This window comes from Miniopterus schreibersii, assembly GCF_964146895.1.
Source record: "Miniopterus schreibersii genome assembly, chromosome: 3".
NCBI classification, from domain to species: Eukaryota; Metazoa; Chordata; class Mammalia; order Chiroptera; family Miniopteridae; genus Miniopterus; species Miniopterus schreibersii.
The window spans coordinates 32,747,907-32,819,995 of record NC_138103.1 but is presented as its reverse complement, the minus strand read 5'-3'; the positions used below and the strand labels follow the sequence as shown (position 1 = coordinate 32,819,995).

General features: G+C 37.5%; 1 protein-coding gene and 2 pseudogenes across 4 annotated transcripts; 2 read left to right on the top strand and 1 right to left on the bottom strand.

The window, feature by feature from the left end:
* Nucleotides 1-19,799: 19,799 nt before the first annotated feature.
* On the top strand, nucleotides 19,800-44,120 carry PRRC1 (proline rich coiled-coil 1). 2 transcript variants are annotated; one of them, XM_081133251.1, is made up of 9 exons: nucleotides 19,800-19,957; nucleotides 24,867-25,013; nucleotides 25,589-25,978; nucleotides 27,380-27,540; nucleotides 30,614-30,716; nucleotides 33,934-34,097; nucleotides 36,817-36,920; nucleotides 38,561-38,663; nucleotides 41,722-44,120. In XM_081133251.1, exons 2-9 carry the CDS (start codon nucleotides 24,887-24,889, stop codon nucleotides 41,929-41,931), a joined length of 1,362 nt encoding a protein of 453 aa, XP_080989377.1. In that variant the 5' UTR covers nucleotides 19,800-19,957; nucleotides 24,867-24,886; the 3' UTR covers nucleotides 41,932-44,120. The 2 variants fall into 2 exon arrangements, with proteins under 2 accessions (XP_080989377.1, XP_080989378.1); XM_081133252.1 differs by lacking the exon at nucleotides 19,800-19,957 and adding an exon at nucleotides 20,410-20,477.
* LOC308554433 (large ribosomal subunit protein uL22 pseudogene) lies at nucleotides 29,091-29,645 on the bottom strand (annotated as a pseudogene). Its single transcript has one exon. The product of its transcript is annotated as a large ribosomal subunit protein uL22 pseudogene (transcript).
* A 20,333-nt stretch (nucleotides 44,121-64,453) lies between the features above and the next one.
* On the top strand, nucleotides 64,454-65,332 carry LOC308554687 (solute carrier family 25 member 16 pseudogene; annotated as a pseudogene). The gene has a single exon. The product of its transcript is annotated as a solute carrier family 25 member 16 pseudogene (transcript).
* Nucleotides 65,333-72,089: the final 6,757 nt, after the last annotated feature.

Below are 72,089 nucleotides of genomic sequence, written 5' to 3'. Positions count from 1 at the left end.
GTGTCAACAAGAGAGTTACAAATTCCAGTTAGCTTTTAAGGGCCTTGTTCTTAAATATGACTAGACAGCCGGCCAACGATCACAAGACATCAAAGGAGAACCTCCAACATGAAAGAAAACAATGCAGATCATTGGATAAACAGAAAAAAAGGGAACTTGAAAGATGAAGCAGATAATTTCAATATAACTGATTAATATTCTATGAAAGATAAAACTTATTACATACTCAAAATATCAGGACTTTTCATTGGGAAATCAGAGAATGAAAAAGCTTTAGAAAGGCAATGGGACCGTGCTTGTGAGAGTCTAAGGGATACTTTCAATGTGGAATTTCATACCTACACACCCAGCCAAAAAATCCAGTGTGAGAGTACAGTAGATACACAGGGTGGGGCAAAAGTAAGTTCACAGTTCGTAGGCAAAATAATACAATAATTGATAAATGATAATACAAGAATAAGCTGTGTTTCATGCACTCACAACTGTAAACCTACCCTGTATTTCTTGCCCCACCCTGTATTTTTAGATGTACAGGTTGTGAGGAAAATTTGCCTCCCGGGCATCCCATTTTTAGGAACCTGTAGAAGGATATATTCTCTCAAAGCCAGCTGGTCAACTAAGGGACAAGAAATCATGGGGTCTGGAAATCCAACATAGAAATAACAGGAGAATTGTAAAGCAAATAAAACAGGAGAAGAGTCAGACTAGTCAATCAATAGATCGTGTGTAAAATAAAAAATTTTAAAGTAGCATTAAAATGTTACTCAGAAATACGAAGATAATTATTAGGAGAAAGAGCTGAAAGTGTTTCAAGAGGTTGCTTGTCGGGAGCGGGGTTCAAGAGGAGAGCTGGGCCTGCTCCTTTTCATCATAAGCCTAAACACAAAAGCCTTGACTTTTGAAACTTTTTGTATTATTTTTAAAAAATTAACGTGTTTTGATTAAGTGTACCTACAAAGTATAGAAATAGAGTCAGCGGGGCGGCAGGCAGTGATGCGGAAAAAACAAAATATGGAAATTCCGATGAGTTGAAGACAAGAAAGGAGGAAAACGGCATAGAAAAGTCAACGCACAAAATAAGATCATAGAAATAAATCTAAAATAGAAATAAAAATGATAAAGTGGATTAAAGTTACAGATAAAGGTCAGTCTCATACTGTACGAAATGACAAAATCAGCTGTGTGTCATTGAAAAGAGGCGTAACGAGCCAGGAAGAGAGAATTTCAAAGACGGCCGGGACCTACAAGCAGACCCTGACCAAAGGCAAGTGGCTGTCGGTGCAGCAATGTCACCCAAGGAGAGTGCAAGGCAGAAGACCTAGGGACAACTGCTCCCTACATGCGGGTGAAATAACTCGCCTGGAAGCCGCAAATCTGAATTCCGAAATTCTGAGCCTACCAATGTAGCCTCAATCTAAAGAAAAGTGAAAGACTTTCAAAGAAAAGAAGGAAATATGAAAAGTTGGGAAAAGGTATAATGTATTTGAGATGTAACTGACAGACTTGGGCTAATGCGTGCGGGAATATGAGCGTACTTGTGTGGATATGATATGATAGGTACAGGCACGGGTAAAGATGTAGATACATATTTTTGGGTTTTTCTATATGATTTATTGAACCATCAAGCTGGGTGTTATAAAGTGTAAGGAGAACCAGCTAATCTTTCAACTACTAAAGGCCTTGCTCCTGATTTTAATCTTGACAAGTTCAGCTCTTCAGTCACTTTCAGGTAATAAAAATCTATTCCAGCCCCATAATATATATATTGAATATTAGGAGTTAAATTCAATTTATATATGTATATATGGCACTGTTAGGAAGCTTTGCTTTGAATGCCACACCAAATTCTGGCTCTGTCACCACCAAATTCTGGCTCTGTCTTTAAAGAGATACCTGTGAAAGCTTTTGTAGAGACCCTCTTATTATTGGCGGTTTATAAATGCCCAGCTTGGCCACTAGCTTCTGGCATCCACCCTTCTGTTTTAGTCACCCCAACCTTCCTAAGTCATGCCTTTAGGGGTGTCTCCCTCCCAACCATCCATAAGATCTTGAGAAAACCGTGCATCCACATTTGCCCTAATGGACCCTGAAAGTGCAGCCCATTTCCAGGAGGACCGCTTCAGCCAGAGTCTTACCTTTAGAATATTTATTCATGAGTACCAGCTACTAAGTATTGTGTCCCCAAATTCTAGGGAGCACTGTCTAGCTCTCTGATTGGTTCTTTTGAAATGTGCTCCTTGATTAAAATGGAAGCAGCCTTAGCACCGCATCTGGATGAAGAGGAGGAACACAGTGGCTCTCAGACTCTAAAGAAACATGTCCCTTCTGTCCTATCCATCATCACACAACTAATCCCCTAGGCTGGGCTCACAGCCTTGAAGAGAGGGAGGATCTAAGGGCTGCAAAACCCGCCCCTCATGCTCTGAGAATGGCCAGCAGGATGCACATTGACAAGCTACGCAACTTGGCTGAAACACCAAGACAACAAAAATCACAGTTAACATCTTGTTTCCCATAAACATACACCACCCTACATACACAATTTAAACCCATAAAAAAAAAAAAGACACAATGCAAGTCTCCACACATAACAAAGAATTGACATGATACAGACCAGGTTCTTTCTAATTTCATCTGGCAATATAATTAGAAATTAATAAAAAGATAAAATCTTCGTATATTGGAAAATTTGAAACAATTCTAAGTGAGTCATGGGTCAAAGATGAATAGTGAAATTAGAAAATAGAACAGAATTACAAAGAAAATCTCTATCAAAACTTGTGCATCTAAAATCTAATTTCAAGGGAAACTTAAATGTTTACAGTAGGAAAAAATTTACTTGTATGGAGTAAAAATGTTAACCTTTACTAGACGCCAATAGGATGTTGCGTATAGATTTTATATTGTGTTAGATCATGTATACTCTGTGCCTTTTTAGAAGCACAATTCATTATTTTTCTTTTAATTTTTGAGGATCTCTAAAGTAATGTCTTACCCTTTGCGCAGTTAAAAGGAAAACACGCAAATGATTCTCTAAATACTGTTTGTTGATATAATATTTTCATATTATTACAATAAATAATTCCTTAAAAGAAATTTATTTTCTTTAACCAGGTAGACACATGAAGGCAAATCTCCTGCATTTCAATATGATCTTAAAAAAAAACAACTAGGAAAATTCAGGGTCTGAAAGAGGAAGAGTCAACAAAAGCAATCCAGTTCTGAAAGCTCAGAAAGAGAAAAAACTTTAAGCTTTGAGCTCCCTCTATGGGCGCAAAGAGAAAATTTCCAGAAACAATACAACTTCAGTTAGGTAATAAATCTCACACAAAGGTGTTTAAACATTCTCGAAATGATTCAGATTGCTGTTTCAGTTTAAGTGGAGCCTTGGAAGTGACGAGCTGAGGTAGACCCAGCTGGCGTGGCTGTAATGGCCCGTCCTTTCCTCCTAGTTATTGACGAGGACACATTGTCTCGCCCCCTGGTGGATATTTGCAAAAATGACACGAAAATACTTTCAAACTAAGAGATTAAATTATTACATTCTTAGAATTTATTTTTATTAAATTAAAAAATGTTTTCAATTAGAGTTGACATACAATATTATGTTTCAGATGTACATGTTGATTAGACGTTTAAATAACTTACAAAGTGATCACTGCATTAAGTCTAGTACCCATATGGCACCATGCATATTCACTATGTTCCCTATGCTGTACTTTACAGCCCATGACTATTTTTAAAACTGGCAATTTGTATTTCTTAATTCATTTGCCTTTTTACTGATTCCCTCAAACCTCCCTCCTGCCCCTCTGACAACCATTAGTTTGTTCTCTGTTTCTATGTGTTTGTTTCTGTTTTGTTTATTTTGTTTTTTAGATTCCACATATAAGTGAAATCATAAGATATTTGTCTTTGTCTAACTTATTTCACTTAACATAATACTCTCTTGGTCCATCCATGTTGTCTCAAAAGGTAAGATTCCATCCTTTTCATGGCTGAGTAATATTCCACTGTATACATGCACCACATCTTCTTTATCCATTCATCTGTCAATGGGCACTTAGGTCGCTACCATATCTTGGCTTCTGTAAATAATGCCGCAATAAACATAGGAGTGCATATATCTTTTCTAATTACAGTTTTGGATTTCTTTGGATAAATACCCAGAAGTGGAAATGCTGGGCCACATGGTAGTCATATTTTTAATTTTTGAGAAACCTCTATACTGTTTTCCATAGTGATTATACCAACAATCCACAAGGGTCCCCTTTTCTCCACATCCTCGCCAACACTTGTTGTTTGTTGACTTACTGATGACAGTCATTCTGACAAGTGTGAGGCAATATCTCATTGTGGTTTTGATTAGCATTTCCCTGGTCATTAGTAATGTTGAGCATCTTTTTATATGTCTATTAGCCATCTGTAGATCCTCTTCAGAGAGAAATATCTATTCAAGTCCTCTGCCTGTTTTTAATTGAATTGTTTTTTTGGTGTTAAATTGTATGAGTTCCTTATATATTTTGTATATTAACCCCTTACCAGACATATCATTGTCGAATATCTTCTTCCATTAGTAGTTAGTAGCTTGTCTTTTTGTTTTGTTGATGGTTTTCTTTGTTGTGCAGAAACTTTTTAGTTTGATGTCATCTCATTTGTTTATTTTGTTTGTTTGTTTCCCTTGACTAAGAAGGCATATCCAAAAAAATTGCTAAGAGTGATATCAAAGAGTTTACTGCCTGTGTTGTCTTCTAGTTTTGTGGTTTTATTTTTAGAATTTAGATAGCACTCGATGAAGCTCTAGATATTATTCAGTCCAATCTGTGATTTTGTGTTTGAGAAAATGTAGCAAACCTGCTTATGACAAGAGAAGAATGCCTTCTCAATGTGTATATATTGGTGAATATTTATTGTTAAACAACACTTTTATATTTCTAAATTCTTTTAGATTGTTTATTTACTTTGCATACATGTTATTAACAAATGAGTTCAACTTTTCTTTTAATGGTCTTGTAAAGTATGCAATTATTGGTAAACTGTCATGCTCTCGCTTAGTTCAAATCAGCATGTATTTATTGAGTACCTAGACCCCTGAGCTGCAACAATAAATAAAGCAAAAAAGTCCCTGTGCTTGAGGAGTTTATAGTCGAGGAGAGAGAGAGAGAGAGAGAGAGAGAGAGATCAATTTTAATAAATTGTATGTAGCCAAGAGGGGCTTGAAAAATGATATTTCATAATGGGTAATCTTGTAGCCAGCAGTGTTTCTTTTATCAATAATTTGGTAAAATCACTTTAAACATCAGTGGTCTTAAAAACAAGACCCAACTATATGTTTTCTACACAAATTCTATAAAGACACATAGATTAAGAGTAAATGGATTAAGAAAGATATACTATGCTACCACCAATCAAAAGTAGAAGTAGCTATATTAATTTTATAGAGAGCAGACTTCAAAGCCAGGGAAATTATCAGATATAGTGGGACATTACATAATTATAAAAGGGTCATCTCTCCAGGAAGATGTAAAAATCCTTGTCTGTATGCAACTAACAACAGAGCGTCAAAATAAGTACGGTAGAAACTGAAAAAACTGCGAGGAGAAAGAAATGAATCCACTATCATAATTAGCAACTCCAACATCTATCTATCAGTAGTTGGCAGATGCAGTTGGCAGAAAATCAATGAAGATCTCATTGAACTGAACAGTAGCACCATCAACTGAATGTAACAGACACCTAGAGAATACTTCAATGACAGAGTACACTTTATTCTCAAGTTCACCTGGAGCATTTACCAAGACAGACCACATTGTGGGCCATAAAACAAGCCCTAACAAGTTTAAAAGAATACAAATCATAAGAAGTATATTATCAGATCACAGTGAAATTAAAGTAGAAATCAATAACAGAAAGAAAGCTGGAAAATCCCAGTGCTTGAGATTAATCAACACACTTCTATGTAACACAAGAGCCAAAGAAATCTTAAGAGATAACTTAAAATATTTTTAACTAAATGAAAATGAAAATAATAAAATTCAGAACAGAAATCAATGAAACTGAAAACAAGAAATTATTAGCGGAAATCAATGTTGCCAAATGCTGGTTCTTTGAAAAGATCAATAAAATTATAAACTACCAAGGCCAACTAAGAACAAAAGAAGACACAAATGACTAATATCAGAAATAAAATAGGACCATTGCCACAATCTCATTAAAAGGGTGATGATAAGGGAATGTTAGGAACAACTCTATGCCCGCAACCTTGATAACCCAGATGAATGGAACGGTTCTTCAAAAGGCATGATCTACATCTTCAAAATTTAACTTCTAAAATTCAAGAATGAGAAACAACCCGATTTAAAAATTGCCAAGAGATCTGAACAGACACAACACCAAAGAAGACCTACAGATAGAAAATAAGCATATAAAAAGATGCTCAACATCATATGTTATTAGGAAAGTGCAAATTAAAACAACAATTAGCTATCCACCTGTTAGCATGGCTAAAAGCCACAATGCTGACAACACCAAGTGCTGGTGAGGGTGTGGAGCAGCAAGAACTCTCGTTCGTCGCTGGTGACAATGCAGAATGGCACAGCCACTTTGGAAGACAGCTTGATAGTTGTTGTTTTGGGTGTTTTTGTTTTTTACAAAGCTAAATATGTTTTTACCTTAAAATCCACCAATCATGCTCCTTGGTATTTGCACAAATGAGTTGAAAACATATGTCCACACAAAAGTGAATGTTTATAACAGTGTTATTCATAATTGTCAAAACTAGAAGCAGCCACAACATCCTCAATAGGTGAATGGATAAGCAAAGTGTGGAGCATCCATACAATGGACTATTGTACAGTGATAAAAAGAAATAAGCCACCAAGTCATGAAAAAACATGAGGAACTTGGATGCGTATTGCTAAGTGAAAGAAACCAGTCTGAAAATGCTACATACTGAATGATTCCAACCATGTGACATTCTGGAAAAGGCAAAACTGTGGAGATCAGTGATTGCCAGGGCTTCAGGGGAAGGATGGGAGGGGCGAATAGGTGGAGCACTGGGGAATTTGGGGGCAGTAAACCATATCATCAATATTTGTTCATCAATTGTAACACTCATATCACATAAATGCCAGATGTTAATAATGGGAGAAACTCTGGTTAGGGAGAAGTACATGGGGACTCTGTAGTTTCCACTCAATTTTTCTGTAAACCTAAAATTTCTGTAAAAAAAAAAAAAAAATAGAGCCTATTAATTTAAAAAGGAGAAAAAGAGTGGGGGAGGGAGGGAGGGAAGAAGGGAGAAAGAAAAGAAAGAGAGGAGAGTGAGTGAGTTATGGAATCTGACAGATTCAAACCCCACCCCTTATAATTTGGGTGGATTTTTGAGCCCTTACATGTTAGAGATTCATTTTTCACATCAGAACAGGAAGATAATTTTTAACTCCTGGAATTATTTGGTACTTGAGTAAGCTAGCATGTGGAAAGCTCCAGAGGGAACCTGGTACACAGTAAGCATTCAGCGTGTGTTAGCTCTCCTTCCTTTCCGTGTGTGTGTGTGTGTGTGTGTGTGTGTGTGTGTGTGTGTGTGGACATTAGTACTTGATAGTTACTAAGTTGTTGCAGAACAGGATGGAGCAAGAAATTGCCAGGAGCAGTATAGGATCCAAAGAAGCACTGAAGGTGCAGGCTATGATTTAACAAGGGGATCAACCTCTGGCATGGCAAAAAAGCTAAACCCACATTACCTCTTAATCTTCAGGTACAATATTGAGCTTTGCAGCAAGAAGCAACCTCTCTTTTTAGATAGTAGGAGCCCAAAACCCCAGTTCAGAATATGAACTTTGCTTCACTGGCCCCCTTCACAGGACCAACTTTACAAACTCCACAAAGTGCTTCATTTTCATGACTATTCTCAAAATAAAAGTCCATTTTACTTTGCTTCTCTGAATTTAATTGAAAAGTACTGCTTTCCCATAATGCCTCCTTGCTCTTCTTTCCCCAGACTTCTGAAACTAGGAGATCTCAGAATTTCTCATCACTGCTAATTTTTGCATTTGCCCTCAGATTTTCTGCTGCAGGGACTTGGTTTCTGAATTGTTCTAGACACTGATTTTGCCTCTCAGCTTAGATGGAAGGGTTTGAGTTTGGAGATGCAGACTGGAAGACGAGGAAGCCTCTTGGGAACACTATTAAGCCAATAAATCAAGTAACACAGGTGTCTGATTTAAACATATATGGGTAAATATTTCCAAAAATATATAATCAACTAAAATGGTATGGTAGCAGTTAGGAAAGGCCATGAGCATACACTAGTTTCATGTTTACTCACAGTAGGGAGTCAACAGATGCTATATAGAGGGTCAAGTATATTTCATAAAGTAATAATTATAAAGGTAATCATTAGAACAAAAACATAAACTCTCTAGATTATCAGATAATACATACATACAAAATATTATAGACAATGTAATGAAAGGCTATAAAAAATCAATATAACAGAAAACAATATAAAACATCAGATAAAACTAAACATACATGTCATATAAATAAAGGTAAATTGAAAACTCAGTGGAAGAAAAACTCAAAGTGAATCATAAAGCAAAATTTAATTGTATTTTCAAATTCAAGAAATACAGCTAAGATAAAAGAACTCATACAAATGAAAGGAAAAGTAAAGGTGTGTCAGACAAAAATGAATAAATGATCAAGGGTACAATCCCCTTCTATGATCTCATCATTATGGATGCCGATGAATCAGATAACCTTGTATCTGCATAATTAAAGCAAAAATTACAGGAAACACAAGGGGAACTAAGTCACATTAGTTATAGGATATTTTAATTCCGTATCTCAGTTCATTGCATACCAAGTGAATGAGAAATATTGTCAATGGAATACACAAGTAATGTAAGTCATCAGTAGGTATAAGTGCTTTGCATGACATTCAGTTCCGTGACTTGACATTCATTTCACGTACCCATAAAACATTGGCGTTAATTGACCATATTTTAGGACACAAAGAAAACCTTATTCAATTTAAGAAAATTATATGATACAAATAAATAAGTGTAAATATTGTAAAGGATGAGTAAATAAAAGCAAATCAATTCATTGGCTGTTGGCAACAAGCCCATTCAGTAAGGCAACTGGTTACAAGATTAATATGATGAAATAGCCTTTCTATATACAAGCAATAATAAATTACAAAATGCAATAGGAGAAAAGATTCTATTGACAATGGCAAGAAAAATATAAAAGACTAAGAAAAACTTATGAATAAATATTTAAGGTCTATATTTTAAAATAATCAAATGCTATCAGAGCACATAAAAAGAGTTTCCGATAAGATGTAGTATTATAAAGATGTCAGTTCTCTCTAATGTGATCTACTTAATAGGATCTCAATAAAAATGTCAGCTGAGTTTTATTTTAATATAGAAGAAATTATTGTAAAGGTCTAATAAATTTGCCTCTGGAAAGATCATAAATTTCTGCATGGCAAATCACATACACACACACACACACAAAATGAAAATCACAAAGAAAGCAAAGTATTTGTAATAAGTATTACATATATAGTTCTCATTTCTTTATTGTATAAAAACCCCCTATAAACTGTTTAAAAATCAATAATATAATGTAAGATGGAGATCACACCCAAACAAATACAAATGGCTTTTACATAAAACCCTCAATCTCAATCTTCATACCATAAATGCAAAGATATCTTTTTGACCTCTATATCAGCAAAGATTCAAATATTTGGTAAGAAACTGTATTTGGAAAAGAAGTAGAGGAGCAGGCCTCACACTACACTGCTGCGGGTACAAGTTGATGCATCCTCCTTGGAGAGCAATTTTGCACTATCTATTAAAATCCCAAAGACATACCGTTTAACCAAGTAACTCTGCTTTGGGGAGTTAGTCTACAGATAATGCTTGTACATGTGTAAAATGGCATCTAAGTAGAATCAATATAGCATTGCTGGTATTAGCAAAAGGTTAGAATGAAGTGAATATTCAGGAATTGGTACAAGTTAAAGAACTTACTGGCAATCCAATCTATTCAATGGAAGCACATGTAGCTCCTTATAAATTAAGTGGCATAAATATAGTGATATGGGATGAGCTCCTGTGTGTGTGCATGCAGTGTTTCACACATTCACCAAGCACTAAGGTATAATGTAGTATATCTGGTATATTTTCAGTTGTGTAAAAAACACAAGGAAAGAACATGTATATATGCTTGCGAGATACAGAGCCATAGTGGTGGTTGTCTCTGAGGAGGGGAACAGGCTTGTGAGAGGAAGCTGTCACGACACACTTGTCTGTACCTTGGAGTTTTTCACGGGTCCATATATTACCTTTGAAAAAATAGCAAATCAAACTTTTAAAAAATAGAGCATCGGAAATAAAAATCTGAATTTATGTTTGCTAAACAAGAGAGGGCTGTGCTTGTAGAATCCAGGCTCTACAAAGAGCCAAATTCTGATTACACATGGTCCATGTTTGACCACTTCTCTGCGTGGCTGCTACAACCTTAATGGACTTTATCATCTCTCGTTTGGAAATCTTCCTGAGGGCCCACCTGCTTCCACTCCTGCCTCTAAGGTACTTTTTCACAGAGCTTTAACATGGTCTATACAGGCAATAGGAAGCTTTAACAGATTAGGGGTCTTGATGAGTATAGTCGGTGAAGGAGAGAGAGCTGTCAGATACATTTTCTGAATATGGGATAAAAATGATAGTATTAATGAATTGAAAAGGCAAAATATGGAAATAACGTCATGGTTAAGGTGATGAATTTATCTCTTTTACCTGATTGAAATTGAGAAGATGGTGAGCTTTCTAGGTAGGTAGAAAGTGGAGCTCAAGTTTTGGAGAAAGATTAGAGAGAGGCATGTGGAACTGAGGGTTTCTTTTAAAGCTCTAAGGGTAGATTCTTTCTCTTGTCTATAAGTATGGAATGTACAAGTGGGATTGGCAGCCTTTAAAAGCAATATGCCAAGAGTCTAAACCCTTTCCATCTAATGTAACGGGGCAGAGGGAGCGTGCAGAGAGATGGAGGCAGTGGGGGCAGTGACAGGGCAGGTGATACACAGTGACTCTTGCAAGCCAGAGAGTGATGATTTGTCAACTAGGTAGATACTGGTTTTGTCTTTCTCAATAGGAAGAATGTGAGACAAGTCCCAGTGTTGGGTCTTATATTGTGTCTGGGGGTAGTAAAAATAAAATCTGACAGAGCCAGTATTCAAACCCTTGTTACATGACTTCAGTGCATATCTCCATGTGAGATGGGTAATGCTCAAATAAGACAGGAGCACCTAAAAAAATAATAAATTTTGTAGGACAGACATAGTCAGAAAGGAGTAGGAGAAGAGATTAGTTCAGCATCATGGATTCAAGGCATGAGAGAGTCTCGAAAGGGGACAGCCTGTTCCATAAAAGCAATGGTGCGTGAACAGATACATTCACAGATCCATTTCCCGATTGCCAGCCGCAGCTACTCCCATCCCGAAAGCTGTGATCAAAAGATAAAGTGTTTTTCACAGAGCTCTGTGGAAAAGAGGCCGCATGGTTTGTGTTCTCCTCTATCATTTTGTGTGTACTTGTCAAAAGACCCCAAATTTTCTTTCTTGGATTTTTGTGTTTTGGGCGCATAGCTTTCCTATCGACTGTGACTGTTTTTAGGGCAGGCATTTGTTTGTGTTATTTCTGGTCCCTGGCGTCTAGCACAGTGCATCGGTCAATAAACTTTGGCTGAGTGAACATTTTGAAATCGTCACATCTAGAAATTTAAGCCACAGACAATGCACATGCCTATGCTTGTAAATTATGTAAGGAACCTTAACTTGCATTTCAGATCACATTTCTGAGGCCAGGTCAAACTGACTCACACTAAGTAAAGTACATCTGATTTATACGAAGGAAATAAAGAACCACATTGTCTCTGCAAAGATATTTTTGATTTGATGGAATTGAAATTTTGAGCCTTTTGAAAAGGATCAAAGCACTGTGCAGCTCTAGCTTTATGCACCTCGGTGCGGTCACTTATTTTTTCGTCACTTACCCGTGGGTTAGTGCTTGGGAGTAATGCTGGTGAGCAAAACTAAAAGTTGTCCTTGAGCTCCTGGGCACTTACTCGCAGGGTGAGATGAACAGTAAACAAACAGATACATGGCAATGTCGAGAAACATTTTTAAAAAGATTTTTTAAAAAGAAACATAAAGCAGGGTGTTTAGGGAAGGGCTCCCCGGGAGTGGAATGACAGGAGGAAGCACCCAGTGCTCAGGAAGAGGGGGCAAAGCGTCCAAAGGGCCAGTGGGCTGAGTGCCCTGAGAAGCGCAAGGAGGCCCAGAGGTGGAACGGGGGGCAGGGCAATGGGAGGCAAGGGAAGAGGGGTCCCAGGGGCGGGGTCCTGTGCACCTTGTGGGCCACGGGAAGGCTCTGTGCGAAAGTACGGTACCGGCAGGGGTGGAAGCGGGTGGGCCCGTAGGAAGCTAGTAAAGACTTCAGAGATGATAAAGTCGGGGCTAAGGCGGTAACTGTAGATCGCAAGAGGTGTCGTCAAATACTGACTAAGGATTTGTTAAAGGATTGGACGTGAGGGTCAGAGGAAGTAAGGAGTCGAGGATATCTCAGAGGTGTTTGTTTTTTTAAAAAATAAACTTTATTTTTTAGAAATTTTTGATTCACAGAAAACACAAGAAAATAGTACAGAGAATTCCCTTATACCCCATACCCAGTTTCCTCTATTGTTAACAACTGACATTCACAAGGGCACATTGGTACAATAAATAAACCAATATTGGTGTATAATTATTAACTAAACTCTGACTCATAATATACAGCAGCCTGCCTAGGAATCCAAGCAGCAACAACTGTAGTAATCAGCTCCAAGACAGCTGCCCTAATGTTTGCCCCCAATTCCAATCTGGGGCCAAATATGCACCCCTAAGCAATCACATAGAGGGCCCCACCTCTAGTTAGCCCACCTCAGCTTCCCCCTGCCCACAGCCTGTGATCAGGAACACCAGAGACCGGCCTTTCCACAGGAAAGCTTTCCACTCCTCTGCCGGCCTTTGAGCCTCCACCAGATGCAGTGACGGTGGCTCACTCCCTTGCAGGTTCTGACTAAAGAGCCTTTTCTGGTTCTCATTTGGGTGATCTTTGTTTCCACACCACGTTGCATGTAGTTGTCACCGTCACCTTCGGCTCCCCTTGGCGGAGACAGTTTCTCAGACCTTCCTTCCTTTTGACAGCTTTGAGGAGTACTGGTCAGAGATGCAGGTATCTCCATTTCCATGATTACATCAGGATTATGGGAATGGGGGAGGAAGACCACAGAGGTAAAGGGCCATCTTCATCACATCATCTCAAGGGCAGTTTCTGTCAACATGACTCATCACTGTTGATGCTGACTTTGATCCAAAGTGTTTTTCACCTGAGAGTGAAAGGGGAGCAGGATTTTTTTCTGGAAACATTGAGTTTTAATTAGCCCCCTAATTGGACATTAAAGTAAAGCTATTGAATAGTTGCGGAGCTTAGGAGAGAAGTACGATTGGACATATACATGTGGGAATCACTAGGATATAGTTGTTTAAAGCCATGGACTGGGGGAGATTACCAGAAGCTTGGGAGAAGAGGTGCAAGGACTGTGTGTGGGAGATATAAACAAGAATTTTTACTGCAAAGAAGAATAGTTTTGCTTCTCCTTTCCATGTAAAAACTCTCTTTTTACATTGTTATAATTTTAAGTGAAATGCTTCTAATATCTCATAATTAAGTATTGTATTTGCTATGTTATTTCATAGATGTCTTTTATCAGGGTAAATATTCCTTCTATTTCTAATTTACCAAGAGGTATCAGAAATGAGTTGATCTTTATCAGATGCTTTTTCCTACATCTATTGATTGGTCTTACCAGATTTGATAATGAACAAGTTTGATAAATCATGAGCAATTTTTCTAAAGTGGAACCACCCTTATACAGTGGAACCTCGGTTTCCGAATGTCCCCGTTGATGAACATTTCGGGTTACGAACACCGTAAACCCAGGAGGACATGCTTCCGAACACGCCTCGGAAGTGGAACAGGCCCCGCGGCTCCCGCTGAGGGCAGGACCCTGAGGCCCGGCTGTGGGCTGTGGATGCCTCGGTTTGCCAACGTTTCAGAGCTGGAGCGGCCTCCGGAACGGATCCCATTAGAAAACCGAGGGACCACTGTATTTGTGGGCGAGGGGAGGAACTACTTACTCACCATGAATATCATCATTATCATCATCATCAACTCCTCAATTCCATCTTCTAACGTTTCATCTAGGACTTTTCATCTCTGTTGACAACTACTTATCAGCTTCTTTTCTTGTCTTGTTAGGAAGCCAACCATAATTAACATCCACTACAGAAATCACTTAGCTCTTCCTCACTCGTCAGGGGGGGAAACTGAAGCTCAGAGAAGGTAACTCCGGGGTTGCATTGTTAATGGGTGGCGGTAGTGCTAGATTTCTAATCTGGTGTCTTGCCCACCTTGCCCTAATGGCCTGCTCAGAAGCAGTTCTATGAGATGACAAGTGAGAGGACACCAAATGGTTATTTACATGCAATTAGGTTGATATGTGATTATGTGACTTGGACCCATTCATCTCCTGGGCTGTCTTCTCAAAATTTTTCTTCTGAGCCTTAGAAAAATGCCCAATTGCCAAAAGAATGGATACAACAGCTTTCAACATTGTTTGAAAATGAAGGTGCTTATAAAAACAATTGTGTTATGTTTCCTTTTCTAAACTATGATGTGAAATCTGTAGGGGAATTCTGAGAATTCAGAAGCTTGACACTATCACAGGAATAAATATTTAGGAGTTATACATTGAAAAGCTATTGGTTAAGTTCTGCACACTTTTAATTTTGTAAAAACAAAAGTCTAGGAAAAATTTAGATTCCTTCATAATGTGTTATTGCATATTAACAGTATTTCCTTGGCCACAGAACTAAGTTTAGCTGCATGGGTCCTTATTCAAAGTAAAATTTCAAATTCTCCAAAAGAAGCATATTTGTTCTGTCTTCTACAAGATTATTTTTAGTATAATCCTGTGTAGCAGAGAAGATGATGAGGAGGAGGACTTTTTACAATGTGTGTACTACACATGAATGTTCTTAGGAGATTCAAGTGAACTTAAAAATATTCAGAGTACTCATGAAAAAATTTGAATGTATTGGGATTCAAAAAACAAAGTATTGCTATCAAGGCACTCGTAAACAAATAGGGAGTATAGACATGTACAACCGACAAAAATGCAATTGTGAAAGGTTTTATCACGGGAGAAGACTTGGATCTGGTCCTTGAAAAATGCAGGGTACCTGTCAGCAGAAAGGGAAAGGGATTGAGAGGAGCGAAGGCACATGGTTTCATCTCTGCAGCTGGTGCCTGGGGAGGTGGGGAGGGGGTGGAGGAAGCTGCAGGAAGAGGAGAAGAGTCTAGAAAGTAAGGGTAAGTTGAGTTTTTAAGATTTTACTATGTAGGCAATGAGGAGCCATATATTGTTTTTATAAGTAAATATTTTAGAAAGATAAGTTAGTCTTTAAAGCCAGTTGAAATGGGCTCTGGTAATAATGATTATGTGTGTGCAGGCTAGGGGCAGGTATTGACATTTTCAAACTATAACTCGTATGTGCAAAAAGAAGAACTTCTTAATATCTCTGCAATTAGGATGACCTTAAGATTTATTGTCCAAACTGGAACACTTTTGAGAATAAAAGATGGGTACTTTTAGTAATTATGCTGTGACAATAGCCCTAAAATTGGGAGTGTCCTGTGCAAATTAGGAGGTGGAGTCGCCTATTTATAATTAAACTAAATTTTCTTTAGTCGAAAACAAACAGGCAAATAAAATCTTGATTCAGAAATTACAACCCAGAGGCACCTAAATAAGTCTTTTTGGTTTGCAACAGTCATGGCCAGATGAATATTTAGATAATTTAAAAGTCACAGAAAAAGAGCTAACACTTACATGAAGAATACTGTGTTAGGCTCTGTTGCAAGCACCTCACACATATTCATTCACTTAATCCTCAAGTAAAAAACCATGAGGTATGTAATAATATAAGTTCTCATTGTATAAGTGATGAAATCAAGACACAGTGAATTTAAATGGCATGCATAAGGTGAGCTGTTGACTTAGCAGGTGCTAGAGACACGATTCAAATGCAGGTTGTCTGGTACCAATATCTATGTCCTAATCATTACCGCATTGCCTCTCAGACTCTAGGTCATGGCTTGTTGGATCCTAAATTTGAATTCCAGATAAACAATGAGTAATTCTTTAGTACAAATATGTCCCATGCAATATATGCAACAACCCTCCTCCCCCTTCCTAGTTGCTGAATGAACTTAAGTAACTTCTTTGCATGGGTTGGATATAGGGATGGGCCCTGATTTCTGTCTTGGCCTGTACCCTTGACACACCTGCTGAAGTGTCCTTTGTGGTTGTATAATTCACCGACTGTTCTTTCAGCAGAGCCATCATCTCTCGAACCAGATTCAGCTTTGCCCCTGCTCCTTGCTACACTGGAGATGCTCAGAGTCTCAGCCTCGCCCCTCTCCACCTGAAAATACAAGCTTCACTATTAACATGAACATTAGAAACCTTATGGTCTGTTAGGGATATTTAAGAAGAGGTCTATTAACTCTGAATTGAGCTAGAAAAACCCCTTAACTCAAGTGGAAAAACAGTTTTGTTTGCTGTGTGCAGAAACAGCAAAATTCCACTGTCATACTGCATCTCTCATTATAGCTCAAAAATGAACTCTACTATGTATTAGAAACTTACTGTAAGGAAAAATTTGATGAGTTCTGTTAGCAACAACTAAAAAAAAAAGAAGAAGCAATGTTCTTTGTTTTTTCATTAAGCTGTAATTTTTCCATTGATGCCCTTTATTGTCCTCCATCTAATACATTTTCTTGCCATACCACTCCAAAAGCAGGCAAAAAGTTGGGGTACGGCTAAAGAATTCTGAGTTCCAATTCTAGGTTTACACAGAATTTTCAGAGCCTTAGTTTCCTTTGGAATAATGTTGGAAAGATAATTTCTAATATTGGAATAATAATAATACCTGCCACATAAAATTATTTTGAAATTTAAGTAAGTGGCAAATAAAACATAAAATATTATAAACGGAATTCAAGTTAACAACTTCAAAAACCATCTTTTTATTTAATTGATTCCTGTTTTGCATGGCCCACTTAGTGGATAGAATAGTCCCCCCCCTTCCCCCCCCCCCCCCCCCCCCCCCGGATACATCCATCTGGAGCTTGTGAATGTGACCTTATTTGGAAATAGGGTCTAGCTCCTCAAGAATCTTGAGATGAGGTCATTTTGGATTTAGAGTTGGCCCTAAATGCAATAACATGCATTCTTATAAGAGAAAGGCAGAGGGAGATATGAGGCACAGAGACACACGGGAAAGGGTCGTGTGAAAACAGAGGCAGCACTTAGAGTTACGGCGGCACAAGTCAAAGAACACTCGGACCTACCAGAAGCTGGAATTGACAAGAAAGGATTCTCTCTAGAGCCTTCACATCAGCCCTCCTGAACCTTGATTTTGGACTTCTGTCCCGTAGAACTGTGAGAGAAAAAATTTCTGTTGTTTTTAGCTGTACTGTTACAGTATTTGTTTAGGCAGAGTTAGGAAACTAATGCAGTCCACATCCAATCCATTAGTAAATCATGACAACTCAGCCTTCATTATAAGTCCAAGATGATGCACCATCTCCTCCCGCCCCATTAGCTACTCCAAGCCACCATCTCATTCCTGGCCATCCTGCTTTAGTCCTTGCACCCCTTAAAGTCACACTGCAATCAGAGTCTGATTTAAAACTGAAGTCAAGTCTTGTGAATCCTCTGCTGAAAACCTTCCACCTGCTTTCCATTTCTCTCAGAAATAACCCAAAGACCTTATCATGGCCCAAAAGGCTGGATATGATCTGGCCCTGCTGTCTCTCCAACCTCATTTCTTACCGCTTTCTCACTCCCAGTTTCCTCACTGTTCTGCAAGTGTGTCAAGCACCCTCCCCCAGAGCTTTGAGTGCTCTTCTTTCTGTCCAAATAACCTCAGGCCTGCTTCCTTGCAGGCCTGCTGGAATCCCACCTCCCGGGAGAAGCCATTCACATTCATCTCATACAAAGTGGCCTACCCCAATTACTGTAGATCACATCACCCTAACGATTTTCTTGAAAGTGCTCACCACAAACAGTACTTGCTTTTTTTATTTTCTCTCTGTCTTATGAGAATGAAACCTCCCTAAGTGTTAGGACCTTGCCTGTCTTGTTCATTGCTACACTTCTGGTATCCAATGCTTAGCATACTGCAATCACTGGTAAATATTTGTTGAATGAATGAAGAAACCAGTAGACCTTTTAGCTATTAAGGGTGTTAACCAAAGAGGATAGAGATGATAACTATTTTCAGCACCACCCCAAACAGCACTTTCTGGAGAGTAACCTAGACAGCCTCCTACACACATTCGCAATGGATAGGATAAGAGGTACCACCAAAGGGAACAACCCATTGTAGTTACAAAGTTAGATCTTAAGTCAGGGCATAGTTAAATATTAACTTTTCTGTGACGTCTTTCAAAATGCTTAAAACTGTCAAGTCCAAGAGAGAAATTAATGTAAAATCTATGAATGGGTTCCTAAAGGAATTTGGGGACAACAGCAACAGTTTTTCATGTGTTTAACACTCGGCAGTTTAGAAAATGCTTTCATATGCCTTATTTTACTTGATTCTTACCTGCCTAAGAGATAATACTATTCCCATCTTACACATGGGAATATGGAGACTAAGTGACCTTTGCAAAGTCATGCAACTACACAACTGGCATTAGGGTGGTCCCAGACCAAAACCAGGACTTCTGTCTTCAAATTCCTTATTATTATTTTTAAATATATCTTTATTGATTTCAGAGAGGAAGGGAGTGGGGGAGAGAGATAGAAACATCAGTGATGAGAGAGTCATCGTTGATGGGCTGCCTACCGCATGCCTCCAACGGGGGTGGGGGTGGGGGTGGGCGGGGGTGGAGCCTGCAACCCTGGCATGTGCCCTGACCCAGAATCGAACCCCAATCTCCTGGATCCTAGGTGGATGCTCAACCGCTGAGCTACACCCAGCAGGGCCAAATTCCTTGTTTTTCTCCGTTGATTCCATTCATCGATTTATTTAATGCACTATATTATTAAGCATTCACTGTTTCAGGTACTGTTTTAAATGGAACATATGAGGTTAAGAAAGTTGGTAATTTTTGTCTTTGGTTTTTCATTTAAAAAAAAAGTGATACATGTACTTGGGGGGAAAATCAGTGCAGTAGCTGCTACCTTGTCCCCACCCCGCTCTCTCCTGATGCAAGTGCTGTTCCCTGGAAATCTTTGAAAATACATAGGCTCAGTTCCCTCTTTCTGGAGCGAACCCCTTCCTGGAGGTGAGACTGAGCTAGGTGACCTGGGCTGGCTCATCTCCATCCCCGTGGGCGGCCGCGGCACCGGATGAGTGAGCTGCTCCCGGCGATAGGGTCTCGTTCTAGTGTGTTGGGGTTGCGGAGGGGAAAGGAGGCAGGTCCACGGGAGATGCTTCTGGAGAAGGCAGCGCCAAGCCTGGGCGGGCGGGACGTTCGGAGAAAGGTCCTCAGACGGGTTTCAGCCGCGCCTGGGGGCGGGGCTCCCAGCGAGGGGGCGGGGCTCCCAGCGAGGGGGCGGGGCGGGGAGGCGCGGGGCGGGGCCGGGCGGCGTGCCGACGTGGCAGCCGCCGGGGCGTGATCCGCCGGTGGCCATCTTGGAGGCGGGGACGCGCGGAGGGAACGCCTGTGTGCATCTTCCTCGTCTTCTCCGAGCCTTAGTCCTAACACCCTGACCTCTCTGTCCCCCACTTTTCAGCTGCCAGGCAGTTACTCTCTCGGGCCCCCAGGTGAGCGTCAGCCTGGGAGCAACGCGGGTGCATGCGGGCGGCGGCGGCAGCAGGGGCTGAGGGCGCCGATGCCGCGCGGCCACTGGCGCCGTCCCTGCAAGGTGGGCTGTGCAGTGCAGCCTGCGCCCCCGTAGGCGACGGTCTTCCCGGCGCCCCGAGGGCGTTCATTCCCGGGGTGGGCTGTGGGAGCTTGCCGGGCGCACCCCGGGCGCTGGCTGGTGCGCTTCGCGGGGCGAGCCTCGGGCCGTACTGTGGGTGCGTTTCGGGGGTCTCGTCGCGGCGCTTCGCTCGTCCAGGTGCCGAGGCTGGTGTTCCTGGCCGCTTGGCTCCACCTGCCAGCGCTCTGGCCGCGGGGGGAGAGCGGCGGCTGGCGCCCTGACCTTAGCCCAGCCGTGCGGGCCTGGAGACGTGGCAGGGTCTGGGGAGGCCGCAGTCTCCAATTCACAGGATTTCGGCCGCTCCCGCCGTGGCTAGATCGACGGACAGGCCCGGCGGTGGGAAGGAAGGAGCTTGTTTCCCGGTAGGTTCCCGGGGCAGTGCCTGACGCCGCTCCGGGGGGCTTTTGTACTCGGCTCTTTGTTCGTTCCTGGGACCTACTTCAAGCAAATGTCCAGGGTAGCCCACATCCTAGATTGGCAGAATTTCTATCCAAGAGGGTTTTTGTCCTTCAAAGTAGTCTTCAGAGACCTCGTGTACATTTCTTCGAACACGACACATTTGGGCATTCCAGTCTTTCTTCTGTCAGCCGCTATTTAATTCAGTGAACATTTGTGGAAGTTTATTTTGGAACCGGAGCTGAGAATGCAAAGACAAGGAACTCCAGACTCTGCTCAGGCGCTCACTCTCTGCTAATAGAGACCATCGTTTGCACCTGTAATACATCAACAGTAATTGCTTTTAGTGCTTTTACGGTTATCAGAGCTCCATTATTTCATTTCTTTCTTGTATCCATATAAGTAGCCATCCACTTTAATGTTGATAAATATTTCTTTTTGTGCCCAGGCGTGAGCACTAAAACCTTTAACCTCTCTGACACTTCACTGTTATTTTATCACAATAGCTTTTCTTTAATAGAAGGTATTACATTTATGTATACAAATTTACCCAATATTGTCATTAAGCCAGTTCTCAAATAGTAAAGCTTTTAAAGGCTGAAATAAATTGACCAATCATCCCATGTTATAAGTTGTATTAATTGTGCAAGTTCTGTTGCCAACATATTTGTTAATGTTAGGAATGAGGATCACTTTTAAGTAAGATTTCCACTGTAAGGATTTGGTAGCATCTGTAGTAGGAAATGAATGAAAAATGGGAAGATGAAGAGGAGACAGCTTTGGGAAGGTGGTGTGCATATTTGCCTCCCACTCCTCAGTCTAGTTCAGACTGACTTCTACCCCCACTCCTTCCATGGAAACAGCTTTCACTACCTTCATCTCCAGTTTAACAAATCTATTGAATTTTTTAGATATCATCTTCTTTGTTTTCTGCAAATATTGATACTGTTGCCTATTTCTACCTTGAAACACACTGGCTTTTGGACGCCACAGTCTTCCTGGTTTTCTTTCTATCTTTCTGGTCATCTCTTGTCTTCCTTTGTACACTTGTCTTCTGCCTGGGTATTCTTCCGGGATTGGTTGGGTCATGTTTTCTTTTCACTCTGTATTCTCTTCTTAATCTCATCTCAGAACATGACTTTAGAGACTGAGTAAAGTGAAGGAACCCACATTTACGTGGTGTCTAAGCTGCAGGCCAAGTCATTGTCTTTCCTTGGATGTTTCAAGGGGCCTGAATTCAGCATGCCCAATATAAACATTACATAACCCACCCCCCAAAGGTATCAAATACCTTGACCTCTTCCAATGTTCCCTAAGTGAATGTCGCTGCCATCTCTATCCAGTTGTGCAAGTCAAGAATCTCCCTATCATTGCCCCATTTCCAGTCTATCACTGAGTCTTACCACCTAAACATTTCTTGAATCCACTCTATCACAACCTTAGTCTAGGTCTGAGTTTTTCAACCTTGGCATTATTGATATTTGGGGCCAGGTAATTTTTTCTTGTGGGGCTGTCCTGTGTGTTATGGGAATTTTAGTAGTATCCTAGCTGCTATCTACTAGATTCTAGTAATACCCCTCTAGTTCTGACAACTAAAAGTGTCTCTAGACATTGCCAAATGAGCCTGGGGTGGGGGTCCGAATTCTCCTCTTCCTCACCTCCATAGGTGTGTAGGGTGTTATTGCTTCCTATCTGAACTACTTCTGTATCCTTCTTAATGGTCTCTGCATTTACTCTGACTGCCCTGTGGCCCAATCTGCATACTGTCATCAAAAGAATCTTTTTAGCACAAATATGAATTGTCAAAAGCTGAAGTCAATCTAAATGTTTTTCAGCAGATAAATGGATAAAACTGGTACATCTATAAAATGGAGTACTATTCAGCAGTAAAAAAAGAACTGTTGATACATCCAGCTTATTGGATTTCAAGGGCATTATGCTAAGCAAGAAAAGCCAATCCCAAAAGGTTGTATGTTGTGTGCGGTTCTGTTGATGTAACATTCAAGAAATGAGAAAATGTTAGAAACATTTGGTTGCCAGGGCTTATGGTTGGTGGAAGGATATACCAGGAACAGCATGCAGGGGTTTCTTGGGAGTGATGGAACAGTTCTGTATCCTGATTGTGATGGTGGTTACATGAATCAGTGCGTATGTTGCAACTTCATAGAACTACGCACACACACAAACACGTGCACAAATACAAAAACAGGCGAAATCCAAATAAGGTCTATAGTTTGGTTCCTAGTATTGTACCAACATTAATTTCCTAGGTTTGATCATTGTACTATAGTTATATAAGATGCTATTATTGGGAGGAGCTGGGTTCAGGGTACTATGAACTCTGTTCTGTTTTTGCATTTTTGAATCTAAAATTTCTTCAAAATGTTAAAAGACAAAAAATGTCATTCCCAGCTTAAATGCCCTATAGTGACTTTCTGCCTTAAAAAAACCAATTCCTTAACCTGGCTTTTAAGGCTCAACATGATGTCTCCAGTCCTCATCTTGTTTTCTCTTCTGTGCCACATGGGTTTTCTTGAATGTGTATTGTTCCCTCTACCTTGTTGGTGCCTTTATACTTCCTATACATTCACCTCTTTTGCCTAATTAAATTCTGCACCTTCTTCAGAACCCTGGGGGACCCTTTCCTGACCGTCAAGTCCAAATCATATTCCTGTCAAGAACTGTTCTTACACTCAGAGCACACAATTCGGGCTATAATTCATTGTACATTGGTATTATTCTTTGATTATCTGCTAGGTTGGACTGTAAGTATCCTGTTTTTGTATCCATTGTATTTCCAGAGGCACCACTACAGTGCTTGGCAAGCAGTTGACCTTCATTGAATGGTAAAAAGTAAAAACATCAAAAGGGTTTTTGGTATATTTAGAAGTTTTGAATTTATGCTGGAGACAGGCTTGAAAATTTGTAATTTTTAAAGGAATTTCCTCCATATTTTGTAATCATTATCATCTGTTAGGACCCTGGTATCTAGTAGCATTTTTGCTATAGTTAACTTTTCTAAAACCTGATACATATCATTTAGCCATTACTGGGTATGTTTTAGAATGTGAGGAAAACTGAGAATTGAGCACATTTTATTATTATTTTTTAATGTTAGCAGGAGTAGCCCAAATACAGTGCTTTATGGGGAGAGAGGAAGTGTTTCAAAAATGTTGATTTTTATTTAAAATGTAATAGTGACTGGAACCTAGATATAAATCTAACATACATTCATGTGACAAAGTAAGTTAGTAATTTACTGCTTGAAATATATTGGATGATTAATTATATTTAACATAAAATTATTTCCCAATAAGTATATATATGAACATGTCACAGATTGTTTGCACACTTAACATTCTCCCAGACTGTTGTTTTAGGAATTTTGACAGACCCTTCATCTGGAAATAAGTGGCATTATAAACATAAAGACATCTGTCTCTTAATGATTATTCTTTTTTTTTCTTTTTTTTTATTGTTCAAACAGATGTCCCTTTTTCTCCCCATTGACCCATTCCACCCCACCCCCCCTTCCCCCCTTCCCCCCTTCCCCATCCTTTTCCACACCCCTTTCCACACCCCTTTCCACACCATTGTCTGTGTCCTTGGGTTATGCATACATGCAGGGTAATTCTTTGGTTAATCTCTCCCCCTCCACCCCCCCCTTCCCTCTGACATTTGTCAGTCTGATCCATGCTTCCATGTCATGAATCATTTCTGTTCATTGGTTTATTAAGTTCTTTAGATTCCACATATAAGTGAGATCATGTGATGTTTGTCTTTCTCTGCCTGGCTTATTTCACGTAGCATAATATTTTCCAGGTCCTTCCATACTGTCCCAAATGGTAAGTGATCCTTCGTTAAAGCTGCATAGTATTCCACTGTGTAAATGTCCCACAGCTTTTTCATCCACTCATCTCCTGATGGGCACTTGGGCTGTTTCCAGATCTTAGCTATTGTAAACTGTGCTGCCATGAACATAGGGGTACATACATTCTTTCTGATTAGTGTTTCAGGATTCTTAGGATATATTCCTAGAAGTGGGATCACTGGATCAAATGGCAGCTCCATATTTAATTTTTTGAGGAACCTCCATACTGTTTTCCATAGTGGCTGCACCAGTCTGCATTCCCACCAGCAGTGTACCAGGGTTCCCCTTTCTCCACACCCTCGCCAGCACATGTCGTTTGTTGATTTGTTGATAGAGCCATTCTGACAGGTGTGAAGTGATACCCCATTGTGATTTTAATCTGCATCTCTCTGATTATTCTTTTAAATTGTTCTCTAATATACAAGCTTTAAAAATATGCTTTTGACCACTGTGTAATACTTACTACATTTTTATGTTTTTACAGGATATCATAATTGAAGAAAAATGATGGAAGAAAGTGGAATAGAAACAACACCACCTGGGACTCCTCCACCAAATCCTGCGGCACTGGCTGCTGCTGCTGCTGCTGCTACTACTACTGCTGCGATGTCTTCCACCCCTGTTCCTTTAGGTATATGGGGTTGTATAGCATCTAGTGTGTTTTGAGGATAGTGAAGAGACTGTTATCTTCTTTGAGTCAATTAAAAAAGAATTCATATATTAAAACTTCTCTGATCTTGCCGAGATGAAGGGAAATAGCCTTTTTTAATTTAAGCCCAGAGACAGAAAACATATATATTTTGCTCTGTAAAGGTAAACTTTTGTTCTTTATATTCATGTTGACTATAAATCATCTTATGACAAAAATATTCCAAAAAACTTTGTCTCATGTTCTATGACTTTGTGGTGATGGACCTTCTGGAAAAGTTTTTGAGCCTTCAGGATGTAGATTTTTATGTTCATATCAGCTTTATTTTATTAAAACACATCAAAACAAAATGCAAAGGTATACTTATGAACAGTACCATAACTTAATTTTTATAGCGGCTTCTTTTATTTATGGGAGTTGTTATATATTTTAAATTACACATTTTTTAAATCTTGGTATGTGGTCTGTTATATTTAAACATTTTACAAGAAAAAAGTCATGAAAACTAAGTGAAAAGCATCTCCAATTTTGTTTTTTTTCTCTTCCCTTTTTTGTAGCTCCAACCAGTTCTTTTTCTTCTCCAAATGCATCTTCTGTACAGTCCTTGCCACCACACGCATCGTCTACCCCTCAGCCATCCCTTCCTCCTGTGAGGCCTTCAGCATCATTGCCTTTTGTGCCTCCTTCACCAGTTCCTTCTGCTCCACCACTTGTTACTGCGATACCACCTCCTGTTTCTCCACCAGCTGCTGCTGCCCTTACTAATCCTCCTTTATCCCACTTCCCAACTTCAACTTCTGCCCCAAGTACTCTTCCATCTGCACCCCCTTCGGGTCCTCCTACATCAGGATTTTCTGTTGGTTCAGCTTATGACATTACAAGGGGACATGCAGGAAGAGCTCCCCAGACACCCCTGATGCCATCATTTTCTGCACCTCCAGTAACAGGTAATCCTCTCTTACTGATGCTTTGAAATAAATGGTTATAGCTAATGGGTTTGTTTTTTTAAATAACCACTTTATCAAGATACAATCTGTATACCATATGATTCTGACATTTAAAGTACGCAATTCACTAGTTGTTAATGTATTTACAGAGTTATGCAACTGTCACTACAATTAATTTTAGAACCTTTTAATCACCTCAAAAAGAAACTGCTTAACTACTTGCAGTCACTCCCTACTTCCTCCCAAATCCTCATAGCCCTAAGCAACCACTAATGTAATTTTTGTCTCTATGAATTTGCCTGTTTTGGACATTTTATGTAAATAGAATCCTGTAATATGCTGTCTTTTGTAACTTGCTTCTTTCTCATTTAGTATATTTTCAAGGTTCATCCATGTAGTGTGTATCAGTACTTCATTCCTTTTTATGACTGGGTAATATGCCATTGAATGTATATACCACATTTTTATTTACTTCATCAGTGGGTTGTTTTTACTTTTTGGCTATTATGAATACTGCTTTTATGAACATTTGTGTACAAGCTTTTGTGTGGACATATATTCATTTATCTTGGGTATGTACATAAGCATGGTTCCAAAGTACCTCTCTCACCAACAGTGTATAAGGGTTCCAGTTTCTCTGCATTAATGTTTTAAACTCATTTCTTTGACTTCCAGAGTTTCCTATTCTCATGTTTTTGATATTTTAATTATTAAAATAAAGCTGATGTAACTTTGTATTTGATTTTTATATGTTGTAAAACTTAGTAGTACATGATTAGTATATAGAATGTCAGACAGAATTCCAAAATTTTGTCCTAACGTTTTGTGCATTTACAGAGAAAAAGAGTTTTTTTTTAAAGCTTTACTTCAAAAAATGATCAGGATTGGTCCAAGGAGCAGTTTTATTTAGCCTGGTAAAAATTGAAAACCAAATAAAAGCTCCTGTATGCTGTAAGTTGGTGGTATTGGGCATTTCCTTTTCTAGGTCAGCTATACCTTCTATTGGCTTCTCTGGAATGGTTGTTGGAAACCAATATAAAAACTTCATCAATGTCATTTTCTGCCTATTGTTTATCATTTTAGGAAAGGAAGCAACTTTGTTGTAATTGTTATTTTATTTAAAAATTTTTTTTTAAATAATATTTTTATTGATCTCAGAGAGAGAGGAAGGGAGAGGGAGAGATAGAAACATTAATGATGAGAGTCATTGATCCTCCACTTCCCGCATGCTCCCTACAGGTTTAGGTGATTCTCTGAGTTCATAACTCAATCTTGAAATGCCTGGGTATATAGTTACATTATTTAAGCTGTTTTAAACTGCTCATCTCATATTGTATCTTTTTAAAGGAAATAGTGTATGGAATAAGTTACATATATTAAAACATTTTTGCCATTAACTAGGTATTTTGCCAACCCCCATTACTCAGCAAGCTAGTTTGACATCTCTGGCCCAGGGAACTGAAACCACATCAGCCATTACTTTTCCAGAGGAACAGGAAGATCCTAGAATTGTTAGAGATCAGGATGAAGCATCTGCTGGTGGACTCTGGGGTTTTATTAAGGTGAGCTGTATTTACTTTAAAAACCATGCTTAACTTTTAAATTATGGAACTAATAGATGTTCATTAGAGAGAATTTTGAAAATATAAAATGGTATAAGGAAAAAATTCTTTTTATAGTCTCTTTACCAGTTTTCGATAGTTCCTCTCAATCTTTTATATGTGCATACCTATATAGATGTATATGTTTTTAAACCAAAATCAAATTGGGGTAGTGACATGTGGACACACAAATACTATTTTGTTTTTTTGTTTGTCTTTACCTAGCATGTATCAGGAACATCTTCCTAGCCATAAAATATCTTCAGAAATTGTTTTCTCTTTGGCTGCTTTGCCTTACATGCCATGGCATTTATTTGCCATATTTTATTTTACTAATGTGCTTATAAAACTATGATGAGCACTCTTATATGCACATCTTTGTATTCATCTGTTTTATCAGGATTAATTCCTGATGAATGTCCAAGAGAACATTTTAAAAATTACTGATACATATTGCTGTTTAGAAAGGTTATACCAAAATAGACTGTTAAAGCATTTTTCACTTCGCTAGCCCTGATTAATTAACTTGAAGTACAATATTTTCTAATTTGATAGACAAAAAAAAAATACCTTGTTTTAATTTGCATTTCTTTGTTACTGAATTTGAACGTTTTTCAAGTGATTTATTTGCCAATTGTTTTTTTGTGTGAAGTCTCTATGTTCTTTGCTCAGTTTTGAATTGGGGCAATTTTCTTTATGAATTCATAAGAGCTGATAAAGTAGTAAGAATATTTTATTATATGCTATTATATGTTGCCGTTTCCTTCATTTTAACCTTACATTTTATTATACTTTTTGACACAAAAGTTTCTAAGTTTTCAGGACTTATTTCTATTAGTGTTTTCTTTTCAGTTTTTTTCATGATAAAAATGACCTTTTCCACCACAATATATAATAAATTTTTTTTCCCACTTAACCAGTTTATATGAGGTAGAAGTCAACTGTAATTTTCTTTCAACCACTTAATTGGTTGTTCCAACATAATACGTCAGGGATTTGATATGTCACCTTTATCTTAGTTACTGAATTGTTGGTAAATGTGAGTTTCTGGGCTTTGTATTCTATTCCACTGCTCTGCCTGTCTTTGCAATAGTACCACACTATTTTAATTATTGTAACTGTTATATTAATATTTATTGAAAGTCTACTCTGCTGAGGTGGGAACACGGGGGAGTATTCATTGATGAGTAAACCAGGTCAGTTTTAAATCTCTGCATCCATAAAGACACATCAGTATTTGGTTGTATAAGTTTGCTGATTTCTCTTTTCTTTGAAATTTTTCTTTACTAGTTTTTTCCATTTATAATTGCTCCATCAAGCTCCCCACCCCCCAAGATTCTGCTGATAGTTTGGCTACAATTTAATTATATATTAAACATTTTTATATTAGTAGGTGGTTAAGATTTTCCACATTTTTCATGTTTCATGAAGATGGCATTTTTCTAAGGTGGTTTTTACATCCCTCTGTGTTTTTTGTTTTTGTTTTTTTTTTACTTTTATTAGTATTTATTTTATGTTGAATTTACTTGCGGGCCGTTAAATTTTTGTTTCTTCTGGGATATCTTTTGCTTCTCTGCCACCATCTCTTCTGGCTTAGGAACAATCTGCTCTTTTTCAGTAAGGATCATCTCAATGTGGCAGGGAGAGCTCAAGTATGGGTAATCCCCCCATGAGCTTTGTAAGTTCTACATCTCATCTTGGGAGCTTTGTTCACCTGGATGTGCTCAATGACCAGAGAATCTACATCTAAACCCTTAAGTTCAGCATTGCTCTCTGCATTTTTAAGCACGTACAGCAAAAATTCAGAACTCTTTGGGCCACTGACCCTGTGTCCAGCCCCACTGTTTCGCTGGGGCACACCTACCAACCCCACCATTGTAACGACGGAATGGCACACATTGCTTCTGTAAAGTGGCATCCTTCAGATACTTGGTAGCTTTTCGAATATGCCTACCCTTGATGGCCTGGGCAGTTTCTCAAATGTTCTTAAAGTGACCACGAAGATTTGAACCTCTTGATTTGCATGATTTTGTGGGGTTTTCTGGGTCAAGTGAATAGCGAACCATTTTCAGAGGTCACCTCTGGCTGCTTTTGGGAAGAGGAAGCATCTCTGTGATTTTCAAAGGTTTCCTTTATATAAGGACTGTCACTTCCTTTTCTTGTTAAAAGTGTCATTTATCAATTGAGATACCCAGTTCAACTCTACAGGTCTTATGAATAACTTCTGATAATCAGTGTAAGGTTGGTTGACAGTCTTCAATGTCAGTTAACAAGCTCATCTTTTTTTCTGAATCACCTTAGTTTAATGGTAGGTTGGAAGAGGTAGAATCATGGTTGTTAGCCAGATGCCATCTTGAGTCATTGCTCTCTGTAGTATCTTTTACCATGGGAGAAGTCTAGCACAAAAGGGAAGTACTCAGACCAGGCTCCTTCTGTCTAATAGTGTGGTTTTAAGAATCAGGTGGGTGCAAGGCCTATCATGGGAATAGTTCTGGCTTAAAAGGGAGAATTTGGGTATGAAAATGAGAAATGGGAACTAGGAAAAAGAGCACACTTTGGTAGAATATAAGTGGAATATTTTATGTTAAGGTAATAGGTAACTGGGGGGATAGGAGAAATGTTTCACTATTTTTATTTTTTTATTAGGGAACAAAGAATGGGTCTTTGGAGACATCTAGTTACAGTCTTTATTTGGGACCTTGATGGGCAAGTTTTGCCTAGTCTATGAAATAATATATACATAGAAATGAAATAAACATGTATGCATGCACACATATATGTATGTGCAATATACATACATCCCTGACCAGTGCTACTCAAAGTGTGGTCTGCAGTCTATTGTGGGTCTGTGATAGATAAGAAGAGAAATTGAGAGTAAGCATTTTGAAACTTAATAGCAATTCAACATTTCCATAACCTTTTTTTCTTATATTTTACAATGTGATTCATTGGAAACCTAAAAAGATAATTTCATTATCAGGTGATCATGGTGGTCATTGCTTAGAATGGATATTTATATGGTTTTTTTTTGCAGGGTGTAGCCGGGAATCCTGTGGTGAAATCTGTGCTTGATAAGACAAAACATTCCGTAGAAAGCATGATTACCACGCTGGACCCCGGCATGGCTCCATATATCAGTATGTATTTAAAATAGGCAAGCATCTGCATTATTTTTTAAAAGTATGTGCCAGTGCCAGCCACTAATTATAATTCCACAGGTTTTACAATCAGTGGAACTCCTCTTATATTCTTGGTGTTTTTAATTCATCTTTTTCTTAGTCACCATTAAATGCATTTTGAAAACTTCTCAGAATAAACTTTGGAGAAGTAAAAACAATATGAATTATTAGTGTCCACATTTAATGATTTTAAGTGTAAATGTGATTGTTGCTTTAGATGATTTTTATTGTATTCATTATTGATATTTGAAGTGATGCCTTGTTCATATTTGGCTTTGACATTTCTCCAGTTAATTATTTTAAATAAGTATGTTTATGCTTACCTCAGTAATATTTTTAGAGGAGGTTAATCTATTAATATCTGATTACTAGGTTTGTTGTGGAAGTTATTTTAACTACGTTTGAATCCTCATTACCAAAAATCCTCCAGACAGTTGACATAGACACACTCTCTGCCCTTTAATTTCTAATGTATATATCCAGTATGTGAAAAAATATAATCGCTTAGCGGTATCAGTGACCAGTTATTAGTAATTCTGTTGAACATAACTTACAAGCCAAAGCTGTGTACCAGGTACCTGAATGTAGATTTTTAATGGCAATAAAAAGTCAATAGCTTTAAAGAGTCTTGACTATGTTGGTAGTTTACTATCTAGTAAATGTCAAAGGAAAAGATGTAACAATGATAAGTACCATTTATTAAATGCTTGCTCTGCCAGGCACTGATTCTCATAAGAGGTCTGCAAGGTAGGTATTATTTTCCTCAAGTTTTAGAAGAGGAACCTGGGTTCAGAGAGATTTAAGTTATTGTAGGTCACATAGCTTGGTGGAACTAGATTGAACCCATGTTTTTTTTACACCTAGCCACTTTGCTTCCCTTGAAGTAGAAATTGAATCAGGAATTAAGTCAGCTGAATTATTCTTGGTGTTTGTTACTGCCAAGGAACTTAGAAATCAGGCCCTATCATGTATATTCATTTTATACATTCATAATAATAAAGTTTGACAATGAATACATCATATATATTCTCCACAAGCTCCTATTTTGAATGAGAAAAAGGATTTTTGGAGCTCTTGCTGTTTTAATAGGTACTGTATTAGACTGTGAAAGCAATTATTTATTCTTAGAGCAAGCCCTGTGAGTTGATAGGTATTTTTCTATGAAACAAACTCAGTGACTTCCCCAAGGTAACAAAGCTAGAAAATGATCATTAGGAATATAATCCAAGACTGTTTCTCAAGCCAGTAGTCTGCATGACACCAAGAAAAAGCCAAAAAACCAAGGGAGGGATACAAAGTCAAGTTTCTATTATTAGATAATATCATAACATACAATCTTAATCAGTTAGCTTTAAAAAGTAAGACAGGCAACAAAAGCACGACCATTCTTATCTAATAACACTCAAAGTGAAACAATATTTTTATTCAAATGTTCTAGGAATCTCTTAATCATTTTAAAGGTATCAAAAAGGTACGAGAGCTATTAGAAATTTTAACACAATTTAACTTTCTACATTCTTTTAATTAGTTCTCCCTTTGTTATGAATGGCAGCGCTAAGTCAAAGCCTAGTGGAGTAGTACTCAGCTAGAGTTGAGGTTTGTCCCATATGGAAGGAAAAAATTAGGAAAAAGTATACTTTTTCTCTTCTCTCCTGTGTGAGGTATTACTTTTAGGTTTTACTAACTTCTGAAATTCTAGTAAAGATGGGATTTGTGGAACAAATGTCAATCAGGACAAAAGGGATCTATAATAAAAAACCCAGATATTTAGAAAATATATTCATCTGTTCCACAAGATATTAGGAAAAACATAGCATTGTTTCCGGGTCAAAATGTTTTATAGTACAAACAGCTTTCTTGAGAAATCTTTTACCAGTGATAGCCTAATGCCAAAGTAGCAAAACATGCTGTGCTTAGAACCAGACCTTTGAATTCAGTGTATTGCAAAACGTTAGATCAAGATTTTAAGAATAATTAGACATACTTGATTAAATTACTCTAAATAGTACACAGGTTTTTTAAATAATTGAAATACTAAATATGTTTTAAAATAATTTAATTGTATATTGCTTAGCCTTTTAAAATTTCAAGCTTTATAAATGTTGGTGTTTCATTTTTAAAATATATGCTTGCATATTTGTTAGGTCAGTAATAGATGTATAATTTATAAATACCCATTTATTTGTGGTATATGTCTTTTTTTTGGTGATTGGGGTATATAACAAAGTTTTCATTCCCACATTTTAAACTATTTTCTAGATAAAAAGCATTATTTCATGGTAGTCCGTGTTTAGTGCAGAACTTCTGTGCAATTCTGACATTATCATATCGGTAACAGTCACTGTCATTTTCTATAAGTAGAGTACCCCAAATGTGTAGCTTATATTTCACAAGCCAGATATTTATTGCTGAAGAACTGGCAACTATGGTATCCATATGGTGTTAGAATTTTATGCATAATAGATGTCTGTCTTTATTAACAGCAGAAAAACCATTTTGATTTACAACCTTAAACATGCAATAAATGTCTAAAATTTAAACTAATCAGAAAACGAAACTTTGCTAAATTAATAGAGCAGTATAATAGAAAAACTGTTTTCACAGTGGCCCTAACATCATTTCTCAAATTGATATCTGTGGAACACTTCTTAGGAGCTGTTATTAGATGCTAAAAAAGTGTTCCATGAACAGATTATGTGTGGTAGGTACTAGGTTAAAGTCATGATTTTTAATTATTGAATTTCTCAGAATCTTTATGCTAATGTACCTTGTAAATTTCCAAGAAAGAAATACGGTGTGCAGCGTCTCTCGAGCTTGTTTGACCATAGCACGCTGTCTTCAGGGAGAGCTACTAATATATTCTGGAACAGTATTTCATAGAATGCAGAACAATGTGGTGCTGTATTTGTGGCAGATGTAATAATCACAACCATTAGAAGGTATGTGCCATCTTCTGCTTGCAAATAGACTCCCTCAGATAATGCATTAAATTCTCATTTTTAAAAGTAAGGAAAATTTGGTAGTTCTGGGCTAAGCTTATTGGAATAAGATGCCTATCATACATTGTTCTTTGAGCTTAGTAATAATTATGCAAATAAAATGTCAGCGTATGATAGTAATTATGAGAATTTCGTTATTTTAATTTGGAATTGAAATTTTCTCCTATTCTTTGTAGAATCTGGAGGTGAACTGGATATTATAGTGACCTCAAATAAAGAAGTAAAAGTTGCTGCTGTCCGAGATGCCTTTCAGGAGGTCTTTGGTTTAGCTGTGGTTATGGGAGAGGCTGTTCAGTCCAACATTGCCCCACAACCAGTGGGCTATGCAGCTGGATTAAAAGTGAGTAATAGAAGACCTTCAGGGTATAGAAACTGGCAGTTAATTTCTTCATAATTCTGTTAATAACCCTGTGGTCTATATGGAGCTAATTGGTTTTTACATAATGAAGTGATTAGCTTGGTTTAATTGGACAACTCTAGTGTTATGAAGATATAGTGGAGTTTTAATTTAAAGAAACAAGGTGGGTTTTGATTATTGGGGGAGGGGAAGAAACACATGCAGAGAACACAAAAAGTAAGTAGTCCTAAAAAAGATAATCTTAACCCACTGTTAACATTCAAATCAATTACTAAAGGGATAATAAAAAACTTACGGGATTTAAGTGTTATTACTATCACTCTTAATACTTTACACTTACGTATTTCTTCAGGGTTATGTTTCTGTGAGCCTCTAATGACAGCATTTTTGCCAATCAATACATAACTTTGTTTTATACCTGCTTCTGTTTAAATCCACCTTAATGTATATATATTTGATTCATTAACATTAAACTCTCACAGTTAACAGCACTGTAACTCATGCCTAAATGATGCTTATCTAACATGCATATTTTCTTCAGAGCCATTTTAAAACAGCAAAATCACCAAGAAAAAGCACAACTGAAAAACATAGCACTAAATAATTTTCTTGAAAAGCCATAGTTATGACCATTGTTGAATAGTTTCTATGTTACAAACACAGACATAGTTAATACCTGTAAGCATTTATTTAAACCCATGAAATTTTAATTCTGCAAACCAAGTCTCTTAGTTTTAAGTCCTTAGATACAGGGTAAGTTCTATGGGCCTTTGCGTTGTCCTACTTCAGTGTGGCCTCTCTATTACCCAAAATTTTTGATCCCCTATACTTTTGGAAAATAAAGGTAAAATTCCATTCTCAAAACATTGGTAGGGAGTAATGTTAAAACTTCTATAATTTTGACTCCAAAAGATGCCACATTTAATTAATGTAGTAAGAGGAGAAGAGAGGTCAATATAACCCCCTCTTCATTTTCTCTTATGGATTCTGTAAACAGAAAAAGAATTAGACTTGTCTGCCCAGCTCACTTCTATCTCTCTTACAGGTGCTAATCAATTTCAGTAAAATATTTTGTGACCCTTAAGTATAAAGCCCAGTGCTGTAGGGCAAACTTACTCTGTTCCCTGGAAGCATAACACCTAGGAATATTTTGTTGTATTGCATAGCTGAGAGGTCACTTTCAAAGAGTTAGGGGTGCAGCTCCTAATAGTTTTTACTGAATAATCATTTGTATAAACTTTATAATTAAAATTCAGCCATAGCTACCTCTTGGGAGGAGTGAATTAGGCAAATTTGTAATATCCAGTGTAAAGAATTAAGTTTCTTACATTCCTGCCTCTTCACTCAGTATTATTAGATTTAGTGAAGCCATATTTACACTAGATTCTTAACATTAGCAGGATAGGCCTTCAAAAGCCCTTTATTTTTTCCTTTGTTCAGTTTTTCGTGTAGTAAGTTCTTATTGAAGGCAATTAGGTTGGACACTGTTTGATACCAGAGATGTAAGAGTGAGCAAAAATACACAATCTTGGTTTTATTGTAAATATCTTCTTTCATCCTTACCTTTATAAGCTAATGTCTTAGTTTTCACTTTCTGTTTATTTCAGTTACCTTTGAAATAAATTGTCTCTAGAAGTATCTTAGCTTTCTCAATTTTCATTTGAGTAAGAATTGACCGCTTAATCTCATTCACTATTAAGCTCTTCTGTCCATAATAAAAATAGGTATTTATCCATGGCTAATTTTATTTAAAATTAAGATTTTTATTTTGCTTTTGAAAACATTCTCACATCACTCATGATCACTGTTTATGAAGTGATTCAGATAAAAGTAGTGAACAGCAACCCTGTTTTCATTAGTCCAGTTTTTAGTTTTTTTTAATATACCTTTATTGATTTCAGAGAGAGGAAGGGGGGAGAGAGAGAGAGACAGAAACATCAATGATGAGAGAGGTGTCACCGATCGGCTGCCTCCTGCACATCCCCAACTGGGGGATGGAGCCCACAACCTGGGCATGTGCCCCAACTGGGAATTGAACCGCAATTTCCTGGATCCTAGGTCAATGCTCAACCACTGAGCCACGCCTGGCCAGGCCAGGCTAGTTTTTAGTTTTCTACAAAAAGATATATTTCATGATTTTGACTTATCTGTACAGTGTTCCTAGTCCCTCAATTTTGTTTCATTAATGGTAATAATATTCCTGAATGAGCTTTGGTGTAATGTCTTTACTTCCAGTTTTAAAAAACTCATTTTTGGCGCATATTTTGAGGTTATATTTAAAGGGAATAAGAAGAAAGAGAATAAACATTTACCATTGATATGATTGCCTACTTAGAAAATTTGAGAGAAGCAACTAGAAAACTACCGGGATTGATGAAAGATTTTTATTCAGTAAGAGGGTACCTTGCCAGATTTAACATTGGAAAACACAGTTTTCTTATATTAGTAATAACCATTTAGAACATAGAATATAAAAAAGAATCCATTTCACAGTAGCAACCAAAACAATAACGGACATTATTCCAAACTGTTAGTACTGAGAGGAACATGACTGGACTTTTTCACTTTTTGTCTTCTGTATTGTTTGAATGAATGAATATGTATTTGCATAAACGTATGCATGTATTGCTTATATAATCATACATTAGTATATTTAATATTGAATAATTTGGAATGGTTCCTAACCTACACTGTTGTTCAGGGTGCCCAGGAACGGATAGATACCTTGCGACGAACTGGAGTGATCCATGAGAAACAGATTGCTGTGTCAGTAGAAAACTTCATTGCAGAATTGCTTCCTGACAAGTAAGAGCTTTTTTTTTTTTCACTTTAAACATAGTTATAATTTTTTTTCTTGTAATGAGAACTCTTAAGATCTTTCTTAGCAACTTTCAGATGTACAATACACTATTATTAACTGTAGTCACCATGCTGTACTTTACATTTCCATGACTTAACAAAGTTTGTGCCTTTTGATCCCCTTCACCCATTTCACACAGCCCCCAGCTCCAGCCTCTGGCAATCACCAATCTGTTTGCTATATGTTGAGTTCTGTTTTTTAAATTTGATTTTAGATTCCGTACATAAGTCAGATCATACAATATTTGTCTTTCTCTGACATAGTTCCCTTAGCATAATGCCCTCAGGTCCATGTATTGTTATCGTCAATGGCAAGATTTCCTCTTTTATGGCTGAATAATATTCCAGTGTGTGTGTACCACATTTTCTTTATCCAGTCATCCTTTGGTGGACACTTGGGTGGCTTCTATGTCTTGGCTTTTGTAAATACTGCTGCAGTTAACATGGGGGTGCAGATATCTTTTTAGTGTTTTATAATTACTTGGAAGTGGGTTGCTGGATCATATGGTATTTCTATTTAATTTTTTGAGGTACCTCCATACTGTTTTCCATAGGGGCTGCACCCATTTACATTACTGCCAACAGTGTATAAGTGTCCCCCTTTTCTCCACATCCTCGCCAACAGTTGTTATCTAACAGGTGTGAGGTGAGAGCTCGTGTGGTTTGGGTTTTCATTTTCTTGATGATTAATGATGATAGAGCATCTTTTCAGGACATCTGGTGGTTTTATGATTCTGGTTAGTTAAAATGCTGGTGGTGGTACAGTTGACTTCACTTATAAGTATCTTTTAAATGGAAAAAGTTTTTTTATTTGATGTCATGAAACTTTTTAAAGACTGATTCATTGTGAACAATTGAGAAAATGTAATTAGAAGGATTTATCAGGAATGAGGAAAGGATTTGTTATTCCTTCTGAGCTTATTTCTTAATTTGCTAATAACTTCTCCAGTTGGCTCTATATTAATGATAACGATGATAATATAGAATAAAATTTTCCATATGTTCTCAAGTGACATTTTAAAATATTACACATCATAAACTGTATGTTCAAATGAGTAAATTTGGCAGTTGCGTTATTTGAACTTGGTCAGTGGAGATGGCCACTCTTCCTCCTCCCTGGGGCAGGTGAAGTTGAAAGATAGTAGGAAGAGGGAGACTGAAAGTGTCTTCAGCCAACAGCACCAGTAGTGGAAGAGGTTTGGTGGGTATGATAGGTATTGCTGTTTCAGATTTAACCGAGTTGAAGAGAATGGGATATCCGGGTTGACAATTCAGGAGCGTAATAGTATTTTAGAGAACATTTTAGGGAACAAAGGGGACTTTCGAGTTCTTCTAATGTGTATGCACTGGCACCACACTGATTACACAAGAACCTTCCATGATAATTGAAAATTACTTAATTTTTTGTTGTTCCCCATTCTTTTTCTCCTCTTGGAATTAAGCCATCAGGAGAATTTTATATATTGTTTTTATGGATTGTCCTCTTGAAAATAGATTAGAAAAACATTTCCTTTTTGAAATCTGCTAATATCTTGTCTTTCCATAACTTATTTAGCACAAAACTTGAAACTCACATTGTGTTGCAGATGGTTTGATATTGGCTGTTTAATAGTTGAAGATCCCGTCCATGGCATTCGTCTGGAAACATTTACTCAGGCTACACCAGTGCCTTTGGAATTCGTACAACAGGTTAGTTTTCTCCTTTTCTTTTTCATTATGCTTCAGGGAAACTTGCAGTATTGTCTTCAAAATAAAAATGTGGATAGATTTTTTAAATTGGAAATAGCTTTTTTTTTCTTGTATTCCTTCTATGTTTCAGTACTTCCTTACTTTTGTTTCCCAGCTCTCTTTGAAAAGATAGTGACTAACCATGTAATATAGTTCCTAATTTTTATGATTGTGTTCCTTATCCTAAGAAAAAGGTTGACCACTTCTGCTGGTTTTATGTTCACCTTTCCTTTAGTTTCCCCATTATCTCAGTTTTATTTCCCCCTTTACCTTCCTTTCCTTCGTCTTGATCGTCCTCTCCTTACTTTTTCCTCTTTGGTGTTAAGTAGAAGCCCATTTTTTTTAAGTTTAGAAACCTTAGTGAAAGGCTCATGTCTTTACTTATCCACATCATTTCTAGACTGTAAGCATAAATGTATGATTTTGATTCTTTCTTGAACAAAATGGAATCTAAATACATATTTACATTGGAATCTTTGTAATCTTAAGTGGCTTTTTTGTTGGCTTTTTCCTCTCCTCCATTTTATAAAATTTCCATCATATTTGCATTCATGCATATTGTTAAATGCCATTTTAAAACTTTCTCTTAAAGTTACTTGGGAATTTGAGACTCTGATACAAAGCTATGTAAGAAAATACATGTATGCCCTCACATATAAATTAGGCATGGTGTTTATAGAATCCCTGAAAGCAGCTTATGGCTCTTATAGGTTTACAGCTTAGATAGGGACCAAGAATGGATGCTTGGAATATTCAAGTTTTATTGAACCTTTTACTTATACTTCTAAAAAGAAATTATGGTATAAGATTTTTATAGATATTAACATTAAACTCACTCCAATATGAAGGTGATTACAAGACTGTAAGCAGATATTATGTATATTGTTCTACCAATAAATTAGAAAAATTGGACAAAATGGTTGATTTTCTAGGAAAACGTAAATTGCCACAGTTGATTTAGGAATTAGTATTAGATTGAACTATATGGAATTGCTGTCTTTTAAGTAAAAAACAGTCAAACATTGGCAATTTCATATTATTCAACCTTAATCATCTCAATGAAGCTTTGTAAAAGTAATTTTATTAACATAAGACATCTTTCTGGCAGAGCTCCTAAGAGCTATAAATTGGGATGAAGACCGACTATATTTCTTATTAGAGTCTACCCCTTGGTCTTCAAACACAGATACCTTATAGTGAAACAACAATCATAAAGGTCAAAAGATACTGGAATCCCATTTAGTCGTTATATGATAGACTAGACAGTTATAAAAATGTTTTCCCAAGGTGAGGCCACTCAGGTTTGCAGGTTGCTACTTCATCTGTTCACGTTCCAAAAGCAAAAGTATCAGCAATATATGGCTTCACCCTTTCAGGCATCTGGTACAGGCATACTTCACAGATGTATTGTGGGTTTGGTTCCAGACCACCACAATGCAATGGTATCTCAATAAAGTCACGAATTATTGTTTGTTTCCCTGTGCACATAAAAGTTATACTTACACAGTATTGAAGTCTGTTAGGTGTGCAATAGCATTATGTCTATAAAAAACAGTGCACAGACTCATCTGAGCCTGTTGGGAAAAAGGGTGCTAATTAACTTGCTTGATGCAGGATTGTCACAAACCGTCAATTTGGTAAAGAAAAAACCAGTATCTGCAAAGCAAAAGTGAAATGAAATAAAACAAGATATGCCTTTATAATCGAGCTAAGAGACAGTATCATCTCCTGCACTGAGCCTTTTGAGTTGTTAGTGTAATATTTGATTTCCCTTGTTACATAAATCATTTGTTCATTCTCTTACCTATGGCTACTATTTTTCCTTCTCTCTATTTATACCCAAACTTTTCTACTTTTGGAAGACATTACGTTTGGCCACTGTGCTTGTCTACAATCCAGTAAGCGTGTTTCCCTCAGCCCAAATGGGCATCCTTTTAATAGGCTAGGTTCCCATTGCCCTCCTGCCTGACCGTATGGCCAGGCCATTGGCCACTGCCCATGAATCAGTAAAAACCGAAATGGGGGATTTTTCCATCACTGCTAGGAAAACAGCATGCACTTCAGCCCAACCAGCTTGTTTGTTTTTACCTTAAGTCAGAGTAGTGACCTTCCAAATGGGATGTTGTCTTTTCACCTTGGAATTGCCATTCGTAAACCAAGGAGCTCTTCCAGTTGAGAGCTGTCCATGCAGCAGGTAGTTCTAGCAGCTGCTCAGGTGGCTCCAGAATTGATCCTACAAAGAAAGAGACTCCCTGCTTGTATCTCCTCCTTGCATTCCCTAAGCAGCATGATCCTGTGTAAACCATTTCCATATCATTGTAGAACTCTTCTGGTCACTGCCATCCCTATTAGGGCATTTCTTCAATAGCACCTAGACATTATGGGTATATTTCAGGTTTCAACATCAGTGTATGTCCTTCAGTCATAGGAGTAGCTTAATGTCCAATGACAAGGTAGTAGATGCTCCTCAAATGGAAATTCTCTAGTCCAAAGTCCCAGTAGTCACTGCTGGGAGGCACTCACAGGTTTTTGCCATAAGCCCCAGTCTATACTCCCCATAGGGTTACAGCACAGAGATATTTGCCCCTACCAGCACCGCTGTGCTACATGTATGACCATTGCAAAAGGACAATTTTTATTTTTAGGAATATATATTGGGGGGAAAAATAGATGTAATTCTCAAAGACCAAAGCATCAAAACTGTATATACTAATAAAATAAAACTATATATACTGATATAGAAACTTAGGACATATTGCTAAGTATGAACAAAATTTCTTAGATTGCTTAGATTTGAACAAGATGAGCTTAATGTGGACATTTTAAACAAATTAGATGTGTGAACAGCATGTTGATTCTTTCATAGCTTTGTAACTTCATACAGTTGGCAGCATTAGCTGTTTCTCAGGGTTTGTAGTCATCTGTATTAAAAGGAACCTGAGAGACTTTGAAATATCACTTATAGCTATTTCTAATGATATTTTGAATGTACTACAAATAATATATCATTTTTCCATAGGCTCAAAGTCTAACTCCCCAGGACTACAATCTGAGGTGGTCAGGCCTTTTGGTGACAGTGGGCGAAGTCCTGGAAAAGAGTTTAGTAAATGTCAGCCGGACTGATTGGCACATGGCTTTCACTGGCATGTCACGTCGACAGATGATCTACAGTGCGGCCAAAGCAATAGCGGGCATGTATAAACAGCGCCTACCACCCAGGACCATGTGAGCAGACTTACCTAGGATACTGAGATGTCCTCACTTTGAGCTTGGTGGTAAAGAAGAGATTTTACCTTCTTAAATTGGATAGCTTCAGTGATCCAGGAATTTTGGTAATTTTCATGTAGACTGCAGCTTTTCTTCCCCCTTTAAAAAGGCATGGTGTCATGTCAGTAGATGAAAAGAAACAGATCCTTTTTATGATCATATAATTACATGTACTATAGTTCTCAGAAGAAATATATAAATATTTTTATAGGATAATTTGATATACCAAATTTATAAGATACAGATTCATGGTTAAGAAATTTAACTTAATATGTACTTGATTGTTTTTCATAACATTGTTAACATTTTTATTGACTATTCTTTAAAAGCATTGTTTCTTTTAATTCAAGATTAATCTCTTCTGTCAGTCTTTGAAGGTTTTGTGTGTGCACATGATCTCAGGTCTGATGCTGAGCGGTGTGCTCAACAATTTGCCCTAAAACACCTACCTGTAGGAAGATGGTGCACATTTTGTAAGCATATTGTTAACATGGGCCAAAACAATAGAATTGATCACGTTCTCTTTGGTTATCATGTACACACATAGTGTGAATAATTCTACATTTTTTTAAATAAGTTCTGGCATTTTACAGATTTATACTCTCAACAGTAGGGTAATACACTTTATTTTTTGATTGTTGTATGACAACTAAATGGCAAATGATTCCAGTATTTTTTAAATCAGAAGCATTTGGGTAATTTTCAAATAATGCTACTCAATATTTCCTGGTAAACTCTGACAGCAGCCATTATTTCTGCTTCCACTCATGTTTCCCCATTGTAATAGAGAAGTTTTGAGAGGGAATTACTTTGTTAATGGGATTGTCTGCCTGTTATTTTAATTAAGGTTACTTCTTACTACATTTGCCTTAAATACTGCTTTTCTAATGCACTTTGTGGCATTCAAGGTTTTCAAAGAAACTTTTATAGTCAATCTGGTTTATTTAGTCCATTATGTTGGTACTTAATGAAAGCTTCTTTTCTTCCCAAATATATTTACCATCTTTGGATTTATATAAATCAAAATTAGTTTCTCTTACACTTTTGAACTCTATATATGCAAGTTCAAATAACTCAAGATAGTTTCTTATATAAATGTAATTTAATTTATTTACTCTTCTATGCAGTTCTCTAGATTTAAAAGAATTAGCACAATCTTATAAAGGGTGTTGAAGCTCTTATCCTGCACTGTCATTAAATGTAAGGTTTGCTTTGTATTTTTGCAGTGTTTTTACCCGGGGATGAGATGAATAAGTATTAATTTTGTGACTATGGTATATGTTAATTTTTAAGCACTGTAAAATGATTGTTCAGTGAAATTCAAACTTGTATGTCATTAAAAGTAATGAGAGAAAAGAGATGAAACCAGTTGGACTGGGGACTATTTGCTTTTTTCTCCCTCAAGCTTAGGAAAGAAAACCTGTCTTCAACACAGTTCTTCACTGCTGTTTGGTCTATTTTGTGGGTGGTTTTTTTTCTGAAGTGCTCAAGTAACTAGTTACTGAGTTTTTATAAGCTTGTATGTGTCTGTTTTGATTAAATTGTGTGAAAGAGAACAGGAAAAAATTCAGGGAGAGTAATTTAACATCAACCTTAGTTGACAGAAGTACTCAGATTATTCAGTTCAAGATCTTCCTATTACTGAGTTTGCCCAGTAACCCTGGACCTAGAATTGTGCCACAGCCTTCTGGAGTCGGAAGGCTTTAGGCAATACTACTTCCCACTCTTTGTTCCTCTTCTCTCAAGGATACTGAGGTAAGAAATCGGGATGCATGAACGTAGACAAAGTGGTTGTATGAGAGTAACTATAAGTAAATAACAGTACAGATGAGCGTGTATTATGTACATCATTTAAAATTATGCAAATTAGTAATATACTCAGGGTCCACTAAATTACTTCAATATGTTGTTGGATTTACTTTGTTCCTTGGCTAGAAAAGATTCTTAACAGGAATTCATGTTCTATTAAGCCAGACTTTCTATGTTCTAGAAGATGTTGGGTTATGTGTAAATTATTTAAAAACTTAGATTTTTACTTCCAGGAATGCTGTTCATTTTTAAGGTACTATGCAGGATGATATATTGGGTAACACCAATTTTGTAAGTATGTAAATTTGACATAAATAAATAATACCTCTACTTATTTCCCAGAGATGTATAGTGATTTTTTAAATGTGTATGCATATTAATATCATATTAGAAGGACCCATATTCCCTTTTTTGTTGCAACTGGCTACCAAGAATTCTTATAGAATAGCAACTTCCAAACTTCAAACACCATCTTTCAAGTGGAAACTAACATTCAGATACTCCCGAGTTGCTAACTTTAGGGTTAGAGAACTCAGAATATTCAGGGAAGAAGATGCACTGGAGAGAGTTAATAGACGAGAAGTTAAGGCCTGTGTTCACGAGGAGACCTTGGTGGCTGGATTTAGTTTCCCCTCGACCTCCATCTTTGAGGAAGAAGTGTAGTTGTTACTGAGTTTGTTACTCAGCATCTGTGATCCCAGGAGTAGAGGTTTTCCTTTTGATCTGGCACAGGAAAGGGGTATTGTAATGAAATACTGATTTGGAGGTTTGGGATTTTTTGCCAAAAACAACAACAATGTTGTCAGTAGACTAGAAAAACACCAGTTGAGGTCCAGGAAACTGTTAAATTTATACTTTTCCAGAATTAACTAGAGGGAGAGAGAAAAGTTTTGGAAAGACAAAATTGGGAAAGCTGATGTGAAGGCGATTTTAAAAATTTATTGATGAAGGAAATCTTTTAAATGATCAAGAATGTAAAGCAGTAAGAAAGGAACTAATATTTATGTAATAAGTATCTTTGTTGGTTGGGCGTTGGAACTTATTTTTATAGGTTAGATCACGGAAAACAGGCCAAGCTACTTACCCAGTGTCATCACAACAGCTGAACTACAGAGATAGAAGTCCAATGGTGTGTGAGTTACTCTAAACCAGCGATTTTCAATTAGTGATGTGCCACAATATTTAAAACATGCACTACCTGACTATTTAGTCAGGGGCACTGGCCTCTTTGTCCTTAGATTTTCAAATAAAAAAATGACAACGGCCAACACAATAGTGGTCCAGTGTAAGTGAATCCAAATTATACTTTTTTTTTGGTCAGATCAGCAAAAAAAATTTAGTGTGCCACAGAATTTTAGTAATTTAGCTGTTCATGTGTGAGATGAAAAAGGTTGAAAATCGCTGCTCTACACCATTCTTTTCCAAACATCCTAAGTTTTGGTTTTAGGAAGTTATGGGTGCATAATTAATCTTATAAATGCTGTTGGATTCAACTTAATTCACATAATAGCCTGAGGACTTTGCTCTCATATACTTTTAATTTTATAATATTTTGTTTAAGGAAAACTTTACTCCCTGTTTTTGAAAGTGATGTTTTGAGCCTTACTGCTAATAGGATATATTTGTGATATTTGAATATTATGTTCCCAAATTTGGGAAATCATAAACTAGGTTTACCTCCAGAAATGTTCTAACTAGCCTTCAAGCAAGGTACTTCTAAAATATTTTGAGGCTTTTCCAGGAACCATGCTTTGAGAACCACTGTTATCATATACTTCCTGACTCATTCTGCATGTCCTAAGATATTTTAGAGTGATGTCACCAAGGTGGTGACATAGGTCATTCCTGACTTTGTTCCCCCTCACAAGAAGAGGTAACAACCACTATTCAATTACAAGACACCACTGAGAGAATCCTAGAACATGGTGAGGCTGGAGCACCTTCCTGCATCAGAGACCAAGGCCAATCAAATTAGAAGGGTAAGAGGAGGGGCTATAGGTTGACCACATGGTCCTTCCCCCAGGCCAACATAGCACTATGCCAAGGAGTACCCCCTGGGTCTGCAGTTCCCTTCAGGGGGAAAAGAACTCAGGGTGGATATCCAGCTTCCCCAGTGTTGGGGGTCACCTAGGAGCCCCTATTTCAGTCTTCATGGAAATTGCAGAGAAATCTGCAGAGCTTAACTGTTGGGAACCTGTGACAGAGAAGTGGGAAGGGTCTTGCAATAACCAGCATTTGGATCTTGGCCTCCCGAGTGCCTGCCTGCAGCACCCAAATAGTTATCCAAACCAGTGGCTTTGCTAATCTGCAAAACCAAGTTGGTGGCACAGTCTGACCAGGGAATTTGGCAGGGTACAGATATGCCTAAATTGGATCCCCAAACGAATAGCCTTACGAGCCCTGGAGCCTATTCTGCTTCCATCCAGGTGGGGGAGCAGAGTAATAGTAGAGCCCATTACTAAGAGTAGCTCCTGGCTCCATCTGAACAGAAAAGCAGGCAAGAGTACCTGGAAGCTGTGTAGCCTGGCAATACTCGAACACAGTATAGAATGCACAGGTGATTTTGCACAGAACAAAGGCAAAAGTAGTGCTGGGTGTGGAGGGTTGGGATCTCCCTCCTCCCAGGCAGGGGAGCTAATTCACTTCCTACCAGAAAGTCTGGGAAAACCTGGGAGGCTGCTTGGAGCAGGCCCTCCCCTCAGGGGAGCTGAGAATATCCCCACCCCCCATCAAGTGAAGCTCTCAGGCCTGCCCAACTAGAAAGCCTGGCTGTACACCTAGAAAGCTAAGTAGCCCATCGATATTGGAGCAGAGTCCAGCAGGCAGAGCTGACAGTCTGCAGAGCAAAGCCAGGAGCCCTGTTTGGCCAGGGAAACTGAGGCATGGGTCAGCTTGAGTCCATACCATAAACAAAGAGCCTTGCTGGCTTTGGAGCTGGTTCTCCCACTGCCTGCACAGGGAAACTAGTTTGTAACCTCACTTATTGCTGAGCGTACCCAGCCACGGAACTTAACCAGAGCGTATGGGAAACTGAAGCCCATCCAACAACCCTACTTACAGTAGAACTTGAACAGAGCATAGCCAGTGGCTTTCCCTATTTGCAGAGCAAAACTGGTATCCTTGTCTGGCCAGAGAATTTAGTACACACCCTTGCCTGATTCAAGTCCCCAGTCAACAAGCTGTGCATGCTTTAGGCCCCATCCTACTCCCCGACCAGGGCATGGAAGCTAATTTATAGCCCCACCTACTACTGAGTATAGTGCCCAGTCCCGAATGTCTATTAAGCCTGGTCAGAGAACCCAGGCAACTTGTGGAACCCATCCTACCGCCTCGCTTGGGCAGAGAACCAATCCAGTAGTCTCATCCAAGTGTCTCAGACAGTGGCATCGCCATCCCACCCCCAGCTTAGAGCTCAAGAAGTGGGCTCACTCATAAATAGACCCTGATGATAAGCCCCACCACCTCAAGGACGTTACCAGCAGACACATCCAGAAACCCTCAACTGAGCTTACTGGTGACAAAGTATCTCTGCGAAAGCAAACTATAAAGTCTGGAAGAGGAAATTACTTAAATGCACAAATACCAAAGTAAGGAACTAAGAATCACAAAAAATCAGGTAATATGACACCACCAAAGGAAAATAATAAAGCTTCAATAACTAACCCCAAAGAAATGGAAATACATGAACTGTCAGACAGAAATCCAGAATAATTTTCTTAAAGATGTTTAGTGAACAAGAACACAGACAACTAAATGAATTAGGGAAACAATGCATGAACAAAACAAGTTCAACAGAGTAACTCAAAAAAGAAAAAAGAAAAACCCAAACAGAATTCCTAGAGCTGAAAAAATACAGGGACTGAACTTAAAAATTCAATTGAGAGCTTCAAAAATAGACTGGCAATGCAGAAGAAACACTCTGGCCTAAAATAGACAACAATTGAGATTACCCAGTCAGAGGAGCAAAAAAAGAGGGTGAGGGGTGGGAAAATGAGACAGAATGAAGAAAGCCTGTGGAAATAACGGGACACTGTCAAAAGAAACAATACCTGCACTGTGAGAATTCCAGAAGAGTAGAGAGAGAAAGGGACAGAAAGTATATTTAAAGCAATCAAGTCTGAAAACTTTCCCCACCTGGGGAAAGAGATGGACATCCATGAGGCTCAAAGGACCCAAAGAGATTGATCCAAATAGGAATATACTGAGATACATCATCATTAAATTGTGAAACATCAAAGACTAAGAAATAATTTTGAAAACAGCCAGAGAAAAGTTACAAGGGAATCTCCATGAGACTATCGATGTTTAATACACAAAAATGTTTCAGGACAGGATAGAATGGGATGATATATTCAAAATATAGGAAGAAACTCAACCAGGAATTCTATACCCAGCAAAGCCGTTCTTAAATGAAGGAAAGATAGACTTTCTGGAACAAACAAAAGCTAAGGGAGTTCATCACCTGCCTTGTGAGTAATGCCAAAAGGAGTTGGAAGTAAAAGGACACCAATTAACATCATAAAAACAGAAAGTAGTGTAAAATTCACTGGTAATAGTAAATAATATAGTCAAAATTAGATTCTGTAAATGGTAATTGTGCATAATGCACTTACAACTCTATAGTTTAAAAAATTTTTAATGAGAGCTGCCTATCAAGGCGGCAGAGCCGGTAAATGTAGTCACATCCTCCCACAACCATATCAAATCACAACTAAACAGAACCACCATCATTCAGAACTACCTAAGATCTAGCAGAAGAGAAGGCCTGTAACTAAGGATATAAAGAAGTCACATGGAGACTAATAGGAGGGGTGGAGACACATAATGAGCTGGATCCTCACCCCCCTGTGGTGGTGAAAAATTGGGAGGGTTGCCGGCCGGGTGTGGCTCAGCGGTTGAGCGTCGACCTGGGATCCAGAAGATCGGGGTTCGATTCCCGATCAGGGCACATGCCTGGGTTGCGGGCTCGATCAGTGACTCTCTCATCATTGATGTTTTTGTTTTTTTAAAAATATATCTTTATTGATTTCAGAGAGAGGAAAGGAGAGGGAGAGAGAGAGAAACATCAATGATGAGAGAGTCATTGATCAAGCGCGCAACCCGGGCATGTGCCCTGATCGGGAATCGAACCCCGATCGCCTGGATCCCAGGTCGACGCTCAACCGCTGAGCCACGCCCGGCCGGGCTCATCACTGATGTTTCTATCTCTCTCTCTCCCTCTCCTTTCCTCTCTCTGAAATCAATAAAGATACATTAAAAAAACAACAACTGGGAGGGTTATCTCAGCTGCAGAGGACCCGCTGAGGAACAAGGGGCCCCAGCCCCACGTGAGGCCCCCAGCCCAGGGTTCCAGAGCCAGACAGAGAAGTGCCCATAACTCTGGCTGTGAAAGCCAGCAGGGACTGCGGGCTGAGCGAGACAGGGCTGCTGGAGTCGCAGGCGCTCCTTTAAAGGGCCTGTGCACGGACTCAGTCGGGCTCATTCGCTCTGAGCTCCAGGGCTAGGGCAGCAGCTTGAAAGGCGTGAGGGACATACAGGGAAGAAGTGAATTGTGTGGCATCAGGGCGAGGCCTGGAGGGGCAGCTCTCTCCCAAACGGAAGTGCTGGCAGAGGCCACTGTTCTTGCTGAGCCCTCCCGGACCCAGAGCCAGCAGACAGCACCGTATCTGAGTCTCTATCAACCCAGCTCTGGTGATTCCCTGAAGCCTTACCCCATCCAACTTGCAGGCCCACCCAAGCTTTTTCCAGTGGCTTCTCAATATAAACGACCTGTCCTATAATCTCTCAAAGGCAACTGCACTTCTGGATATTTATGCAAAGAAACCCAAAACACTACATCAGAAAGACATAGGCATCCATATGTTCATTGCAGCATTATTTACAGTAGCCAAGATATGGAAGCGACCTAAGTGTCCATCAACAGACAAATGGAAAAGTACATCTATACAATGAAACATGACTCAGCCATTAAAAAAAGAATAAAATCTTGCGATCTGCAACAACACGGACTGTGCTGAGTGAAATAAGTCAGACAGAAAGACAAATGCCATATGATTTTGCTTATATGTGGAGGCTAAAAACCAAAATAAACAAATAAGCAGACCAAAACAGATTTATAGAGGTACAGAGAGCAAGCGGGGTCGCAGAGGGGAGGAGTGGTGGGGGCTGGGCGAAAAGGTGAGGGATTAGGAGTACAGGTTGGCAGTCACAGAACAGGCATGGAGAAGTCAAGTAGCACAGGGAAAACAGTAATATGCTAATAACTATGTGTGGTGCCAGAGGGGTACCAGATTTTTCTGGGTGATTACTTCATAGGTTATATAAACGTCTCATAATTGGGTTGTACACCTGAAACTAATACATTATTGTATGTCAACTGTAATTGAAAAATAAAAATAAAAATTTGAAAAAAAAATATATAAAAATAACCATAACTATAATTATCTTTTGTTCTAAAATATTAAAAATATATATATTGTGACATGAATAACCTAAAATGTGAGTGAGAGAGGTGTAAGTTTAAAGTTTAGGAATGCTATTGAAGTTATCAGTTTAAAATAGGGTGTTACAACTTCAAGATATTTTATGTAAGCCTCATGGTAACTACAAGGGAAAAACCTGTAGTTATTACACAAAAGAATATGGTAAAGAAGTCAAAGCATACTGATACTAAAAGACATCAAAACACACACAAAACCCAGCAGGATAAGAAACAAGGAATAATGGATCTAAAAAACAGACAAAAAACAATTAACAAAATGGAAATAGTAAGTCTTTACCTATCACAATTACTTGAAATTTAAACATATTAAATTCTCCAATCAAAAGGCATGAAGTGGCTGAACGGATAAAAAACCCCACAAGATCCAATAATATGCTGCCTACAAGAGAGACACTACGGCCTTAAACACACAGATAGAAAGGATGAAAAAAGATATTTCAAGCAAATGGTAACCAAAAAAAGGGGGAGGTAACTATACTTATCGCAGACAAAATAGACTTTAAACAAAGACTGTAATAAGAGACAAACAAGAACATTATATAATGGAATCAATCAGGAATGTATAACAGATTAAGTATTTATGCCCCTAAATATATAAAGCAAAAACTAATAGAGCTAAAAGGAGAATAAACAGCAAAAACTAATAGAGCTAAAAGGAGAATAATAATTAGAAACTTCAGTACCCACTCTAAACAATGGGTAGATGGTCCACACAGTATCAGTAAGGGATCAGTGGGAGTTAGCAACGCTATAGGCCCAAGGGCCCTAACAGACATATACAGAAAGAACATTGTCTCCAACAACAGCAAACACACATTCTTCTCAAGGGTCATGGAACATTTGCTAGGATACACCATATATAATTAGGCTACAAAACACATCTTAGCAAAATCAAGAAATCACACTAAGTATCTTCTCTGACCTGTATGATATGATTTTAAAAAGAAAATGTCAGAAGAAAAACTTGAAAAATCACAATTGCATGGAAATTAAACAACACTCTCCTGAACAAGTGATGGATCAAAGAGGAAATTAAAGGGGAAAATTAAAAAGTATCTTGAGAAACAAAAATGAAAACACACATACCAGAACTTATGAGATAAGGCAAAAGTAGTTCTAAGAAGGAAGTTTATAGTAAATAATACCTACATTAAAAAATAGATCTCAAACAATCTAACTTTATGCCTTAAGGAACTAGAGAAAGGACTGAGCCCCAAATTAACAGGTAAAGGAAATAATAAAGATTGACCAGAAATAAGTGAAAAACAGAAAAATAGTAAGATTAACAAAACCAAAAGTTGGTTCTTTGAAAAGATAACCAAATTGGCAAAACTTTAGCTAGACTAACCAAGAGAAGAAGAGAGATGACCCAAGTCAACAAAATTATAAATGAAAAAGGAAACATTACAACTAATACCACAGAAATGCATAGAATCCAAAGAGACTACTATAAACAACTACAGGCCAACAAACTGAACAACCTAGAAGGACAAATTCTTAGGAACATATAACCCACCAAGATTGAATCAGGAAGAAATAGAAAATATAAACAGACCAATATCAGTAGAAAGACGGAATCAGTAACCATAAATCTCCCAGTGAAGAAAAGCCTAGGACCAGATGGCTTCACTGGTGAAATCTACCACCTGTTTAAAGAAGAATTCATACCAATGCTTCTCAAACTCTCCCAAAAAAGTCAGAGGACCAAACCCTCCCAAACCCCTTTTATGAGGATAGCATTACCCTGATACCAAAACCAGGAAAGGACACTACCAGAAACGCCAATTTCCCTGAAGAACATAGAAGCGAAAATTCTCAAATACCTGCAAACAGAATTCAGCAGCACATTGAAAAGATCATTCATTATGATCGAATGGTCTTTCTCTCTGAAATGCAAGGGTGGTTCAACCTATGCAAACCAATCGACATGATAAATCACACTAATAGAACGAAAGGAAAAAAAATCTGTTGATTTTTCTCCATAGATGTAGAAGAAGCATTTGAAAAAATTCAACATTAATGATTTTTAAAAACTCTAAACAAATTAGGTATAGAAGGAATGTACCTTAACATGATAAAGGTTACATGTGACAAGCCCACAGCAAACATCATACTGAACAGTGAAAGGTTAAAAGCTTTTCCTCTAAGATTCGGAATGAGAGGAGGGTGCCCCCTCTTACTATTGTTATTCAACACAGCCGACCACTGGGGGGGGGGAATCCCAAAACAAAAGCATTAGAATTTAAAAGAAGTAAAATTGTCTCTATTTGCAGATGACATGATTTTATGTAGAGAAAATTCTAAAGACTCCGTTAGAACTAATCAAACAATTCAATAAAGTTGCAGGATACAAAACTGACATGCAAAAATCAGTGTTTCTGTACATCAACAGTGAATTATCTGAGAACTAAAGGAAGCGATCCCATCTGGAGCAGCATCAAACACTCTAAAACACTTAGGAATAAATTTAACCAAGGAGATTAAAGATCTCTTTTTCTAAAAGCTACAACATAGATTAAAGAAATTGAAGAACAAACAGATAAGTTATAAGGTATCCTGTGTTTATGAAATGGAAGAATTAATATTGTTTAAATGTCAATACTACCAAAAGCCATCTGTAGATTCAATGTAATGTCTACCAAGATTCCAAAGGCAATTTTTTAGAAGTAGAAAAAAAAAATCCTAAAATTTGTGTGGAATCACAAAAGTCCCCAAATAGTCAAGCAGCCCTGAAAAAGAGCAAAGCAGGAGGCATTGCACTTTCTGATTCCCAGCTATATTACAAAGCTATAGTAATGAAATCAGCATACTATTGGCATCAAAACAGACACATAGCCCAACAGAACAGGATCAAAAGCCCAGGAATAAACCCCTTCATATACAGTCAATTAATACTTGACAAGGAAGCCAAGACTACTCCACGGGGAAAAGACAGTCTCCTCAAATGGTGCTAGGAAAATTATATATTCACATGTAAATGAATAAACCTAGACCCCTATCTTAACCACTCACAAAAATTAACTTGAAATCAAGTAAGCTTAAATGTAAGACAGGAAACCATAAAACCCCTAGAAGAAAACATAAGAAAAAAGCTCCCTGCCATGGGTCTTGGCAATGATTTTTTTAGACATGACACTTAAAGCACAAACAATAATATTAAAAAAATAAGGGGAACTACATCAAACTAAAAAGCTTCTGCACAGCAAAAAACAAACAAACAAAACAATGAACAAAATGAAAAACCAACCTGTTGATTGGGAAAAAGTATGTGCAAACCATCTATCTGATAAAGGGTAAATGTTGAAAATATATAAAGAATTCATACTACACAATAGCAAAAAAAGATAATCATGTTAAAGTGTGCAAAGGCCCTGAATTGACATTCTGCCAAAGAAAACATACAGATGGCCAACAGTACACGAAAAGATGCTCCACATCACTAATCATTAGGGAAATGCAAATCAAAGCCATGATGAGATATCACCTCATCCCTGTTAGAATGACCAGTGTCAGAAATATAGCCAATAACAAATACTGGGGCAGGGCATGGAGAAAAAGGAACCCTGTGTACTCTTGGGGGAATTGGAAATTGGTGCAGCCACTTAGAAACAGGGTAGAGGTGTCCATCATTAGGTGAATGGCTAAAAGATGATACACACACACAGGAATATTATTCAGCCCATAAAAAGGTACAAATCCTGCCATTTGCAATAACATACGTGGACCTTGAGGGCATTATACTAAGTGAAATAAGTCAGAGAGAGAAAGACTAATACTGTATTACATATGGAATCCAAAAACAAACCAGACACCACATTCATAGAAAAGAGGTCTGATTTGTCGTCAGAGGTGGTGTGTGGAGGGAAGGAGGGAGGTGGAAGCCTGCAGTTATAAGGTACTCAGAAAGCAAGCTGGTGGTTATAATTAGCACTGCCGTATGCTATACATGAAAGTTAAGAGAGTAAGTTCTAAGAGTTTTCGTAACAAGGAAAAAACACTTTTTCTTTTTTTGGCATCTATATTGACATGATGGGTGCTGGCTAACCTTACTATGGCGATCATTCATGATACATGTAAGTCAGATCACGATGCTGTCTGTCTACCTTAAACTTACACCGTGCTGAATGTCAATTCTTATCTCAATAACACCAGAAAAAGGATATCTTCCCGCCTTAAATAAAATGTTTGGAATGGCAGGTGTGTAACGAAGAGCTTTCTATCACTAGTTAATTAACAGAATGGTTTTTGTGTGGCTGTTAACACAGATCTTTTGCAAGACGATTAACGTTTAAGACAGCAGGCTACTAAGTAATGCGCTCAAGTGATTCAGTGACCCAGGGCCAAGCGCCACGCTCCTGGATTCAGTGTTGACATGGGCCAGTTTGGCATCAGCCTCCAGCCATAATTCTGGTTAGTTACCTCTCACAAAATATATTCGGTTGTTAACAAGGGAACTGAATCACAGTACAAGTATCCAAGTGCAAATCCAGTGTTAATTTTTTTTAAAAAAATGACTCTGAAAGTCTAATGTACAGCATGGTGAATAGTTAATAATACAGTATTGTGTACTTAAAAGTTGCTGGGAGTGGATCTCAAGCATTCTCACCCCTGCACACACACAAAGAGTTAACTGTCACGTGATGCATGTTTTGATTATCTTGGTTTTGATAAACATTCCACAATGCATATGCGTATCAAATCATCACATTGTATACTTTAAATATATATAATTATATTTGTGAATTATTCCTCGATAAATGAGGGAAATTTTTAAATACAAGTGAACAAAAAAGACTCACGCCAGTGAATCTCTAACATTTTTACATATGATCGATGACACATTTATACTTAGCTAGGTGGTTGACATAAATTTGGTTATTACTATTACTGAAAACAAACTTATTCATCAGAAGAATTTGGGTGTATATAAAAGTTTTGGTCTAAAGTAGCATCAACCAGAAAGGTTATTTACTTTTCACATTCAGGATCACCTTTATCCTGTAGGTATCCTTACAGAAAATTCTAACGCACTTTCTTAATATAACCCTTGTACTATTTCTTAAGAGTCACGATGGACTGAATGCATCTAATTTAAGATATTTATTTGATTTTGTTGGTAGATCTAAGCACTAAAACTAGACTAATTACTTCATGAAAATTCTGTCAAAATGGCTTAAAATTACGACCTCCTCATTTAAAACTTCCTTATGCTAACTATCTTTGTTGCTGTGTCCCATAGGACACAATGAAGAAATTCTTTTCTGATAACTGTACTTCAAAGAAAATTCCCGGTGTCAATGCTATCAGAAAACAAAGAGCAAATTTAAAGAAAAGTTTTACAATGTAAAAATAGTTACTTACAAGTCATTTCATTTTATTTTTCCTTTATCTTAATTACATATTTTAAATAAAAAATATTAAAGATTTAAGTAACATTTGGGAAATTGGAAGAGGCAAGTATCATTAATGCCATTAACACACACTCCAAATGGTTTCACGGCCACATACTTCCACGTATCTCATTTCCAAGTCTAGCTGCCCGATAGAACGTACCCTGGGCCGCTAGAAATAATGCTGTGTTACCCAAGGCCAGCTGCACACAAAAATACTGCGGAGAGAAATGGCATGTTTCACCCGGCACTCCTTAGGCACTCTACTGCACCAATGTGACATCTAAAACTAATTCTGCCAGTTGTTTTTGAAATACCCAAGGACACTAATAAGATTATAGAAAATAGCCTGGTGTATGTTACATGACTCCCACATGGCCCTTAGCTTTAGAGCTGATTCCATAGGCAAATGTAAATAAAGGATACATGTCAAAACAGAGAAAGTTTATAAAGCAAAAACATAAATATTAGAAAGATGCTTCAAAAATCAACTACTATCACAGGGAAAATTTTTATGAAAGCAATTCAGAAAATAAATGAACACATCTATCTTTAAAATATATAACACTAAATACTTGATCTATTCAGGACATAGAAGTCTACCCTTATCCACTGGGGTACATTCCAAGACCCCCAGTGGGTGCCTGAAACCACAGATAGGACCGAACCCTACATATACTACGTTTTTTCCCTATACATACATACATACATACATACATACATACCTTTTCACTTAATGGAAGCATCTATTGCTCTTTAACATATCCAAATTGCCAGCATCACTACTCTTGTGTGTTGGGCCATGATTTCAAATAAAGGTTACTTGAACACAAGCTCTGATATAGTGTGACAGTTTATCTGATAACTGAGATGACTACAAAATGCCTCGTAGGAGGTATTGTAGAATGATTCGCATCCCAGATGGGACAGGGTGGGACAGCATGCGATTTCATCACGTTACTCAGAAAGACTCTCAATTCAAACCTTATGAATTGTTTATTTCTGGAATTTTCCATTTAATACTTTCAAACCACAGTTAGCCACTGGTAATTGAAACCATGGAAAGCAAAACCATGGTTAAGAGGGGACTACTGTACCTTACAATGCCCATCTCATTGCTATAAATACTTGTCCTCGGGTTTTTCTGAATGCTGTGGAAATCTGTAGGATTTGTGTACTTGCTGTTGCAAAATTTTCTTAATTGTGAAAAATTAAACTCAATCTTTAAACAGGAAAAAAAAAAAGTGAAGAATCTCTTCACTATGAAAATAGGATATCTGTTTATTTTGCCACATCATGTTAAAAAAATTGTTACTGACATATACATAAAGTACACAAATAACAAGCGAGCTGATGAATTACCCCAACATAGATTCGCTCAGATCTTCACCACTCCTCTGATCAACAGACCACGCTGCAAATCACCGTTGTTTACCTTTTCCCTGATGGTAACCGCTGTCCTGATTTCTAACACCATAGTTTTGCCTGTTAACTTTTATATAAAAAGGACCATACAATATGTATTCTTTTGTTCCTGACTCTGATTTTTCAACATTCTACTCATGTAAATCATTTGTGCTGTTTGTAGCAATATATGCTCATTTACCTTGCAGCTGTCTGCATATACCACACTTCATTCACCCGCTCTTCTGTTGCTGAACTGTTGGGCTGTTTCTAGTGGGGTGTTGCTGTTGTTGTTGTATACTTTAATTGATAAAGTAGCTATGGACATCTTGTGCACTTACCTTGGTACACACATACTGTAATTTGGTTGGAAATATACATGGGAGGGGAATTGCTGGGCCATAATGTTCAACTGTTCAACCCTAGTAGGTATTGCCAAAATGTGTCCCAACAGGTCATACCAAGTTACTTTCCCACCATCAATATATATTTTTCCTTGCTCTATACATCCTTGCAAACACTTGATATGTGGCGTTTTAATTTTACTGTGGTTTTAATGTGCTTTTCTCTGACATTAAAGATAATCCAGTTGAGCAGCTTTTCTTGTACTTGCCATTTGGATAACCTCCTTTGAAAGGCATGAAGTCTCCTGCCTATTTCTCCATCGATCTTCCTCTCTCTTAACTGATTTTTAGGTGTTCTTTATATTCCCAGGTAGTCCGTAGTGCAGGTATCTCCCACCTGCTGTTCGTTCCTTTAATGGCGTCTTTCAATGAAGAAAAGTTCAACTGTAACACGAGACAGACGGTGATCACTCTCTTCCTTCATGGTTAGTGCAATTTGTGTCCTTTTTAAAACATCTTTTCTTTACCCAAGTTCTTGAAGACATTCTATGTTGAAATCTAAGTGTTTTAGCTGTTTAACTTTCATATTTGACATTAACAGTCTTGGAATCATTGTGTGTGTGTGTGTGTGTGTGTGTGTGTGTGTGTGTGTGTGTGTGTGTGTGTGTCTGAATGGTGTGAAATGAGGGGTGAAAGCTCCTGCCCCTGCAGCTGCCCCAAATCCAGTTGTCCTGTCACCATTTATAAAAAGACCATCCTTAGATTTTTTGACCTTCAAGCACTTTAACTGGACTGACACCCTTCCACCATGTGTACTTTCCTTCTCTTTTAAAAATTCTACATATTTAAAATCTCCAATACCTTGATTTTATTTTTAGTGTCAGCATTCATTTACATTTACCTATGACTTACCCTTTTCTATTGTTCCCTATTTGTTTGTATGTTTATGAGCTTTCTTCTGTGATTAGTCTTCTTTACCTTGAAGGCGAAGATCCTTTTATGTCTTTTATTGTGGATCTCCAGGTGACAAACACTCCCTCTCTCTCTCTATCTTTATTTCACACTCATTTTTGAAGGATGCTTTCCATGGCTATAGAATTCTAGTTTGACATTTATTTTCTTTCAGGGTTTTTAATATAACATACTAATATCCTCTGGCTTCTCTGGTTTATACTGATAAGCCAATGGCAGTCTTATTGCTACTTTGAAGGCAAGTGAAATACCTTTTTAACCTCTAGTTGCTATGAAGATTTTCTCTTTGCCTTTGGATATCAGCAGTTGTTGTATAATATGCTTGGAATATGCTTCTGCCAAATTCTGCATCCCCTTTATTGTGGGACTGTAATTATACCTGTACTGGACATTTCCACTGTGTCCTATATGTCTGGTCTCTATTTGTTACTTTGACTCTGAACTTCAGATATTTTCTTTCAATTATCTGCTCCTTCACTAATTCTTTCCTCACCTGTGCCTACGTTACTACTAAACTCACCTGTTGACTTTATATTCTATTTTTCAGTTCTAGAATTTCTATTTAATTATTTTTATAGTTTCCGGTCTTGGTTAAAGTTCTCCATTTTGTCTAAATTTTTGAAAATATTGATTTGGTTGTTTTAAAGATCCTATTTGATAGTTCCATCTTTTGAAGCTCCTATGGGTTAGTTTCTATTACCAGTTCTTTTTTCTTGTTTTCTGGGAAAAACTTGTCTTTTTGTAGTAGCTGGTTATTTTTTATTAAGGACCAAACATTGTATATGAAAACTATTGAGGTAACTTGAGACTCCCTCACAGAGAAGGTATTTTTGTTTTTGGCAAGCAACTAAGGTACAAGCATATCAACTTAATCCAATCAGATACTGAAACCATCGAAGGTGTTGTTAGTTCTTTTGGTTCCCTCTTACTCTTGGGGTGTGCCTGGAACCACCGGTAGGCGCTGCACTGTTTCTCTCTCCCTAGTCCTGAGTCTGCTGAAAGCTCTGCTTAATTTCTCATCTCAACCACTCTTGCATATTTCAAAATATTCATGGAAGGCAAAATGGTGCGAGGCTCATGCCTCATTCCACACACATGGAAAAGCATGTTCTCCCTTTGCTTCTGGATCTTGGTTCCACAAACTTTCATTTCTTTGGTAGATTTCTGATAATTTTGAACAAATGTTTTTCATGACATTTTGTCTGTCTTTTTCATTTGTTCTCAATGGGCATGTTGGATATAAAAACCTAGGTTGCTATTGCTAGAAGTGAAACTTACCTAGTTATTTAAATAAGAGTTATTGGGTCTCTAAGTATGTAGATTGGGAAAATAAAGAATTTATGATTTCATAGAACTTTTCAAATATAAAGTTCTTTGTAGATATCTGTTAAATTCCAAGTAACATTTATAACATAATGTATCAGAACAAGTAGAACTGTAAAGGAATTAGGTTTTGTATACCATCTGGTCACACCTCCTCAGCCTGCACACCTCTATGGTTTTCATCTGTCAGCTGGGGAGGAAAAAGGTACTTGTAGTAGCTTTGATTGTAGATGGTGAGAGTGGCATTTGTTCTGGTGCAGCCATTCTTCAGAGTACAGATTAAACTTCCTGACCATAATGTGGTGACTGCCCATTATCCTAGCTATGACACGTTAAAGTGACTCCAATTCCATAGGGTTAGCCCCTGCATAACAGCATGTCTGCTGTAATCATAACCAGCCCTTATAGCCAATTAACCTGAGGGTCAATCTCACCCATTTATGTGCCAACTGCAGTCAAGGCTTAACTACAACAGGAGAGTGAACACAAGCCCCACAAGGGACACCCCTGGAGCACCTGGAGCAGGTGACAGGGACACTGCACCACTGGCCCCATAGGACACCTACTACATAAGACCACTCTGCCAAGACTTGAAGATGTAATAGACCTGCTTAATACATAGAAACAAACACAGGGAGAAGCCATAATGAGGAGACAAAGAAACATGTCCCAAATGAAAGTACAGAACAAAATTCCAGGAAAAGTATTAAACTAAATGGAGACAAGCAACCTGCCAGATGCAGCATTCAAAACACTGGTTCCAAGGATGCTCAATGAACTTTGGGGAAGAGTAGACGAACTCAGTGAGAACTTACACAAAGAGGTGGAAACCACTAAAAAGAACCAATCAGGAATAAAGAATACAATAACTAATATAAAGAACACATTACAAGGAATCACATCAGATTAGACGAAGCACAGGACTGAATCAGTGATTGGGAAGACAAGGTAGCAAAAATACCCAATTGGAACAGCAAAAAGACAAAAGAATTTTAAAAATGAAAATAGTTTAAGGGACTTCTGGGACAATATCAAGCATGCCAATATTCACTTTATATGAGTACCAGAAGGAAAAGAAAGAGAGCAAGGGATTGAAAACCAATTTGAAGAAACAATGACTGAAAACTTCCCTAATCTGGCTAAGGAAATAGACATACAAGTTCAGAAAGCACAGAGAATTACAAACAAGAGGAACCCAAAGAGGCCCACACCAAGACACATCATAATTAAACTGCCAAAGGTTAAAGATGAGGAGAGAATCTTAAAACACCTTGCTGACCAGCTATTTTGAGCCAGAACTCACCAGAGTGGCTAGCTACTTTTCTGCTCTTTTAAAACTCTACATTGCATCCTCTCTCTCTCCCATTTTTTTTCAAAGGAGGATGATCATCAGATGCATTTAAAAGAAAAAAAAAAACAACTATTGTATATATGCAACTTTATTTTTTATAAATCATTTAATGGTAACCACAGTCAAAAATCCCCAAACCAGGACACATAGCTTTAAAAAAGAGAACACAGAGTAAAGAAGTATGAACCACCACCAAACAAAAATAACAGGCAGAAATACAAAGAAAAAGAACCAATGGAGGCACAGAACTACCAGAAAACAAAAGATAAAATGGCTATAGGAGATCCTCATATAGCAATAATTACCCTAAATGTAAATGCACTGAACTCACCAATAAAGAGGCACAGAGTAGCAGACTGGATCAAAAAAAATAAACCCTAACCATATTCTGCCTTCAAAAAACACATCTAAGCTGCAAAGACGAAAGTAGATTCAAAGTAAAAGGGTGGAAAATGATTCTCCAGGCAAATAACATCCACCGAAAAGCAGGTATAGCCATACTCATATCTGACAAAATAGATTTCAAGACAACAAAGGTAACAAGGGACAAAGATGGGCACTTTATAATGATAAAGGGGGCACTACATAAAGAAAATATAACACTTCTTAATATATATGCATCCAACCAGGAAACACCAAAATATATAAAGCAACTACTCACAGAACTAAAAGGAGAAACAGATCAAAACACAATGATAGATGGGGACCTTAATACTCTACTGATGGCTCTAGACAGATCAACAAAATGGAAAATCAATAAAGAAATATCGGCCTTAAATGAAATGCTGGACCAAATGGACATCACTGACATTTACAGAACTTTTCATCCCAGAAAATCAGATTATACATTCTCCAGTGCACATGGAACATTCTCAAGGATAGACCATATGTTGGGTCACAGAACTAGCATCAACAAATTCAAGATTGAAATTATACCAAGCATATTCTCTGACCACAATGCCTTGAAATTAGAAATCAACTGCAAAAAGGAAGTAAGGAAAATTATAAATACATGGAGATTAAACAACATACTACTAAAAAACAACTGGGTCGCCCTAGCTGTTTTAGCTCAGTGGTTAGAGCTGCAGACTGAAGGGTTCAGGGTTCGATTCCAGCCAATGGTATTTACCTCAGTTGCAGGCTTGATCCCCAGCACTAGAGTCGGGGTGAGTGCAGGAGGCAACCAATGGATGCATCTGTCTCATATTGATGTTTCTCGCTTTCTCTCTCTTCCTTCCACTCTCTCTGAAAAGCAATGGGAAAAAAATGTCCTTCGGTGAGGGTTTAAAAAAACAAAAACAAAAAATGACTGGGTCAAAGAAGAAATAAAAGATGAGATAAAAAGATATATACAGCCTGGCCTGGCATGGCTCAGAGGCTGAGCATCGACCTATGATCCAAGAGATTGAGGTTTGATTTCCAGTGAGGGCACATGCCTGGGGTTGTGGGCTCAATCCCCAGTGGGGGGTGTGCAGGAGGCAGCTGATCAATGACTCTCTCATCATTGATGTTTCTATGTCTCTCTCCCTCTCCCTTCTTCTCTCTGAAATCAATAAAGATATATTTTTTTAAAAAACAAAAGATACATAGAGGCAAATGAGAATGATGATACAATATATCAAAACTTCTGGGGTGCAGAAAAAGCAGTAATAAGAGGGAAGTTTATATCATTACAGGCCTATCTCAAGAAACAAGAGAAGTCCCAAGTAAACAACCTAATATCACACCTTGAAGAACTAGAAAAAGAACAAAAGCAACCCAAAGTCAGCAGAAGAAAGGAAATCATAAAAATTAGAGCAGAATTGAATGAAAGAGGAAAAAAAGACTATACCAAAAAATTAATAAAACAAAGAGCTAGTTCTTTGAAAAGATTAATAAAATTGACAAACCCCTGGCTAGACTCACTAAGGAAAGAAGGGAAAAGACCCATATAAACAAAATCAGAAATGAGAGAGAAGTCACCATGGACATCACAGATATACAAAGGATCATACTAGATTATAAAAGACTATATGCCACCAAATTCTTAACTTAGAAGAAATGAATAAGTTTCTAGAAATATTTAACCTTCCTGGATTAAATCATGAAGAACTGGAAAATCTAAATGGACTGATCAGCAGTGAGGAAAGTGAAACAACCATTAAAAACCTACCAAAAATCAAAAGTCCAGGACCAGATGGCTTCACCAGTGCATTCTACCAAATTTTCAAAGAAGAGTTAAAACTTATCTTCCCCCAACTCTTCCAAAAAATTGAAGAAGAGGCAATGCTTCCTTACACGTTTTATGAGGCCAATATAACCCCTAATACCAAAACCTGGCAAGGATAACACACACAAAAAGAAAACTACAGACCAGTATCTCTGATGAATACGGATGGAAAAATCCTAAACAAAATACTAGCAAATCAAATATAGCAGTGCATCAAAAAAGTAATACATCACGATCAAGTGGGGTTCATTCCAGGGGCAGAAGGACGGTTCAACATATGTAAATCAAACAATGTAACACACCACATCAATAAAAGAAAGGATAAAAATCATAATATTATCAACAGATGCAGAAAAAGCATTTTATAAGATACAACATTCATTTATGATTAAAACACTCAATAAAATAGGAATAGAAAGAAAGTATCTTAACATAATAAAGGCCATATACAATAAACCCTCAGCCAATATCACACTCAATGGTGAAAAATGTAAAGCTTTTTCTCTAAGATCAGGAACAAGACAAGGATGTCCACTCTCATCTCTCTTATTCAACACAGTTCTGGAAGTCCTAGCCAAACCAACAAGGCAAGGGAAAGAAATAAAAGGCATCTAAATAGGGAAGAAGTAACATGGTCACTTTTTGCAGATGACATGATTTTGTATTTAGAAAACCCTAAAGTCTCCACCAAAAAACTATTAGAAATAAACAAATAAAATAAAGTTGGAGGATGCAAAATCAATGTACAAAAATCCATTGCCTTCCTGTATACTAACAACAAAGCTTCAGAAAACGAAATGAAAAAAACAATTCCTTTTCTAATTGCAACCAAAAGAATATAATACTTAGGAATAAACTTAAAGAATGTGAAAGACCTATATACTGAAAATTACTAAGCATTATTAAGAGAGATTGAAAAAGACATAACAAAATGGAAAACATCCCATGTTCATGGATTGGAAGAATGAACATGTTTAAAATGGTCATAGTCGGTGCCCAGTTGGTGCCGGCAATGGCCCTGGCCCCAGCCCTTGGGTTGTAAATTGGTGGCTAAAGCTCCCAACGTGGCCCTGGTCCTGATGTCCGTGGCGGTGATGGCCAACCCCCCTCCCGCGATGCCTCAGGCTGCAGGAGCCAGAGCGCCCAGCACCCGCTGAGACTTCTACTGGCTGTGCTCCTTCCTTGCCGGAGGTATTGCAGGATGCTGTGCTAAAACAACAGTTGCTCCTTTGGATTGAGTAAAGGTTTTATTACAAGCTCACAATCACTATTACAAACATTTAGGAGTATTTTCTACATTGCATGCTGTTCCCCAAAAGGAGGGATACCTTGGATTGTATAAAGGGAATGGTGCAATGATGATTCAAATCTTTCCCTATGGTGCAATCCAGTTTATGGCGTTTGAGCATTATAAAATGTTAATTACTACAAAGCTGGGAATTTCTGGTCATGTGCACAGATTAATGGCTGGATCCATGGCAGGTATGACAGCAGTTATCTGTACTTACCCTCTTGACATGGTTAGAGTATGCCTAGCATTCCAGGTGAAAGGGGATCACACTTACACAGGAATTACTGATGCATTCAAAACAATTTATGCGAAGGAAGGCTGTTTCTTTGGATTTTATAGAGGCCTGATGCCTACTATATTAGGAATGGCTCCAGTTGCAGGTGTTTCATTTTTTACTTTTGGTACCTTAAGGAGTGTTGGGCTTTCCCATGCTCTTACCCTTCTTGGCAGACCTTCATCAGACAACCCTAATGTCTTAATTTTGAAAACTCACATAAACTTACTTTGTGGTGGTGTTGCTGGAGCAGTATCACAGACAATATCCTACCCACTTGATGTGACTCAGAGGCGGATGCAGTTAGGAACTGTTCTTCCAGAGTTTGAGAAGTGCCTTACCATGGGGAGACTATGAAGTATGTCTATGGACACCATGGAATTCAGAGAGGATTATATCGTGATTTATCCCTGAACTACATTCGCTGCATTCCCTCTCAAGCAGTGGCTTTTACAACATATGAACTCATGAAGCAGTTTTTTCACCTCAACTGAAGAAAAAATAGTGATCTCCTTTCCTTAAACTCTCAGAGGGAGAAATAAAATGTTACTCTAATTTTGGGGAGAACATTACTTGAAGGGGGATATTTACCCTGTCACAGGAACCACTGGTATTTTAGTACTTGATTTTTTTATTCATCACAAATCAAAAGTGCTTACTATACCTTGTGATGCCAAAAGTTACACCGTAGAACATTGAAAAAGAATTCCTAAACTGACGCTGGCTAATCAGATTATTTGAAACCATTTAAAAATGTTATTTGAAAGTAGAACTTAAAATGGGATTCAAGAGGGATTGACATTAGCTTTATCATGTTGTTGCAAGCTTTTAATTATAATCATGATTTTCAAGGACTAAAAAACATTGGCTATTATTATAACAAACAGGCTTTGCAGCAGAATGATGAGAACTGAACTTTTAAGTTATATAAACTGTAACTTAGAAGCTGGTATTGAAATGTTATTCTTATTATTTCTCTTCTTAAAATTCTGCTCCACTGGGTAGAATGACACCACATTTTCTCTTCATTTAAAAAAAATATATAAACATTGTATTTAAAAAGTAGTCACGTAGAGACTCAACAATAAATGAAGAATTTTCAGTTATTGCTGAATTTTATTACCTGGTATTATGACTGATTTAAATATTTTTAAAAGTCAATGTACTTCCCAAAGGCAGTAGTAGTCAATACTGACTATCTGCTCTCGAAACAGATTAGCATTATAGATTTGTTTTGTTAGATGATTTGGTGTATACTAGAAAATTTATTTCAGTGGGCTATGAAATATCCATTAATATAGATGTGAATGTCAAAGACTGTTTTTAAAGTATTGTCATGATACATCAACTAGTTCTTCCATGTAAAATAATTTTAGTGCAATATAAACTTGAGTGGAAATGTAAAAATGATTTGAATTGCTATTCTTTATATTAAAATGGGTTAAAATGTAAGAATTCCATTTATTGTGTTTAGAGTACTTTTATGTTTTATTTTAAGCATGACAGAATTGGGAGGGGAACAGTTACAGTTTTGTCCTCAGAAATAGTGATTTTTAGAACTGATGTGATTTTTAAGATATTAGAAAGCTAAGCTGAAAGTGTTATTTCTGCTTCAATTTTTATTTTTGCATAAAACATTTCTTGTCACACCTTGGTAAAAATTAGATGAACTGGTTTCATTTTCAAAGTCTTTATTTTAAAATATGTATCTTTGTATGATTTATGAGTGTACATGCAGGTGGAAATACATGTGTTCCTAAAACTATTTTGTATATTTTCATTTCTGGATTACACTGTAGCTAAATATTGTTATCAAATCTCATGATAATTTAAACATATAAAATAAGTATCTCAGTTATGTTATCAATAAAAAGGACTGCAAATTTTTTTAAATAAAAAAAATAATAAAATGGCCATATTACCCAAAGCAATATACAGGTTTAATGCAATCCCCATCAAAACCCCAATGTCATTTCTTAAAGAAACAGATTGAGAAATCATGAGATTTGTATGGAAACACAAAAGACCCTGAATAGCAAATGCAATCCTGAGAAAAAAGAATAAAGCTGGAGTTATCACACTACTTGACTTCAAATTATACTACAGAGCTACAATAATCAAAGCAGCATGGTATTGGCACAGGAATAGACACACATCAGTGGAACAGGATAGAGAGACCAGATATAAAACCACATGTATATGGGCAGGTAATTTTTGACAAAGGAGCCAGAAACACATAATGGAGTAAAGATAGTTTCTTCAATAAGTGGTGCTGGGAAAACTGGAAAGCCACACGCAAAGGAATGAAACTAGATTACAGTTTGTCCCCACGTACAAAAATGAACTCAAAATGGATCTAAGACCTAACTGTGAGACCTGAAACAATAAGTTACATAGAAGAAAACATAGTTACCAAACTTATGGACTCTGGTCATAGAGTACATTTTATGAAGTAAAGGGAAAAATGAATGAATGGGACTATATCAAACTAAAAAGCTTCTGCACAGCAAAAGAAACTGACAACAAAAAAACAGGCAGCCAACCAGATGGGAGATGATATTTGCAAACAGAAGCTCCAACAAAGGTTTAGTTTCCAAAATATATAAAGAACTCATAAAACTCAACACCAAACAAACAACCCAATCAAAAAGTGGGCAGAGGACCCAACAGCCACCTCTCCCAAGAAGACATATGAACAGTCAATAGATATATGAAAAGATGTTCACCCTCACTAGCAATTAGGGAAATGCAAATCAAAACTACAGTGAGATACCACCTCACACCTGTTAGTGGCTATGATCAACAAGACAAGCAAAAACAAGTGTTGGAGAGGTTGTGGAGCAAAGGGAACCTTCATTCACTGCTGATGGGAATATAGACTGGTACAACCACTACGGAAAGCAGTCTGGCGATTCCGCAAAAAATTAAGACTAGAGCTACCATATGACCCAGCAATTCCTCTCCTGGGTATATACCAGAAAAACTCAAAAACATGTATTCACAAAGATATGTGCACCCCTATGTTCACTGCTGCATTATTCACGGTGGCCAAGGCATGGAAACAACCAAAGTGTCCTGCGATAGAGGACTGGATAAAGAAGATGTGATATGTACACAATGGAGTGCTACTCAGCCATAAGAAAGGATGAAATATTACCATTTGTAACAACATGGATGGACCTTGAGAATATTACGCTAAGTGAAATAAGTCAGTCAAAAAAAGCTAAGAACCATATGATTTCACTCATATGTGGGATATAAAACTGAAACTCGTGGACACAAACAGCAGTGTGGTGGTTGCTAGAGGAAACGGGGTAGGGGGTGAAGGGAGTCTAATATATGGTAGCTGGAGAAGATATGACTTTGGATGGTAGCCCACAGAGCAATATACAGATCTTGTAACATAGAAACCCACAACCTATATGTTCATATTAACCACTGTAACCCCAATAACTTTAATAAAGTATTATAAAAAATAAAACTCTGCATTGCTTTCAGACCTTAAAATTACTTAAATTAATGTAAGTGCAGACACGAGTTATCTTGTGAACAGTCGGCAATGTTCAGACACGGAAACACGAGCATACTCATTACTTTTAAACACCTTGCTGACCTGTCACTAGAGAAGAACAGTTATGTACAAGGGAGTTCCCATATGACTGCCAGCTGATTTCTCAACAAAAACTCTACAGACCAGTAGAGACTGGCATGAAATATTCAAAGTGATGAAAAGCAAAGACCTGGCCTGGCCAGTGTGGCTCAGCGGTTGAGCATCGACCTAGGATCCAGGAGATCAAGGTTTGATTCCCAGTCGGGGCACATGCCTGGGTTGTGGGCTCCATCCCCAGTGGGGGGCATGCAGGAGGCAGCAGATCAATGACGACTCTCATCATTGATGTTTCTCTCTCTCTCTCCCTTCCTCTCTCTGAAATCAATAAAAACATTTTTTTTAAAAAAAGAGAAGAAAAGACCTGCAACCAAGTTTATTCTACATAACAGCTATCATTTACAATAAAAGGAGAGATAAAGAGTTCCCAGGTAAGAAAAAGTTTATGGAGTTCATCCCAACTAAACCAGTATTACAAAAAGTGTTAAAGGTACTTCTTTAAGTAGAAAAGATCAAAAATACGAACAAGAAAGTATAGGGGGTAAAAATGTTCACCAACAAAGGCAAACACTTAATAAAAGCAGTTGATTAACAAACTACAAATCTAGTACAAAGGTTAAAAGGCAAAAGTAGGAAGATCATGTTTACACTTACAAGAAGAAAACAAAAAGCCACACAAACACATGGAAGCTAAATAACATGCTATTAAACAATGAATAGGTTAACAATGAGATCAAGGAAGAAATCAGGATACCTTAAGACAAATGAAAACAAAAATACAATGACCCCAAATCTATAGGACACATTCAAAGCAATTCTAAGAGGAAAATTTAGAGCAAAATAGGCCTACCTGAAGTAACAAGGACTCTCAAATAAACAGTCTAACCTTACTAAAGGAACTAGAAAGAAAAGAACAAACAAAGCCCAAACTGAGTAGAAGGAAGGAAAAGTTAAGAAGAGAGTGGAAATAAGTGAAATAGAATCTAAAAAAGCAAAGAAAAGATCAATAAAACCAAGAGCTGGTTCTTTGAAAAGATAATCAAAATTGATAAACCTTTAGCCAGACTAATCAAGAAAAAAAAAAAAGATAGGGCGCAAATAAAATCAGAAATAAGAGAAGTGACAAGTGACAGCATAGAAATATAAAGGATTTTAAGGAAATACTATGAACTGTATGCTAAGAAATTAGACAACCTAGAAAAAAATAGATGTATTTTAAAAAACATTATCTTTCAAGGTTGAATGAGGAAAAAACAGAAAATCTGAACAGACTGATAACGGAAACTGAATCAGTAATCCAAAAACTCCCATCAAGCAAGCCCTGGATGATATGCCTTCACAGGTGAATCTTACCAAATATTCAAAGAAAAATCAATTAATACCTATCCTTCTCAAACTATACCAAAAAAACTCAAGAGGAGAGAAGGCTCCCAACTCATTTTACAGGGCCAGAATTACCCTGATATCAAAACCAGACAAAGACACTACAAGAAAGAAAATTATAGGCCAATATCCCTGATGAACATAAATGCAAAAATCCTCAATAAAATATTAGCAAACTGAATCCAGCAATACATTAAAACGATAATACACCACAATCAAGTGGGATTTATTCCCTGGATGCAAGGTTGGTTAATATCCACAAATCAATCTGATACAACACAAACAAGATGAAGGATAAAAATCATATGATTGTATGAATTGGTGCAGAAAAAGCATTTGACAAAATCCAACATCCATTTATAATAAACACTCTCAGCAAAGTGTGAATAGAGGTAACATACCTCAACATAATAAAGGCCATGTATGACAAACCTATAGCCAGCATCATACTCAATAGTGAAAAGCTGAAAGCTTTTTCTTTAAGATCAAGAATAAGACAAGGAAGTCCACTCTCATCACCTCTTCTTTTTATTTTTTTAACCCTCACCCCAGGATATTTTTTCCATTGCTTTTCAGAGAGTAGAAGAGAGAGAGGGAACCATCGATGTAAGAGACACATCAATTGGTAGGACTGAGCCTGCAACTGAGGTACATACCCTTGGCTGGAATCAAACCTGGGACCCTTCAGTCTGCAGGCCAATGCTCTAACCACTGAGCCAAACCAGTTAGGGCCACTTCCACCACTTTTATTCAACAGAGTATTCAAAGTCGTAGCCATGTTAATCATACAAGGAAAAGAAATAAAAGGCATATGAATTGGAAAGAAAGAAGTAAAACTGTCATTATTTGATCATGACATGATACGATATAGATAGGACTCTGAAGATTCCATCAAACAAGTATTAGAACTAATAAATGAATTCAGCAACATTGCAAGATTCAAAATTAATATTCAGAAATTCACTGCATTTTTATACAGCAATAATGAACTATCAGAATGCAAAATTAAGAAAAACAATCCCATTTACAATTGCATCCAAACATAGTAAGTTACCTAAGAATAAATTTAACCAAGGAGGTAAATGACCTATACGCAGAAAACTGTAAGACGCTGAAGAAAGAAATTGAAGATACAAATAAATGGAAGCATATGCCATGCTCATGGATAGGAAGAATTAATATTGTTAAAGTGCTCATAGTACCCAAAGCAATCTACAGATTCAATGCAGCCCCTATCAAAATATCAATGGCATTTTTCACAAAACTGGAATGAATAATCCAAAAATTTATACGAAACCACAAAAGACACTGACTAGTCAAAGTAATCTTAAGAAGAATAAAGATGGAGGCATCCTGCTACCTGATAATCACACTTACTACAAGGCTATAGTAATCAAAACAGCAAGGTACTGGCATAAAAACAGACACATAGATCAATGGAACAGAATAGAGAGCCCAAAGAAAAACCCATGCTTCTACAGTCAATCTATGACAAAGGAGGCAAGAATATACAATGGGGTAAAGATAGTCTCTTCAATAAATGGTGTTGGAAAACTGGACAGACAGATGCAAAACTGGATCATTTTCTTATACCATATATAGGAATAGACTCGAAATGCATTAAAGACTTAAATGGAATACCTGAAACTATAAAAATCCTAGAAGAAAACATAGGCAGTAAACTCTTTGACATTACTTGTAGCAATATTTTTTTGGTTATGTCTCCTCAAGCAAGGGAAACAAAAGAAAAAATAAATAAATCAAACTACGTCAAACTAAAAAGTTTCTGCACAGCAAAAGAAATCGTCAACCAAATGAAAAGACAACCTACTGAATGGAACAAGATATTCACCAATGATACACCTGATAAGGGGTTAAAATCCAAAATATGTAAGAAGCTCATTCAACTTAACACTGAAAAAGCAAACATTATGATTAAAAAATGGGCAGAGGACCTGAACAGACACTTCTCTAAAGAAGACATACAGATGGCCAACAGACATATGAAAAGATGTTCAACGTTACTAATCATCAGGGAAATGCAAATTAAAACCACAATGAGATGTCACCTTACACCTGTCAGAATGACTATCATCAATAAATCAACAAACAAGTGTTGGCGAGGATGTGGAGAAAAGGGAGCTCTGGTGCACTGTTGGTGGGATTGTATTTGGTGCAGTCACTATGGAAAACAGTATGAAGGTTCCTCAAAAAATTAAAAATATAACTACCATATAACCCAGCAACTCCACTACTGGGTA

Coding starts and splice junctions, on each gene's coding strand:
- PRRC1 (XM_081133251.1), top strand. CDS start 24,887: ATGATGGAAGAAAGTGGAATAGAAACAACACCACCTGGGACTCCTCCA. Junction 25,979..27,379: donor TTCTGCACCTCCAGTAACAG/GTAATCCTCTCT, acceptor GCCATTAACTAG/GTATTTTGCCAACCCCCATT. Junction 27,541..30,613: donor GACTCTGGGGTTTTATTAAG/GTGAGCTGTATT, acceptor TTTTTTTTGCAG/GGTGTAGCCGGGAATCCTGT.